This window comes from Panicum virgatum, chromosome 6N (genome assembly GCF_016808335.1).
Source record: "Panicum virgatum strain AP13 chromosome 6N, P.virgatum_v5, whole genome shotgun sequence".
Lineage (NCBI taxonomy): Eukaryota > Viridiplantae > Streptophyta > Magnoliopsida > Poales > Poaceae > Panicum > Panicum virgatum.
The window spans coordinates 326-72,414 of NC_053150.1; the positions used below are offsets into that span (position 1 = coordinate 326).

At 42.6% G+C, this 72,089-nt stretch overlaps 1 protein-coding gene and 2 long non-coding RNA genes across 3 annotated transcripts; all 3 read left to right on the forward strand.

Moving 5' to 3' along the window:
• The first annotated feature begins 5,249 nt into the window (after positions 1-5,249).
• Positions 5,250-7,204, forward strand: LOC120680101. Its single transcript, XM_039961732.1, has 4 exons — positions 5,250-5,453; positions 5,913-6,034; positions 6,309-6,433; positions 6,681-7,204. Exons 1-4 carry the CDS (start codon positions 5,276-5,278, stop codon positions 6,937-6,939), a joined length of 684 nt encoding a protein of 227 aa, XP_039817666.1. The 5' UTR covers positions 5,250-5,275; the 3' UTR covers positions 6,940-7,204.
• Positions 7,205-17,181: 9,977 nt separating this feature from the next.
• LOC120680115 lies at positions 17,182-18,070 on the forward strand. The gene is made up of 2 exons (XR_005677471.1): positions 17,182-17,306; positions 17,552-18,070. It is a non-coding gene; the product is annotated as an uncharacterized LOC120680115 (long non-coding RNA).
• Positions 18,071-28,048: 9,978 nt separating this feature from the next.
• Positions 28,049-28,938, forward strand: LOC120680204. The gene is made up of 2 exons (XR_005677523.1): positions 28,049-28,167; positions 28,415-28,938. It is a non-coding gene; the product is annotated as an uncharacterized LOC120680204 (long non-coding RNA).
• The last annotated feature ends 43,151 nt before the right edge of the window (positions 28,939-72,089 follow it).

Consider the following 72,089-nt stretch of genomic DNA (forward strand, 5'->3'; position numbering starts at 1 on the left):
TTAATTCAGATTCAGTTTGATTATGGCTTAATTAGCACAAGGCATGAGAGAGGGGGAGTGTTCTGCAATCACTTGCTAGGAAAACTTTAGCAGGATACTATTTTTTTTGAAAGCACACCGGGGGGACTAGAGTCCCCACCTGGATCGATTACCAATTGATGCCGGGCAAGCCGGTGCTTGGTACAGAGAGTTCGGTGGTCGTAGTGACTACATTGTTCAGATCAACTGGGTACAGAGTAAGACAGCGGGTAGACAACACTATTACATGGCGAATTTGGAGCACTAGAGATCAACAACAGGCCTGTGAATCAACAGCAGGATACTATATATGTGCTCTAGGGATTCTTCATAAAGGTAGTGGGACCTACCAGAACTCCCGTTAGTGTTTTATGGTCTGATGGATCCTCAGCACATGGGAATCACAACTTATGGTTAAATACATTTCTAGAGGCTGGCCATCTTATCACCTATCCCTGTGAATCAATTTTTAGGGATGATGGTTCAGTGCTCATGGTTAGAAATTCTAACCATGGTAGAAACTGTTATATTGTATCGACTACTGCATTGCAACAGATAAAAAAATAGATGGCGTAATGGACTTAGGCATATAGCTAAAATTGATTGCATCGTCGTAGCGTTGAGTATGTGCTATCGGTTGCCAAAGTGTCTATACAAACTACAAACCATAATAAAAAAACCGGACCACACCACAGGTTAAATTGGGAAAAAGGAACCGACCGTGTCATCAGTTCGTAGAAAAGACCGGCTAGAGAAAATACCAGAATTTCGAGGCACATTTGCGTCGAGTTGCGCTGGAAGCAAGGTTGTTAGGATTAGGATATCAAGTATGTAGTATCGTTCTTTGTGCGACAATATCATATTGTAGAATCGTATATCGGGATCCTATCATATTCTATAAGTTATTTATATACAAGATTTGTATTATGTTATGAAAATTAATGTATTTTGATTAATATAGATCTAACTAGACTTATTAACATTAGTTGCAGTTTATCTTACGAGGTATTTTATGGTGCTTGAAATTAATGATAGCCTTCAAAGCACCGTAAAAATCTCTTATTGAGAAATGGTATGTTGCAAAGCTCAATAGGGATAACGTTAGTTAGATTCCTTTCAAAACATTATCCATATTTAATTTTTTTATTTTTGAAATTCAATAGATGAATAAATAATCTTTTTGTTATTTTGATCTATTACTTCCTATGAGGTAATACCTCACTTTATTCATCCTAGATCTACCAAAATGGACAGTCCACAATTATTTGGATGTGCCGTAGCAATTGTACGTCTTACCGCCTTGATAACCAAGACTGAAGCCGTTGACTATTCATTGCAGTTTAAGCCGATGAAAACTTTCTAGTGGATAGATGGCCTTCTCAGTCGATTTTCCCTTGCTTTACAACCCCTCTTGACCAAAAGTCTTGATGTAGAATCTCTCGGGACCGTATTCACCTGATCACGCTCCACTGATCGACCCATCCTAGCATCTTCCTTTGGTGAACTCAGCCAGTCCTCTTTCCACCCCATTCTTGGTCATTTCTTGGCTTGTCTAACTTTTTTTTATTTGAACGAAGTGGCGCGCCTTTCAATTAAGTGAGGGAAAAGTGTTGAGTACACAGGGCCGGTGGCCCTCAGGCCAAAAGACCGGGCACCCAAGAAGGAACAAACAAGACAGGCAGCCCTAATTCGAGCCTAGGCGGATGGACGCACTGCTATATAGCGAAACACATTCCCTCACTCTCTCTGCGACCTGGATCGGTGACAACGAGCAATGTTCGAAGATTCTTCGATTGCGCTCTCCAAAGGTTCCACATGGTGTAAGTGACAACGCTATTGAACGCCCTCGTGTGATCCTTTGGGAAGAGAGTTTCCATCTTCTCCCACCACTCCCTAATGCTGGAGATGCTATTCTGGTCAGCCTGCTGTGGCAGGGGAAAGTTCTCCCAGGTTAGAACTCTACTCCAGACTTCCTGAGCCAAGGGGCAGGTAAGGCACAAATGGAGTACTGACTCTAATGGTCCATTGCAAAGGGTGCAAGCGGGATGGTGTGGGCAGCCACGGTGTGCGAGGTTGTCTACCGTGAGGAGCTTATTATAGATGAGCACCCAAACAAAAAAATTGCATTTGTTCTCTGCTCTAGCCCGCCATATGAGGTTGATCTTGTGACTGCTGTCGTGTGACCCCCAAAAATCGACCCTAATAATTTTTCTCTAAATCTCCTTCTAATTCAAAATTTATTTTTTTTTAAAAAAAATATATTTGTTTGAGTGTGCATTTTTGAGCTTAACAAAATCTCTCAAAATTTTCTACTAAAGTACCTCTAAATAAATCCCTGCAATTTTTTCCCACCAATTTTCTTATTTAAATTCCAAACCAAATTCCGAAATCAAAATTTAAAAACAAAAAAAATCCATCCCCTCTGTCCCTGCGCGTGGGGTCCGCCTGTCATCTTGCTCTGACAGGCAAGCACGCGAACAGCGCAGATTCCCGGCACCTCGGCCCCTCACCGGCTCTACCTCGAGGTCTGCTCACCTGCACGCAGCTTTCCCCTGGCCGCCCTATTCCTCCGTCTCACCGTGCCTATAAAAGGCACACCACTGGCGAGCCTCGCTGCCTCACCCACATGCTCGCACTGAGCACACCAAAAGGAGTCTTCAATAAAAAACTATAATGAATATGTTGGAGCGTTTAGTAGGATAATCTTGTAAATGGAAAAAAAAAGACGACAAAAAACCAAGCGTAAATTTGAAAATTGGAAAATCTGCCAAAAAAGAAAAAAATGCTTTCGTTGAGAGTTGAACTCAAGACCTTTCATAATAGCAGAGGTGGGTAATTACTTAGAAAACAGATCTAATAGCTATTAATATTCTAATTTGCCAATTGATGGTTGGATGTTTCTGATTATTGTGAGAATTTCTAAGATTTTATCTTTTTTCTCAGCGCATCTCGTGAGGATTAACGTGGAGGCTCCAAAAAGAGCCTCCAATTAGTAATAGTAAGATAGTCAGCGGCAGCAGTAACAACATATACTACAGAAAACTACTACCTCCGTTTTTTTATGTTTGTGGCCGGTTAGTTCATTTTTGAATTAGCCGGCGACAAACATTTGTGAACGGAGGGAGTACAAATCTAGTATTACATTGCCGAACGATGATGACCAAGAGGAGGGACGTCGATCGAGGGAAGCCTGATGTTGGCAGAAGACTAGAGGGAGCATTCATGCATCAAGGATCATGCATGATCGAGATGGTGATTCATCGGGCGTCAGCAGATGAGCGAGCACACCTTTAATTCAGCCTAGGTAGCTAGGTCAGTTTCATCAGCATGTAAATGCATATATGGTGAAGATTATTTCAAGAGCTTTTGCTGTTGCACGCCAAGCCGTACGTCTTTTATTATTATTCATTCGGATCGGAGATCACCATAATAAAACGTGGTTTATTTGCCCATATGCATGATTATTAGTGCGTGCTCCACACATATTGTCGTTATTAGCTAGTGTTGCATGGATCGTCATCCACTTTGGAAAAAAGCAGTATGGGCAAGCAAGCCTCCGATCGAGCACGCACGCACTTGCCTTGCCATCAGTTGGCTCCCAGCTCCGGGACAAGGAATGATCTATGATTTGTGTACCTTTCTTTGTTGTGATCCACTTCTAATTCAGATTATTGCGGTAACCACATGCACCTAAATATAAATGTATGTTTAGTTGGAAACTTTATCCATTTCAGACTATTCAGCGGCCAAATGTTATAATACGTTATTAATTAGCGAATGCCTTTGCCGCTCCGTCCAGACTCCAGACCCCAGACCAGTCAATTTTTTTTTTGCAACCAAAAGCCTAAACGTTCCAGCGTCCATTCTTCTGGCCTAAGTATTGGAAAAAATCCTGATTACTCCCTCCACCTATAGAGGATGTCTAGATAGACCCCTAAAGTAATTTTTTTTGTTCGATTTACCCCTCCACCTATTTCAATTGGTTCATTTACCTCTTAACAAATTCTTTTCTTTTTTGTTTCTCCATGTAAATGTTGAGTTTTTAAGTTCAAAATTTGTGAGTTGATAGATAACATCATAACGTAGCCTAGAAAAATATATTCATATTTATTTTTATAGGGCCGATAAGAAAGTAACCTTATTGATATAATATTGTACATAAAATAATGATGAAAATTCTTAAAGTATTTTTAACATGAGTTATGATGTCCTCTATCACTCCACAAAATATGAACTTCAAATTCAACTTGATATATGTAGATAAACAAAAAAGACAAATCTTATTAAGGGGGTAGATTTGGACCACCTAAATTGTTGGAGGGGTAAAATGAACCAAAAAAATACTTTAGGGGATTTTGTGCATGGAGTAATTTAGACTTTTTCCTCTAAATATTCAACACAAAGTTTGGCAAATTGAATAGGCAATGGAAACATCTTTTATCTATCTAGTAGAAGCGGCTATGTAGTATGGTGGTGATATAGAGGTTATACGAGGCATGAGGTTACGAATTTGATCCTCGGAGACTGCACGGCGCACACATATTTTGAATTAATAATAGACAAATATCGCGCGATTTAATTTGGGTGAAGATTATTTTCTATTATTTGTTAGAACAATTGGGTCCTTAAGGGCGAAGCATCTAGCTAGCCAGTCACCCACCGTATGTAGGTACCTCTAACAACCTATTGTTAAGGCCTCTCCTCTCTGGAATTAATCTATTTTCTGTGGCAGGTTAGCTCTAGTAGCTGGACAATGCAATATAGTATATTTCTAGCGACCTAATAACGACGAGCCAATGACACGGTAGCTGCAAATAAATAGGTTTATGCCCACGCCTCTAGTAGTCAAAAAATAATAATAACCCGTAGCAGTGGAAATTAAAGACGGTAGACACAAAATAAGAATTTCCACGCAGATGGAAGACATAGATGCACCATTTTATAAATTCTCCCCAATAATTCTGTGTAGGGCTAGCGATCGAAAAGCCATCCCATCCAAAGCACCATTATTGAAGGGGAAAATGCCTAATTAAGCATCCAAAACACAGTAGCTAGCTAGCTATGCACTGACGACTAAATGCTAGTGACCGACACTATCTACTGAATTAGTAATTAATTATCTATATATCATGCATGCACGCTGAAGAGTTGGATCGATGAATAATGCTCACTACTATTTGTCTATATATACAGATAGCTACCACGCTGCTCTGGTCGTCGCAGTTCCTCGCCTTCTGTTCATCACATTGAAAGATCGATGGCGACTAATACTGTATGGGTGGGCATTTTTGACGACTTCTTAAAGGATGGCTTCACAGCACTGAAGTGGGCAAAAAAGGAATTTGTTACCAAATCACCACAGCTTAAGCTCCACGTTATTCTCATCAAAAAAGCGGATGTCGCCCAAGCTCCGGTGATACGGCAGCCATTAACAGGTGTGGTACCATGCACGCATCATGATGATATGTATTCCAATCCCCCTCTTTTTAATCAGTTAATTGCCTCTTATATATTTTGCATCATCTCTCTCTCTCTTATTATCTGTGGCCGCCGGATTCACAAATTACATTCGTGGAGTTTAATTCATTAGAACCCAGAGCTAATATCATTTTGTAATTTTGAACTAGCTTGAAACTCCAGATCTAACGTAGGCTACCCAGCTAGGATCTATCTAGAGTACTGATCTAAATAGGACCACTTCAATAACAATAGAAACCATTATACTATATATAACATATATCAAGCAACCAATGTCATCTCTCTTGCATTGGGGACTAACAATAATATATGTACACATTATACTCCATTAATTACGTACCGTGCCCATTATTTATAGCTCGATAAACTGCTTATATAACATTTCTTATATATCCCACTATATACTTTTGGTACAGGAGTCTCAATCGCACGACTTTCTAACTGGCAAGAGATTGTGGACATGTTCTTCCCCAGGTTCCTCCCAGGCGGCCAGCAAGCGAGACAACGTTTTGATGTTTTGTTTGGAGACTTTAAAAAAGTACGCAAATTTTAATTTACAAATATGCAGCACGCACGGACTAGCTATTTTCTGTGTCTCCATAATAACTGGAGTACACCTCAAGCAGCTTCGTTGTAGCTAATTGAGTTAATAAACCATTTAATTGATGTTTGTTTATATATGAATGTAATGAATAGTTTGGCTTACAACAAGCTAGAATAGCTAGCTATTTCGAGACGAAGGTAGTGTATGTGTATCATAATTTGTGCAGATACTTATATGTGTGTGTGTGTGTGTACTGCTTTGAGCACAGAACATTGCCGGCGAGATGTATGAAGGAACGAGCATCCAGCACACTCTGAAGTTCGCTATGCAGCAAATTAAGGACCTCGACACACTAATCGTCGGGTGTGCAGCAGGAGCAATCACGACAGAAAGGTACGTACCTGTAGTAAGTAGTTAGTGATATTCTAGCTATATACAGTATTTAAGATTGATTGAAAAAATATATATAATCTACTACATCTATATCATCAGATGACGTAAATTATTTATTATTTACTAGTACTATCTTTGTTCTCGAATATTTGTAGTCGGTTAGTTTATTTTGAACTAACATACGATAAATAAAAAAAGAACGAAGAGAGTATAATGTATGTATGCATGCAACTATATATGCAAGCAGGTCTAAACTGCCGACTGAGTTGGAGTTATCAGCTGGATGCAAGCAGATCGTGCTGGTGGAAAAGATTGTCAGCCCCCCCCCCCCCCCTAGGACTGCACATCAAACAGCGCCCCCCGCGGGACGGGAAAGCGCGGCGCCCAGTGATCCATCAACAGCGGTGATCTCATTCATGGTCGTATGTATATGCGCGAGCATGACAGGGACCAGGCCGGATACTAAGTGCACCGTTAAGTTATTCCAAGCCGATGACCTGGAATGATTACTGTCATTCTTTATGGACCGAATGACAGCCCATTGCTATATATATATCCTCCTGTGTCTCATCAGTGTGAGCGCGACTCCATCAGGTTGGGTGATGCCTATTCTCTGAGAGTCGAGTATTGGAATAATCTGTGTGAGTGCCAACATCAAGTTGACAGACACCATGTATGCGTGCTTTGTGACTGCTGCCACATATACCTACGTATGGCATGCCCTGTATGTGTTGATTTCCCTTAATAATTATAATTATTGTGTGTACAGTACTAGTTTTCGCCGCTTTCATGGCCGTGTGCTTTCCATATATATCCGTGCTCTTATATGTATCCATCGACAGGTTTCTTGAGCACTTATCAACACATAACATATATATATTCTACTAAGACTGAATAAATCTTTTGGACATCCGAAAACAACCGGCATCACATATATATGACAACCATAACATGAAGTTGTTATATACAAAAAGGTGATATAAAACTTTGTAGCCATTCCCCGGACATAAAAAACCATCATAGCTAGTCACAAGAACGTATCAACCACAACCAAAATTAAAGAAAAACCAAATCTTAATCTTAATATTACTAATGGGAGACTCTTTTTGAAGCCTCCACGTTAATCCTCACTAGATGCGCTAAGAAAAAAAATAGATCCTAACAATTCTCACAAAAATCAGAAACATCCGGTCGTCCATCATGTAACTCTAATAATAATAGCCGTTAGATCTACTATATTTTCTAAAAAATTACCCATTATTAAAGATGAAATAAAATAACCCTTAAATTTATATAAAATTACCCACCATGCCATTATTAAAAATGAAATAAAATAACCCCCTAAATCTATATAAATATATTGTCGTTATTAGCTAGTGTTGCATGGATCATCATCCATTTTGGAAAAAAGCTAGTATGGGCAAGCAAGCCTCCGATCGAGCACGCACGCACTTGCCTTGCCATCAGTTGGCTCCCAGCTCCGGGACAAGGAATGATCTATGATTTGTGTACCTTTCTTTGTTGTGATCCACTTCTAATTCAGATTATTGCGGTAACCACATGCACCTAAATATAAATGTATGTTTAGTTGGAAACTTTATCCATTTCAGACTATTCAGCGGCCAAATGTTATAATACGTTATTAATTAGCGAATGCCTTTGCCGCTCCGTCCAGACTCCAGACCCCAGACCAGTCAATTTTTTTTTTGCAACCAAAAGCCTAAACGTTCCAGCGTCCATTCTTCTGGCCTAAGTATTGGAAAAAATCCTGATTACTCCCTCCACCTATAGAGGATGTCTAGATAGACCCCTAAAGTATTTTTTTTGTTCGATTTACCCCTCCACCTATTTCAATTGGTTCATTTACCTCTTAACAAATTCTTTTCTTTTGTGTTTCTCCATGTAAATGTTGAGTTTTTAAGTTCAAAATTTGTGAGTTGATAGATAACATCATAACATAGCCTAGAAAAATATATTCATATTTATTTTTATAGGGCCGATAAGAAAGTAACCTTATTGATATAATATTGTACATAAAATAATGATGAAAATTCTTAAAGTATTTTTAACATGAGTTATGATGTCCTCTATCACTCCACAAAATATGAACTTCAAATTCAACTTGATATATGTAGATAAACAAAAAAGACAAATCTTATTAAGGGGGTAGATTTGGACCACCTAAATTGTTGGAGGGGAAAGTGAACCAAAAAATACTTTAGGGGGTTATGTGCAGGGAGTAATTTAGATTTTTTCCTCTAAATATTCAACACAAAGTATGGCAAATTGAATAGGCAATGGAAACATCTTTTATCTATCTAGTAGAAGCGGCTATGTAGTATGGTGGTGACATAGAGGTTATACGAGGCATGAGGTTACGAATTTGATCCTCGGAGACTGCACGGCGCACACATATTTTCAATTAATAATAGACAAATAGCGTGCGATTTAATTTGGGTGAAGATTATTTTCTATTATTTCTTAGAACAATTGGGTCCTTAAGGGCGAAGCATCTAGCTAGCTAGTCACCCACCGTAGGTACCTCTAGCAACCTATTGTTAAGGCCTCTCGTCTCTGGAATTAATCTATTTTCTGTGGCAGGTTAGCTCTAGTAGCTAGACAATGCAATATAGTATATTTCTAGCGACCTAATAACGACGAGCCAAAGACACGGTAGCTGCAAATAAATAGGTTTATGCCCACGCCTCTATTAGTCAAAAAATAATAATAACCCGTAGCTGTGGAAATTAAAGACGGTAGACACAAAATAAGAATTTCCACACAGATGGAAGACATACATGCACCATTTTATAAATTCTCCCCAATAATTCTGTGTAGAGCTAGCGATCGAAAAGCCATCCCATCCAAAGCACCATTATTGAAGGGGAAAATGCCTAATTAAGGATCCAAAACACAGTAGCTAGATAGCTATGCACTGACGACTAAATGCTAGCGACCGACACTATCTACTGAATTAGTAATTAATTAGCTATATATCATGCATGCATGCTGAAGAGTTGGATCGATGAATAATGCTCACTACTATTTGTCTATATATACAGATAGCTACCACGCTGCTCTGGTCGTCGCAGTTCCTCGCCTTCCGTTCATCACATCGATCGATCGATGGCGACTAATACTGTAGGGGTGGTCATTTTTGACGACTTCTTAAAGGATGGTTTCACAGCACTGAGGTGGGCAAGAAAGGAATTTGTTACCAAATCACCACGGCCTAAGCTCTGCGTTATTCTCATCAAAAAAGCGGATGTCGCCCAAGCTCCGGTGATACGGCAGCCATTAACAGGTGTGGTACCATGCACGCATCATGATGATATGTATTCCAATCCCCCTCTTTTTAATCAGTTAATTGCCTCTTATATATTTTGCATCATCTCTCTCTCTCTCTCTTATTATCTGTGGCCGCCGGATTCACAAATTACATTCGTGGAGTTTAATTAATTAGAACCCAGAGCTAATATATTTTGCATCATCTCTCTCTCTCTCTCTTATTATATATCTGTGGCCGCCAGCTTCACAAATTACATTCGTGGAGTTTAATTCATTAGAACCCAGAGCTAATATCACTTTCGTAATTTTGAACTAGCTAGAAACTCCAGATCTAACGTAGAGCTACCCAGCTAGGATCTATCTAGAGTACTGATCTAAATAGGACCACTTCAATAACAATAGAAACCATTATACTATATATAACATATATCAAGCAACCAATGTCCTCTCTCTTGCATTGGGGACTAACAATAATATATGTACACATTATACTCCATTAATTACGTACCGTGCCCATTATTTATAGCTGGATAAACTGCTTATATACCATTTCTTATATATCCCACTATATACATTTGGTACAGGAGACTCAAGCAGACGACAATCACTTGATAAGTGGCCCAAGATTTTGGGCAAGTTCTTCCCCAATGGCCTCCAAGACGGCCATCAAGCACAAGAACGTTTTGAAGAATTGGCGGGAGACTTTGAGAAAGTACGCAAATTTTAATTTCCAAATATGCAGCACGCATGGACTAGCTATTTTCTGTGTCTCCATAATAACTGGAGTACACCTCAAGCAGCTTCGTTGTAGCTAATTGAGTTAATAAACCATTTAATTGATGTTTGTTTATATATGAATGTAATGAATAGTTTGGCTTACAACAAGCTAGAATAATTATAGCTAGCTATTTTGAGACGAAGGTAGTGTATGTGTATCATAATTTTTGCAGATACTTATGTGTGTGTGTGTGTGTGTGTGTGTGTGTGTGTGTGTGTGTGTGTGTGTGTGTACTGCTTTGAGCACAGAACATTGTCGGCGAGATGTATTAAGGACCGAGCATCCAGGACACTCTGAAGTCCGCTATGCAGCAAATTAAAGGCCTCGACACGCTAATCGTCGGGTGTGCAGCAGGAGCAATCACGACAGAATGGTACGTACCTGTAGTAAGTAGTTAGTGATATTCTAGCTATATACAATATTTAAGATTGATTGAAAAAATATATATAATCTACTACATCTATATCATCAGATGATGTAAAATATTTATTATTTACTAGTACTATCTTTGTTCTCGAATATTTGTAGTCGGTTAGTTTATTTTGAACTAACATACGATAAATAAAAAAAGAACGAAGAGAGTATAATGTATGTATGCATGCAACTATATATGCAAGCAGATCGTGCTGGTGGAAAAGATTGTCAGCCGCCCCTCAAACAGCGCCCCCCGCGGGACGGGAAAGGGCGGCGCCCAGTGATCCATCACCACCGGTGATCTCATTCATGGTCGTACGTATATGCGCGAGCACGACAGAGACAGGGCCGGCTACTACGTGCACCGTTAAGTTATTCCAAGCTGATGAGCTGGAATGATTACTGTCATTCTTTATGGACCGAATGACAGCCCATTGCTATATATATATCCTCCTGTGTCTCATCAGTGTGAGCGCGACAACATCAGGTTGGGTGATGCCTATTCTCTGAGAGTCGAGTATTGGAATAATCTGTGTGAGTGCCAACATCAAGTTGACAGACACCATGTATGCGTGCTTTGTGACTGCTGCCACATATACCTACGTATGGCATGTCCTGTATGTGTTGATTTCCCTTTATAATTATAATTATTGTGTGTACACTACTAGTTTTCGCCGCTTTCGTGGCCGTGTGCTTTCCATATATATCCGTGCTCTTATATGTATCCAACGACAGGTTTCTTGAGAACTTATCAACACATAACATATATATATTCTACTAAGACTGAATAAATCTTTTGGACATCCGAAAACAACCATAACATGAAGTTGTTATATACAAAAAGGTGATATAATACTTTGTAAGCATTCCCCAGACATAACAAACCATCATAGCTAGTCACAAGAATGTATCAACCACAACCATAATTAAAGAAAAACCAAATCTTAATCTTAATATTACTAATGGGAGACTCTTTTTTGAAGCCTCCACGTTAATCCTCACTAGACGCGCTAAGAAAAAAATAGATCCTAACAATTCTCACAAAAATCAGAAACATCCGGCCGTCCATTATGTAACTCTAATAATAGTAGCCGTTAGATCTGCTATATTTTCTAAAAAATTACCCCATTATTAAAGATGAAATAAAATAACCCTTAAATTTATATAAAATTACCCACCATGCCATTATTAAAAATGAAATAAAATAACGCCCTAAATCTATATAAAAAGTTACCCACCATGCCATTATGAAATAGAATTAAAATAACCTCATAAATTTGCATATAAATTACGCAAAATGCCATTATAAAATATAAATTAAATAACCCCCTAAATTTGCATATAAATTAATCATAGTGCCCTTATAAAAGATGAATTAAAATAAGCACTAAATCTGCACATAAATTACCCAATATGCCATCATGAAAGGTAAACTAAAATAAATCCTAAATTTGCATACACATTATCCGCAATACCATTATGAAAGATAAATTAAAATAATCACCTCTAATATTACTAGATTAAACCTATATCCCCTAAAACTCTAACCCATGCGAGAGCACGGGTTGATAGACTAGTTTTACCAATTATATGTGTCTACTCCTTATTTAAATGCATACCTTATAGAAACCAAATAAGCACGGGGTGAGTGAAAACACTCAGCAATGCATGTTTAATTCAGATTCAGTTTGATTATGGCTTAATTAGCACAAGGCATGAGAGAGGGGGAGTGTTCTGCAATCACTTGCTAGGAAAACTTTAGCAGGATACTATTTTTTTTTTGAAAGCACACCGGGGGGGCGAGAGTCCCCACCTGAATCAATTACCAATTGATGCCGGGCAAGCCGGTGCTTGGTACAGAGAGTTCGGTGGTCGTAGTGACTACATTGTTCAGATCAACTGGGTACAGAGTAAGACAGCGGGTAGACAACACTATTACATGGCGAATTTGGAGCACCAGAGATCAACAGCAGGCCTGTGAATCAACAGCAGGATACTATATATGTGCTCTAGGGATTATTCATAAAGGTAGTGGGACCTACCAGAACTCCCGTTAGTGTTTTATGGTCTGATGGATCCTCAGCACATGGGAATCACAACTTATGGTTAAATACATTTCTAGAGGCTGGCCATCTTATCACCTATCCCTGTGAATCAATTTTTATGGATGATGGTTCAGTGCTCATGGTTAGAAATTCTAACCATGGTAGAAACTGTTATATTGTATCGACTACTGCATTGCAACAGATAAAAAAATAGATGGCGTAATGGACTTAGGCATATAGCTAAAATTGATTGCATCGTCGTAGCGTTGAGTATGTGCTATCGGTTGCCAAAGTGTCTATACAAACTATACACCATAATAAAAAAACCGGACCACACCACAGGTTAAATTGGGAAAAAGGAACCGACCGTGTCATCAGTTCGTAGAAAAGACCGGCTAGAGAAAATACCAGAATTTTGAGGCACATTTGCGTCGAGTTGCGCTAGAAGCAAGGTTGTTAGAATTAGGATATCAGGTATGTAGTATCGTTCTTTGTGCGACAATATCATACTGTAGAATCGTATATCAGGATCCTATCATATTCTATAAGTTATTTATATACAAGATTTGTATTATGTTATGAAAATTAATGTATTTTGATTAATATAGATCTAACTAGACTTATTAACATTAGTTGGAGTTTATCTTATGAGGTATTTTATGGTGCTTGAAATTAACGATAGCCTTCCAAGCACCGTAAAAATCTCTTATTGAGAAATGGTATGTTGCAAAGCTCAATAGGGATAACGTTAGTTAGATTCCTTTCAAAACATTATCCATATTTAATTTTTTTATTTTCGAAATTTAATAGATGAATAAATAATCTTTTTCTTATTTTGATCTATTACTTCCTATGAGGTAATACCTCACTTTATTCATCCTAGATCTACCAAAATGGATAGTCCACAATCATTTGGATGTGCCGTAGCAATTGTACGTCTTACCGCCTTGATAACCAAGACTGAAGCTGTTGACTATTCATTGCAGTTTAAGCCGATGAAAACTTTCTAGTCGATAGATGGCCTTCTCAGTCGATTTTCCCTTGCTTTACAACCCCTCTTGACCAAAAGTCTTGATGTAGAATCTCTCGGGACCGTATTCACCTGATCACGCTCCACTGATCGACCCATCCTAGCATCTTCCTTTGGTGAACTCAGCCAGTCCTCTTTCCACCCCCAACATCCTTGGGACCTGCTTTTATGATCCACTTCCCATTCTTGGTCGTTTCTTGGCTTGTCTAGCTTTTTTTTATTTGAACGAAGTGGCGTGCCTTTCAATTAAGTGAGGGAAAAGAGTTAGAGTACACAGGGCCGGTGGTCCTCAGGCCAAAAGACCGGGCACCCAAGAAGGAACAAACAAGACAGGCAGCCCTAATTCAAGCCTAGGCGGATGGATGCACTGCTATATAGCGAAACACATTCCCTCACTCTCTCTGCGACCTGGATCGGTGACAACGAGCAATGTTCGAAGATTCTTCGATTGCGCTCTCCAAAGGTTCCACATGGTGTAGATGACAACGCTGTTGAACGCCCTCGTGCGATCCGTCGGGAAGATAGTTTCCGTCTTCTCCCACCACTCCCTAATGCTGGAGATGCTATTCAGGTCAGCCTGCTGTGGCAGGGGAAAGTTCTCCCAGGTTAGAACTCTACTCCAGACTTCCTGAGCCAAGGGGCAGGTAAGGCACAAATGGAGTCCTGACTCTAATGGTCCATTGCAAAGGGTGCAAGCGGGATGGTGTGGGCAGCCACGGTGTGCGAGGTTGTCTACCGTGAGGAGCTTATTATAGATGAGCCCCCAAGCAAAAAATTTGCATTTGTTCTCTGCTCTAGCGCGCCATATGAGGCTGATCTTGTGACCGCTGTAGTGTGACCCCCAAAAATCGACCCTAATAATTTTTCTCTAAATCTCCTTCTAATTCAAAATTTATTTATTTTTTTAAAAAAATGTTTGTTTGAGTGTGCATTTTTGAGCTTAACAAAATCTCTCAAAATTTTCTACTAAAGTACCTCTAAATAAATCCCAGCAATTTTTCCCCCACCAATTTTCTTATTTAAATTCCAAACCAAATTCCGAAATCAAAATTTAAAAACAAAAAAAATCCATCCCCTCTGTCCCTGCGCGTGGGGTCCGCCTGTCATCTTGCTCTGACAGGCAAGCACGCGAGCTGCGCAGATTTCCGGCACCTCGGCCCCTCACCGGCTCTACCTCGAGGTCTGCACACCACTGGCGAGCCTCGCTGCCTCACCACGCACGCACTGAGCACACCATGCACGCACACACACCACCTTCGCACCGGGAGCCCCGGCAAGCCGGAGCGTCCGTTGTGCGCCAACTCCGCCGCCTGCGCTTGAACAACCGAGTAGAGAGCACCTCCACACGCACACACGCACTCCACTCTCGTCATCTCGGATAGCGGCCGGTTCTACTGGACGCCGTCCGCCGCGAGCACCTCACTGGCATAGAGCACACACGCACACGAACTTGCACCGGGAGTGCTTCCGCGACGAGCCGAGCTCACCACGGTGAGCTCCTCACCATCTTCCTCAGCCACCATCCAGCTCCAAGTTCTCCTGTCCTTGTCTGTACAGAGATGTCCGCGGAGTTCTTCGTCCGTGGCCATGGCCCCCCATAGCTGCAAATAAATAGGTTTATGCCCACGCCTCTATTAGTCAAAAAATAATAATAACCCGTAGCTGTGGAAATTAAAGACGGTAGACACAAAATAAGAATTTCCACACAGATGGAAGACATACATGCACCATTTTATAAATTCTCCCCAATAATTCTGTGTAGAGCTAGCGATCGAAAAGCCATCCCATCCAAAGCACCATTATTGAAGGGGAAAATGCCTAATTAAGGATCCAAAACACAGTAGCTAGATAGCTATGCACTGACGACTAAATGCTAGCGACCGACACTATCTACTGAATTAGTAATTAATTAGCTATATATCATGCATGCATGCTGAAGAGTTGGATCGATGAATAATGCTCACTACTATTTGTCTATATATACAGATAGCTACCACGCTGCTCTGGTCGTCGCAGTTCCTCGCCTTCCGTTCATCACATCGATCGATCGATGGCGACTAATACTGTAGGGGTGGTCATTTTTGACGACTTCTTAAAGGATGGCTTCACAGCACTGAGGTGGGCAAGAAAGGAATTTGTTACCAAATCACCACGGCCTAAGCTCTGCGTTATTCTCATCAAAAAAGCGGATGTCGCCCAAGCTCCGGTGATACGGCAGCCATTAACAGGTGTGGTACCATGCACGCATCATGATGATATGTATTCCAATCCCCCTCTTTTTAATCAGTTAATTGCCTCTTATATATTTTGCATCATCTCTCTCTCTCTCTCTCTTATTATCTGTGGCCGCCGGATTCACAAATTACATTCGTGGAGTTTAATTAATTAGAACCCAGAGCTAATATATTTTGCATCATCTCTCTCTCTCTCTCTTATTATATATCTGTGGCCGCCAGCTTCACAAATTACATTCGTGGAGTTTAATTCATTAGAACCCAGAGCTAATATCACTTTGTAATTTTGAACTAGCTAGAAACTCCAGATCTAACGTAGAGCTACCCAGCTAGGATCTATCTAGAGTACTGATCTAAATAGGACCACTTCAATAACAATAGAAACCATTATACTATATATAACATATATCAAGCAACCAATGTCATCTCTCTTGCATTGGGGACTAACAATAATATATGTACACATTATACTCCATTAATTACGTACCGTGCCCATTATTTATAGCTCGATAAACTACTTATATAACATTTCTTATATATCCCACTATATACTTTTGGTACAGGAGTCTCAATCACACGACTTTCTAACTGGCAAGAGATTGTGGACATGTTCTTCCCCAGGTTCCTCCCAGGCGGCCAGCAAGCGAGACAACGTTTTGATGTTTTGTTTGGAGACTTTAAAAAAGTACGCAAATTTTAATTTACAAATATGCAGCACGCACGGACTAGCTATTTTCTGTGTCTCCATAATAACTGGAGTACACCTCAAGCAGCTTCGTTGTAGCTAATTGAGTTAATAAACCATTTAATTGATGTTTGTTTATATATGAATGTAATGAATAGTTTGGCTTACAACAAGCTAGAATAGCTAGCTATTTCGAGACGAAGGTAGTGTATGTGTATCATAATTTGTGCAGATACTTATATGTGTGTGTGTGTGTGTACTGCTTTGAGCACAGAACATTGCCGGCGAGATGTATGAAGGAACGAGCATCCAGCACACTCTGAAGTTCGCTATGCAGCAAATTAAGGACCTCGACACACTAATCGTCGGGTGTGCAGCAGGAGCAATCACGACAGAAAGGTACGTACCTGTAGTAAGTAGTTAGTGATATTCTAGCTATATACAGTATTTAAGATTGATTGAAAAAATATATATAATCTACTACATCTATATCATCAGATGACGTAAATTATTTATTATTTACTAGTACTATCTTTGTTCTCGAATATTTGTAGTCGGTTAGTTTATTTTGAACTAACATACGATAAATAAAAAAAGAACGAAGAGAGTATAATGTATGTATGCATGTAACTATATGCAAGCAGGTCTAAACTGCCGACTGAGTTGGAGTTATCAGCTGGATGCAAGCAGATCGTGCTGGTGGAAAAGATTGTCAGCCCCCCCCCCCCTAGGACTGCACATCAAACAGCGCCCCCCGCGGGACGGGAAAGCGCGGCGCCCAGTGATCCATCAACAGCGGTGATCTCATTCATGGTCGTATGTATATGCGCGAGCATGACAGGGACCAGGCCGGATACTAAGTGCACCGTTAAGTTATTCCAAGCCGATGACCTGGAATGATTACTGTCATTCTTTATGGACCGAATGACAGCCCATTGCTATATATATCCTCCTGTGTCTCATCAGTGTGAGCGCGACTCCATCAGGTTGGGTGATGCCTATTCTCTGAGAGTCGAGTATTGGAATAATCTGTGTGAGTGCCAACATCAAGTTGACAGACACCATGTATGCGTGCTTTGTGACTGCTGCCACATATACCTACGTATGGCATGCCCTGTATGTGTTGATTTCCCTTAATAATTATAATTATTGTGTGTACAGTACTAGTTTTCGCCGCTTTCATGGCCGTGTGCTTTCCATATATATCCGTGCTCTTATATGTATCCATCGACAGGTTTCTTGAGCACTTATCAACACATAACATATATATATTCTACTAAGACTGAATAAATCTTTTGGACATCCGAAAACAACCGGCATCACATATATATGACAACCATAACATGAAGTTGTTATATACAAAAAGGTGATATAAAACTTTGTAGCCATTCCCCGGACATAAAAAACCATCATAGCTAGTCACAAGAACGTATCAACCACAACCAAAATTAAAGAAAAACCAAATCTTAATCTTAATATTACTAATGGGAGACTCTTTTTGAAGCCTCCACGTTAATCCTCACTAGATGCGCTAAGAAAAAAAATAGATCCTAACAATTCTCACAAAAATCAGAAACATCCGGTCGTCCATCATGTAACTCTAATAATAATAGCCGTTAGATCTACTATATTTTCTAAAAAATTACCCATTATTAAAGATGAAATAAAATAACCCTTAAATTTATATAAAATTACCCACCATGCCATTATTAAAAATGAAATAAAATAACCCCCTAAATCTATATAAATATATTGTCGTTATTAGCTAGTGTTGCATGGATCATCATCCATTTTGGAAAAAAGCTAGTATGGGCAAGCAAGCCTCCGATCGAGCACGCACGCACTTGCCTTGCCATCAGTTGGCTCCCAGCTCCGGGACAAGGAATGATCTATGATTTGTGTACCTTTCTTTGTTGTGATCCACTTCTAATTCAGATTATTGCGGTAACCACATGCACCTAAATATAAATGTATGTTTAGTTGGAAACTTTATCCATTTCAGACTATTCAGCGGCCAAATGTTATAATACGTTATTAATTAGCGAATGCCTTTGCCGCTCCGTCCAGACTCCAGACCCCAGACCAGTCAATTTTTTTTTTGCAACCAAAAGCCTAAACGTTCCAGCGTCCATTCTTCTGGCCTAAGTATTGGAAAAAATCCTGATTACTCCCTCCACCTATAGAGGATGTCTAGATAGACCCCTAAAGTATTTTTTTTGTTCGATTTACCCCTCCACCTATTTCAATTGGTTCATTTACCTCTTAACAAATTCTTTTCTTTTGTGTTTCTCCATGTAAATGTTGAGTTTTTAAGTTCAAAATTTGTGAGTTGATAGATAACATCATAACATAGCCTAGAAAAATATATTCATATTTATTTTTATAGGGCCGATAAGAAAGTAACCTTATTGATATAATATTGTACATAAAATAATGATGAAAATTCTTAAAGTATTTTTAACATGAGTTATGATGTCCTCTATCACTCCACAAAATATGAACTTCAAATTCAACTTGATATATGTAGATAAACAAAAAAGACAAATCTTATTAAGGGGGTAGATTTGGACCACCTAAATTGTTGGAGGGGAAAGTGAACCAAAAAATACTTTAGGGGGTTATGTGCAGGGAGTAATTTAGATTTTTTCCTCTAAATATTCAACACAAAGTATGGCAAATTGAATAGGCAATGGAAACATCTTTTATCTATCTAGTAGAAGCGGCTATGTAGTATGGTGGTGACATAGAGGTTATACGAGGCATGAGGTTACGAATTTGATCCTCGGAGACTGCACGGCGCACACATATTTTCAATTAATAATAGACAAATAGCGTGCGATTTAATTTGGGTGAAGATTATTTTCTATTATTTCTTAGAACAATTGGGTCCTTAAGGGCGAAGCATCTAGCTAGCTAGTCACCCACCGTAGGTACCTCTAGCAACCTATTGTTAAGGCCTCTCGTCTCTGGAATTAATCTATTTTCTGTGGCAGGTTAGCTCTAGTAGCTAGACAATGCAATATAGTATATTTCTAGCGACCTAATAACGACGAGCCAAAGACACGGTAGCTGCAAATAAATAGGTTTATGCCCACGCCTCTATTAGTCAAAAAATAATAATAACCCGTAGCTGTGGAAATTAAAGACGGTAGACACAAAATAAGAATTTCCACACAGATGGAAGACATACATGCACCATTTTATAAATTCTCCCCAATAATTCTGTGTAGAGCTAGCGATCGAAAAGCCATCCCATCCAAAGCACCATTATTGAAGGGGAAAATGCCTAATTAAGGATCCAAAACACAGTAGCTAGATAGCTATGCACTGACGACTAAATGCTAGCGACCGACACTATCTACTGAATTAGTAATTAATTAGCTATATATCATGCATGCATGCTGAAGAGTTGGATCGATGAATAATGCTCACTACTATTTGTCTATATATACAGATAGCTACCACGCTGCTCTGGTCGTCGCAGTTCCTCGCCTTCCGTTCATCACATCGATCGATCGATGGCGACTAATACTGTAGGGGTGGTCATTTTTGACGACTTCTTAAAGGATGGCTTCACAGCACTGAGGTGGGCAAGAAAGGAATTTGTTACCAAATCACCACGGCCTAAGCTCTGCGTTATTCTCATCAAAAAAGCGGATGTCGCCCAAGCTCCGGTGATACGGCAGCCATTAACAGGTGTGGTACCATGCACGCATCATGATGATATGTATTCCAATCCCCCTCTTTTTAATCAGTTAATTGCCTCTTATATATTTTGCATCATCTCTCTCTCTCTCTCTTATTATCTGTGGCCGCCGGATTCACAAATTACATTCGTGGAGTTTAATTAATTAGAACCCAGAGCTAATATATTTTGCATCATCTCTCTCTCTCTCTTATTATATATCTGTGGCCGCCAGCTTCACAAATTACATTCGTGGAGTTTAATTCATTAGAACCCAGAGCTAATATCACTTTGTAATTTTGAACTAGCTAGAAACTCCAGATCTAACGTAGAGCTACCCAGCTAGGATCTATCTAGAGTACTGATCTAAATAGGACCACTTCAATAACAATAGAAACCATTATACTATATATAACATATATCAAGCAACCAATGTCCTCTCTCTTGCATTGGGGACTAACAATAATATATGTACACATTATACTCCATTAATTACGTACCGTGCCCATTATTTATAGCTGGATAAACTGCTTATATACCATTTCTTATATATCCCACTATATACATTTGGTACAGGAGACTCAAGCAGACGACAATCACTTGATAAGTGGCCCAAGATTTTGGGCAAGTTCTTCCCCAATGGCCTCCAAGACGGCCATCAAGCACAAGAACGTTTTGAAGAATTGGCGGGAGACTTTGAAAAAGTACGCAAATTTTAATTTCCAAATATGCAGCACGCATGGACTAGCTATTTTCTGTGTCTCCATAATAACTGGAGTACACCTCAAGCAGCTTCGTTGTAGCTAATTGAGTTAATAAACCATTTAATTGATGTTTGTTTATATATGAATGTAATGAATAGTTTGGCTTACAACAAGCTAGAATAATTATAGCTAGCTATTTTGAGACGAAGGTAGTGTATGTGTATCATAATTTTTGCAGATACTTATGTGTGTGTGTGTGTGTGTGTGTGTGTGTGTGTGTGTGTGTGTGTGTGTGTACTGCTTTGAGCACAGAACATTGTCGGCGAGATGTATTAAGGACCGAGCATCCAGGACACTCTGAAGTCCGCTATGCAGCAAATTAAAGGCCTCGACACGCTAATCGTCGGGTGTGCAGCAGGAGCAGTCACGACAGAATGGTACGTACCTGTAGTAAGTAGTTAGTGATATTCTAGCTATATACAATATTTAAGATTGATTGAAAAAATATATATAATCTACTACATCTATATCATCAGATGATGTAAAATATTTATTATTTACTAGTACTATCTTTGTTCTCGAATATTTGTAGTCGGTTAGTTTATTTTGAACTAACATACGATAAATAAAAAAAGAACGAAGAGAGTATAATGTATGTATGCATGCAACTATATATGCAAGCAGATCGTGCTGGTGGAAAAGATTGTCAGCCGCCCCTCAAACAGCGCCCCCCGCGGGACGGGAAAGGGCGGCGCCCAGTGATCCATCACCACCGGTGATCTCATTCATGGTCGTACGTATATGCGCGAGCACGACAGAGACAGGGCCGGCTACTACGTGCACCGTTAAGTTATTCCAAGCTGATGAGCTGGAATGATTACTGTCATTCTTTATGGACCGAATGACAACCCATTGCTATATATATATCCTCCTGTGTCTCATCAGTGTGAGCGCGACAACATCAGGTTGGGTGATGCCTATTCTCTGAGAGTCGAGTATTGGAATAATCTGTGTGAGTGCCAACATCAAGTTGACAGACACCATGTATGCGTGCTTTGTGACTGCTGCCACATATACCTACGTATGGCATGTCCTGTATGTGTTGATTTCCCTTTATAATTATAATTATTGTGTGTACACTACTAGTTTTCGCCGCTTTCGTGGCCGTGTGCTTTCCATATATATCCGTGCTCTTATATGTATCCAACGACAGGTTTCTTGAGAACTTATCAACACATAACATATATATATTCTACTAAGACTGAATAAATCTTTTGGACATCCGAAAACAACCATAACATGAAGTTGTTATATACAAAAAGGTGATATAATACTTTGTAAGCATTCCCCAGACATAACAAACCATCATAGCTAGTCACAAGAATGTATCAACCACAACCATAATTAAAGAAAAACCAAATCTTAATCTTAATATTACTAATGGGAGACTCTTTTTTGAAGCCTCCACGTTAATCCTCACTAGACGCGCTAAGAAAAAAATAGATCCTAACAATTCTCACAAAAATCAGAAACATCCGGCCGTCCATTATGTAACTCTAATAATAGTAGCCGTTAGATCTGCTATATTTTCTAAAAAATTACCCCATTATTAAAGATGAAATAAAATAACCCTTAAATTTATATAAAATTACCCACCATGCCATTATTAAAAATGAAATAAAATAACGCCCTAAATCTATATAAAAAGTTACCCACCATGCCATTATGAAATAGAATTAAAATAACCTCATAAATTTGCATATAAATTACGCAAAATGCCATTATAAAATATAAATTAAATAACCCCCTAAATTTGCATATAAATTAATCATAGTGCCCTTATAAAAGATGAATTAAAATAAGCACTAAATCTGCACATAAATTACCCAATATGCCATCATGAAAGGTAAACTAAAATAAATCCTAAATTTGCATACACATTATCCGCAATACCATTATGAAAGATAAATTAAAATAATCACCTCTAATATTACTAGATTAAACCTATATCCCCTAAAACTCTAACCCATGCGAGAGCACGGGTTGATAGACTAGTTTTACCAATTATATGTGTCTACTCCTTATTTAAATGCATACCTTATAGAAACCAAATAAGCACGGGGTGAGTGAAAACACTCAGCAATGCATGTTTAATTCAGATTCAGTTTGATTATGGCTTAATTAGCACAAGGCATGAGAGAGGGGGAGTGTTCTGCAATCACTTGCTAGGAAAACTTTAGCAGGATACTATTTTTTTTTTGAAAGCACACCGGGGGGGCGAGAGTCCCCACCTGAATCAATTACCAATTGATGCCGGGCAAGCCGGTGCTTGGTACAGAGAGTTCGGTGGTCGTAGTGACTACATTGTTCAGATCAACTGGGTACAGAGTAAGACAGCGGGTAGACAACACTATTACATGGCGAATTTGGAGCACCAGAGATCAACAGCAGGCCTGTGAATCAACAGCAGGATACTATATATGTGCTCTAGGGATTATTCATAAAGGTAGTGGGACCTACCAGAACTCCCGTTAGTGTTTTATGGTCTGATGGATCCTCAGCACATGGGAATCACAACTTATGGTTAAATACATTTCTAGAGGCTGGCCATCTTATCACCTATCCCTGTGAATCAATTTTTATGGATGATGGTTCAGTGCTCATGGTTAGAAATTCTAACCATGGTAGAAACTGTTATATTGTATCGACTACTGCATTGCAACAGATAAAAAAATAGATGGCGTAATGGACTTAGGCATATAGCTAAAATTGATTGCATCGTCGTAGCGTTGAGTATGTGCTATCGGTTGCCAAAGTGTCTATACAAACTATACACCATAATAAAAAAACCGGACCACACCACAGGTTAAATTGGGAAAAAGGAACCGACCGTGTCATCAGTTCGTAGAAAAGACCGGCTAGAGAAAATACCAGAATTTTGAGGCACATTTGCGTCGAGTTGCGCTAGAAGCAAGGTTGTTAGAATTAGGATATCAGGTATGTAGTATCGTTCTTTGTGCGACAATATCATACTGTAGAATCGTATATCAGGATCCTATCATATTCTATAAGTTATTTATATACAAGATTTGTATTATGTTATGAAAATTAATGTATTTTGATTAATATAGATCTAACTAGACTTATTAACATTAGTTGGAGTTTATCTTATGAGGTATTTTATGGTGCTTGAAATTAACGATAGCCTTCCAAGCACCGTAAAAATCTCTTATTGAGAAATGGTATGTTGCAAAGCTCAATAGGGATAACGTTAGTTAGATTCCTTTCAAAACATTATCCATATTTAATTTTTTTATTTTCGAAATTTAATAGATGAATAAATAATCTTTTTCTTATTTTGATCTATTACTTCCTATGAGGTAATACCTCACTTTATTCATCCTAGATCTACCAAAATGGATAGTCCACAATCATTTGGATGTGCCGTAGCAATTGTACGTCTTACCGCCTTGATAACCAAGACTGAAGCTGTTGACTATTCATTGCAGTTTAAGCCGATGAAAACTTTCTAGTCGATAGATGGCCTTCTCAGTCGATTTTCCCTTGCTTTACAACCCCTCTTGACCAAAAGTCTTGATGTAGAATCTCTCGGGACCGTATTCACCTGATCACGCTCCACTGATCGACCCATCCTAGCATCTTCCTTTGGTGAACTCAGCCAGTCCTCTTTCCACCCCCAACATCCTTGGGACCTGCTTTTATGATCCACTTCCCATTCTTGGTCGTTTCTTGGCTTGTCTAGCTTTTTTTTATTTGAACGAAGTGGCGTGCCTTTCAATTAAGTGAGGGAAAAGAGTTAGAGTACACAGGGCCGGTGGTCCTCAGGCCAAAAGACCGGGCACCCAAGAAGGAACAAACAAGACAGGCAGCCCTAATTCAAGCCTAGGCGGATGGATGCACTGCTATATAGCGAAACACATTCCCTCACTCTCTCTGCGACCTGGATCGGTGACAACGAGCAATGTTCGAAGATTCTTCGATTGCGCTCTCCAAAGGTTCCACATGGTGTAGATGACAACGCTGTTGAACGCCCTCGTGCGATCCGTCGGGAAGATAGTTTCCGTCTTCTCCCACCACTCCCTAATGCTGGAGATGCTATTCAGGTCAGCCTGCTGTGGCAGGGGAAAGTTCTCCCAGGTTAGAACTCTACTCCAGACTTCCTGAGCCAAGGGGCAGGTAAGGCACAAATGGAGTCCTGACTCTAATGGTCCATTGCAAAGGGTGCAAGCGGGATGGTGTGGGCAGCCACGGTGTGCGAGGTTGTCTACCGTGAGGAGCTTATTATAGATGAGCCCCCAAGCAAAAAATTTGCATTTGTTCTCTGCTCTAGCGCGCCATATGAGGCTGATCTTGTGACCGCTGTAGTGTGACCCCCAAAAATCGACCCTAATAATTTTTCTCTAAATCTCCTTCTAATTCAAAATTTATTTATTTTTTTAAAAAAATGTTTGTTTGAGTGTGCATTTTTGAGCTTAACAAAATCTCTCAAAATTTTCTACTAAAGTACCTCTAAATAAATCCCAGCAATTTTTCCCCCACCAATTTTCTTATTTAAATTCCAAACCAAATTCCGAAATCAAAATTTAAAAACAAAAAAAATCCATCCCCTCTGTCCCTGCGCGTGGGGTCCGCCTGTCATCTTGCTCTGACAGGCAAGCACGCGAGCTGCGCAGATTTCCGGCACCTCGGCCCCTCACCGGCTCTACCTCGAGGTCTGCACACCACTGGCGAGCCTCGCTGCCTCACCACGCACGCACTGAGCACACCATGCACGCACACACACCACCTTCGCACCGGGAGCCCCGGCAAGCCGGAGCGTCCGTTGTGCGCCAACTCCGCCGCCTGCGCTTGAACAACCGAGTAGAGAGCACCTCCACACGCACACACGCACTCCACTCTCGTCATCTCGGATAGCGGCCGGTTCTACTGGACGCCGTCCGCCGCGAGCACCTCACTGGCATAGAGCACACACGCACACGAACTTGCACCGGGAGTGCTTCCGCGACGAGCCGAGCTCACCACGGTGAGCTCCTCACCATCTTCCTCAGCCACCATCCAGCTCCAAGTTCTCCTGTCCTTGTCTGTACAGAGATGTCCGCGGAGTTCTTCGTCCGTGGCCATGGCCCCCCATAGCTGCAAATAAATAGGTTTATGCCCACGCCTCTATTAGTCAAAAAATAATAATAACCCGTAGCTGTGGAAATTAAAGACGGTAGACACAAAATAAGAATTTCCACACAGATGGAAGACATACATGCACCATTTTATAAATTCTCCCCAATAATTCTGTGTAGAGCTAGCGATCGAAAAGCCATCCCATCCAAAGCACCATTATTGAAGGGGAAAATGCCTAATTAAGGATCCAAAACACAGTAGCTAGATAGCTATGCACTGACGACTAAATGCTAGCGACCGACACTATCTACTGAATTAGTAATTAATTAGCTATATATCATGCATGCATGCTGAAGAGTTGGATCGATGAATAATGCTCACTACTATTTGTCTATATATACAGATAGCTACCACGCTGCTCTGGTCGTCGCAGTTCCTCGCCTTCCGTTCATCACATCGATCGATCGATGGCGACTAATACTGTAGGGGTGGTCATTTTTGACGACTTCTTAAAGGATGGCTTCACAGCACTGAGGTGGGCAAGAAAGGAATTTGTTACCAAATCACCACGGCCTAAGCTCTGCGTTATTCTCATCAAAAAAGCGGATGTCGCCCAAGCTCCGGTGATACGGCAGCCATTAACAGGTGTGGTACCATGCACGCATCATGATGATATGTATTCCAATCCCCCTCTTTTTAATCAGTTAATTGCCTCTTATATATTTTGCATCATCTCTCTCTCTCTCTCTCTTATTATCTGTGGCCGCCGGATTCACAAATTACATTCGTGGAGTTTAATTAATTAGAACCCAGAGCTAATATATTTTGCATCATCTCTCTCTCTCTCTCTTATTATATATCTGTGGCCGCCAGCTTCACAAATTACATTCGTGGAGTTTAATTCATTAGAACCCAGAGCTAATATCACTTTGTAATTTTGAACTAGCTAGAAACTCCAGATCTAACGTAGAGCTACCCAGCTAGGATCTATCTAGAGTACTGATCTAAATAGGACCACTTCAATAACAATAGAAACCATTATACTATATATAACATATATCAAGCAACCAATGTCATCTCTCTTGCATTGGGGACTAACAATAATATATGTACACATTATACTCCATTAATTACGTACCGTGCCCATTATTTATAGCTCGATAAACTACTTATATAACATTTCTTATATATCCCACTATATACTTTTGGTACAGGAGTCTCAATCACACGACTTTCTAACTGGCAAGAGATTGTGGACATGTTCTTCCCCAGGTTCCTCCCAGGCGGCCAGCAAGCGAGACAACGTTTTGATGTTTTGTTTGGAGACTTTAAAAAAGTACGCAAATTTTAATTTACAAATATGCAGCACGCACGGACTAGCTATTTTCTGTGTCTCCATAATAACTGGAGTACACCTCAAGCAGCTTCGTTGTAGCTAATTGAGTTAATAAACCATTTAATTGATGTTTGTTTATATATGAATGTAATGAATAGTTTGGCTTACAACAAGCTAGAATAGCTAGCTATTTCGAGACGAAGGTAGTGTATGTGTATCATAATTTGTGCAGATACTTATATGTGTGTGTGTGTGTGTACTGCTTTGAGCACAGAACATTGCCGGCGAGATGTATGAAGGAACGAGCATCCAGCACACTCTGAAGTTCGCTATGCAGCAAATTAAGGACCTCGACACACTAATCGTCGGGTGTGCAGCAGGAGCAATCACGACAGAAAGGTACGTACCTGTAGTAAGTAGTTAGTGATATTCTAGCTATATACAGTATTTAAGATTGATTGAAAAAATATATATAATCTACTACATCTATATCATCAGATGACGTAAATTATTTATTATTTACTAGTACTATCTTTGTTCTCGAATATTTGTAGTCGGTTAGTTTATTTTGAACTAACATACGATAAATAAAAAAAGAACGAAGAGAGTATAATGTATGTATGCATGTAACTATATATGCAAGCAGGTCTAAACTGCCGACTGAGTTGGAGTTATCAGCTGGATGCAAGCAGATCGTGCTGGTGGAAAAGATTGTCAGCCCCCCCCCCCCCCCTAGGACTGCACATCAAACAGCGCCCCCCGCGGGACGGGAAAGCGCGGCGCCCAGTGATCCATCAACAGCGGTGATCTCATTCATGGTCGTATGTATATGCGCGAGCATGACAGGGACCAGGCCGGATACTAAGTGCACCGTTAAGTTATTCCAAGCCGATGACCTGGAATGATTACTGTCATTCTTTATGGACCGAATGACAGCCCATTGCTATATATATATCCTCCTGTGTCTCATCAGTGTGAGCGCGACTCCATCAGGTTGGGTGATGCCTATTCTCTGAGAGTCGAGTATTGGAATAATCTGTGTGAGTGCCAACATCAAGTTGACAGACACCATGTATGCGTGCTTTGTGACTGCTGCCACATATACCTACGTATGGCATGCCCTGTATGTGTTGATTTCCCTTAATAATTATAATTATTGTGTGTACAGTACTAGTTTTCGCCGCTTTCATGGCCGTGTGCTTTCCATATATATCCGTGCTCTTATATGTATCCATCGACAGGTTTCTTGAGCACTTATCAACACATAACATATATATATTCTACTAAGACTGAATAAATCTTTTGGACATCCGAAAACAACCGGCATCACATATATGACAACCATAACATGAAGTTGTTATATACAAAAAGGTGATATAAAACTTTGTAGCCATTCCCCGGACATAAAAAACCATCATAGCTAGTCACAAGAACGTATCAACCACAACCAAAATTAAAGAAAAACCAAATCTTAATCTTAATATTACTAATGGGAGACTCTTTTTGAAGCCTCCACGTTAATCCTCACTAGATGCGCTAAGAAAAAAAATAGATCCTAACAATTCTCACAAAAATCAGAAACATCCGGTCGTCCATCATGTAACTCTAATAATAATAGCCGTTAGATCTACTATATTTTCTAAAAAATTACCCATTATTAAAGATGAAATAAAATAACCCTTAAATTTATATAAAATTACCCACCATGCCATTATTAAAAATGAAATAAAATAACCCCCTAAATCTATATAAATATATTGTCGTTATTAGCTAGTGTTGCATGGATCATCATCCATTTTGGAAAAAAGCTAGTATGGGCAAGCAAGCCTCCGATCGAGCACGCACGCACTTGCCTTGCCATCAGTTGGCTCCCAGCTCCGGGACAAGGAATGATCTATGATTTGTGTACCTTTCTTTGTTGTGATCCACTTCTAATTCAGATTATTGCGGTAACCACATGCACCTAAATATAAATGTATGTTTAGTTGGAAACTTTATCCATTTCAGACTATTCAGCGGCCAAATGTTATAATACGTTATTAATTAGCGAATGCCTTTGCCGCTCCGTCCAGACTCCAGACCCCAGACCAGTCAATTTTTTTTTTGCAACCAAAAGCCTAAACGTTCCAGCGTCCATTCTTCTGGCCTAAGTATTGGAAAAAATCCTGATTACTCCCTCCACCTATAGAGGATGTCTAGATAGACCCCTAAAGTATTTTTTTTGTTCGATTTACCCCTCCACCTATTTCAATTGGTTCATTTACCTCTTAACAAATTCTTTTCTTTTGTGTTTCTCCATGTAAATGTTGAGTTTTTAAGTTCAAAATTTGTGAGTTGATAGATAACATCATAACATAGCCTAGAAAAATATATTCATATTTATTTTTATAGGGCCGATAAGAAAGTAACCTTATTGATATAATATTGTACATAAAATAATGATGAAAATTCTTAAAGTATTTTTAACATGAGTTATGATGTCCTCTATCACTCCACAAAATATGAACTTCAAATTCAACTTGATATATGTAGATAAACAAAAAAGACAAATCTTATTAAGGGGGTAGATTTGGACCACCTAAATTGTTGGAGGGGAAAGTGAACCAAAAAATACTTTAGGGGGTTATGTGCAGGGAGTAATTTAGATTTTTTCCTCTAAATATTCAACACAAAGTATGGCAAATTGAATAGGCAATGGAAACATCTTTTATCTATCTAGTAGAAGCGGCTATGTAGTATGGTGGTGACATAGAGGTTATACGAGGCATGAGGTTACGAATTTGATCCTCGGAGACTGCACGGCGCACACATATTTTCAATTAATAATAGACAAATAGCGTGCGATTTAATTTGGGTGAAGATTATTTTCTATTATTTCTTAGAACAATTGGGTCCTTAAGGGCGAAGCATCTAGCTAGCTAGTCACCCACCGTAGGTACCTCTAGCAACCTATTGTTAAGGCCTCTCGTCTCTGGAATTAATCTATTTTCTGTGGCAGGTTAGCTCTAGTAGCTAGACAATGCAATATAGTATATTTCTAGCGACCTAATAACGACGAGCCAAAGACACGGTAGCTGCAAATAAATAGGTTTATGCCCACGCCTCTATTAGTCAAAAAATAATAATAACCCGTAGCTGTGGAAATTAAAGACGGTAGACACAAAATAAGAATTTCCACACAGATGGAAGACATACATGCACCATTTTATAAATTCTCCCCAATAATTCTGTGTAGAGCTAGCGATCGAAAAGCCATCCCATCCAAAGCACCATTATTGAAGGGGAAAATGCCTAATTAAGGATCCAAAACACAGTAGCTAGATAGCTATGCACTGACGACTAAATGCTAGCGACCGACACTATCTACTGAATTAGTAATTAATTAGCTATATATCATGCATGCATGCTGAAGAGTTGGATCGATGAATAATGCTCACTACTATTTGTCTATATATACAGATAGCTACCACGCTGCTCTGGTCGTCGCAGTTCCTCGCCTTCCGTTCATCACATCGATCGATCGATGGCGACTAATACTGTAGGGGTGGTCATTTTTGACGACTTCTTAAAGGATGGTTTCACAGCACTGAGGTGGGCAAGAAAGGAATTTGTTACCAAATCACCACGGCCTAAGCTCTGCGTTATTCTCATCAAAAAAGCGGATGTCGCCCAAGCTCCGGTGATACGGCAGCCATTAACAGGTGTGGTACCATGCACGCATCATGATGATATGTATTCCAATCCCCCTCTTTTTAATCAGTTAATTGCCTCTTATATATTTTGCATCATCTCTCTCTCTCTCTCTTATTATCTGTGGCCGCCGGATTCACAAATTACATTCGTGGAGTTTAATTAATTAGAACCCAGAGCTAATATATTTTGCATCATCTCTCTCTCTCTCTCTTATTATATATCTGTGGCCGCCAGCTTCACAAATTACATTCGTGGAGTTTAATTCATTAGAACCCAGAGCTAATATCACTTTGTAATTTTGAACTAGCTAGAAACTCCAGATCTAACGTAGAGCTACCCAGCTAGGATCTATCTAGAGTACTGATCTAAATAGGACCACTTCAATAACAATAGAAACCATTATACTATATATAACATATATCAAGCAACCAATGTCCTCTCTCTTGCATTGGGGACTAACAATAATATATGTACACATTATACTCCATTAATTACGTACCGTGCCCATTATTTATAGCTGGATAAACTGCTTATATACCATTTCTTATATATCCCACTATATACATTTGGTACAGGAGACTCAAGCAGACGACAATCACTTGATAAGTGGCCCAAGATTTTGGGCAAGTTCTTCCCCAATGGCCTCCAAGACGGCCATCAAGCACAAGAACGTTTTGAAGAATTGGCGGGAGACTTTGAGAAAGTACGCAAATTTTAATTTCCAAATATGCAGCACGCATGGACTAGCTATTTTCTGTGTCTCCATAATAACTGGAGTACACCTCAAGCAGCTTCGTTGTAGCTAATTGAGTTAATAAACCATTTAATTGATGTTTGTTTATATATGAATGTAATGAATAGTTTGGCTTACAACAAGCTAGAATAATTATAGCTAGCTATTTTGAGACGAAGGTAGTGTATGTGTATCATAATTTTTGCAGATACTTATGTGTGTGTGTGTGTGTGTGTGTGTGTGTGTGTGTGTACTGCTTTGAGCACAGAACATTGTCGGCGAGATGTATTAAGGACCGAGCATCCAGGACACTCTGAAGTCCGCTATGCAGCAAATTAAAGGCCTCGACATGCTAATCGTCGGGTGTGCAGCAGGAGCAATCACGACAGAATGGTACGTACCTGTAGTAAGTAGTTAGTGATATTCTAGCTATATACAATATTTAAGATTGATTGAAAAAATATATATAATCTACTACATCTATATCATCAGATGATGTAAAATATTTATTATTTACTAGTACCATCTTTGTTCTCGAATATTTGTAGTCGGTTAGTTTATTTTGAACTAACATACGATAAATAAAAAAAGAACGAAGAGAGTATAATGTATGTATGCATGCAACTATATATGCAAGCAGATCGTGCTGGTGGAAAAGATTGTCAGCCGCCCCTCAAACAGCGCCCCCCGCGGGACGGGAAAGGGCGGCGCCCAGTGATCCATCACCACCGGTGATCTCATTCATGGTCGTACGTATATGCGCGAGCACGACAGAGACAGGGCCGGCTACTACGTGCACCGTTAAGTTATTCCAAGCTGATGAGCTGGAATGATTACTGTCATTCTTTATGGACCGAATGACAACCCATTGCTATATATATATCCTCCTGTGTCTCATCAGTGTGAGCGCGACAACATCAGGTTGGGTGATGCCTATTCTCTGAGAGTCGAGTATTGGAATAATCTGTGTGAGTGCCAACATCAAGTTGACAGACACCATGTATGCGTGCTTTGTGACTGCTGCCACATATACCTACGTATGGCATGTCCTGTATGTGTTGATTTCCCTTTATAATTATAATTATTGTGTGTACACTACTAGTTTTCGCCGCTTTCGTGGCCGTGTGCTTTCCATATATATCCGTGCTCTTATATGTATCCAACGACAGGTTTCTTGAGAACTTATCAACACATAACATATATATATTCTACTAAGACTGAATAAATCTTTTGGACATCCGAAAACAACCATAACATGAAGTTGTTATATACAAAAAGGTGATATAATACTTTGTAAGCATTCCCCAGACATAACAAACCATCATAGCTAGTCACAAGAATGTATCAACCACAACCATAATTAAAGAAAAACCAAATCTTAATCTTAATATTACTAATGGGAGACTCTTTTTTGAAGCCTCCACGTTAATCCTCACTAGACGCGCTAAGAAAAAAATAGATCCTAACAATTCTCACAAAAATCAGAAACATCCGGCCGTCCATTATGTAACTCTAATAATAGTAGCCGTTAGATCTGCTATATTTTCTAAAAAATTACCCCATTATTAAAGATGAAATAAAATAACCCTTAAATTTATATAAAATTACCCACCATGCCATTATTAAAAATGAAATAAAATAACGCCCTAAATCTATATAAAAAGTTACCCAACATGCCATTATGAAATAGAATTAAAATAACCTCATAAATTTGCATATAAATTACGCAAAATGCCATTATAAAATATAAATTAAATAACCCCCTAAATTTGCATATAAATTAATCATAGTGCCCTTATAAAAGATGAATTAAAATAAGCACTAAATCTGCACATAAATTACCCAATATGCCATCATGAAAGGTAAACTAAAATAAATCCTAAATTTGCATACACATTATCCGCAATACCATTATGAAAGATAAATTAAAATAATCACCTCTAATATTACTAGATTAAACCTATATCCCCTAAAACTCTAACCCATGCGAGAGCACGGGTTGATAGACTAGTTTTACCAATTATATGTGTCTACTCCTTATTTAAATGCATACCTTATAGAAACCAAATAAGCACGGGGTGAGTGAAAACACTCAGCAATGCATGTTTAATTCAGATTCAGTTTGATTATGGCTTAATTAGCACAAGGCATGAGAGAGGGGGAGTGTTCTGCAATCACTTGCTAGGAAAACTTTAGCAGGATACTATTTTTTTTTTGAAAGCACACCGGGGGGGCGAGAGTCCCCACCTGAATCAATTACCAATTGATGCCGGGCAAGCCGGTGCTTGGTACAGAGAGTTCGGTGGTCGTAGTGACTACATTGTTCAGATCAACTGGGTACAGAGTAAGACAGCGGGTAGACAACACTATTACATGGCGAATTTGGAGCACCAGAGATCAACAGCAGGCCTGTGAATCAACAGCAGGATACTATATATGTGCTCTAGGGATTATTCATAAAGGTAGTGGGACCTACCAGAACTCCCGTTAGTGTTTTATGGTCTGATGGATCCTCAGCACATGGGAATCACAACTTATGGTTAAATACATTTCTAGAGGCTGGCCATCTTATCACCTATCCCTGTGAATCAATTTTTATGGATGATGGTTCAGTGCTCATGGTTAGAAATTCTAACCATGGTAGAAACTGTTATATTGTATCGACTACTGCATTGCAACAGATAAAAAAATAGATGGCGTAATGGACTTAGGCATATAGCTAAAATTGATTGCATCGTCGTAGCGTTGAGTATGTGCTATCGGTTGCCAAAGTGTCTATACAAACTATACACCATAATAAAAAAACCGGACCACACCACAGGTTAAATTGGGAAAAAGGAACCGACCGTGTCATCAGTTCGTAGAAAAGACCGGCTAGAGAAAATACCAGAATTTTGAGGCACATTTGCGTCGAGTTGCGCTAGAAGCAAGGTTGTTAGAATTAGGATATCAGGTATGTAGTATCGTTCTTTGTGCGACAATATCATACTGTAGAATCGTATATCAGGATCCTATCATATTCTATAAGTTATTTATATACAAGATTTGTATTATGTTATGAAAATTAATGTATTTTGATTAATATAGATCTAACTAGACTTATTAACATTAGTTGGAGTTTATCTTATGAGGTATTTTATGGTGCTTGAAATTAACGATAGCCTTCCAAGCACCGTAAAAATCTCTTATTGAGAAATGGTATGTTGCAAAGCTCAATAGGGATAACGTTAGTTAGATTCCTTTCAAAACATTATCCATATTTAATTTTTTTATTTTCGAAATTTAATAGATGAATAAATAATCTTTTTCTTATTTTGATCTATTACTTCCTATGAGGTAATACCTCACTTTATTCATCCTAGATCTACCAAAATGGATAGTCCACAATCATTTGGATGTGCCGTAGCAATTGTACGTCTTACCGCCTTGATAACCAAGACTGAAGCTGTTGACTATTCATTGCAGTTTAAGCCGATGAAAACTTTCTAGTCGATAGATGGCCTTCTCAGTCGATTTTCCCTTGCTTTACAACCCCTCTTGACCAAAAGTCTTGATGTAGAATCTCTCGGGACCGTATTCACCTGATCACGCTCCACTGATCGACCCATCCTAGCATCTTCCTTTGGTGAACTCAGCCAGTCCTCTTTCCACCCCCAACATCCTTGGGACCTGCTTTTATGATCCACTTCCCATTCTTGGTCGTTTCTTGGCTTGTCTAGCTTTTTTTTATTTGAACGAAGTGGCGTGCCTTTCAATTAAGTGAGGGAAAAGAGTTAGAGTACACAGGGCCGGTGGTCCTCAGGCCAAAAGACCGGGCACCCAAGAAGGAACAAACAAGACAGGCAGCCCTAATTCAAGCCTAGGCGGATGGATGCACTGCTATATAGCGAAACACATTCCCTCACTCTCTCTGCGACCTGGATCGGTGACAACGAGCAATGTTCGAAGATTCTTCGATTGCGCTCTCCAAAGGTTCCACATGGTGTAGATGACAACGCTGTTGAACGCCCTCGTGCGATCCGTCGGGAAGATAGTTTCCGTCTTCTCCCACCACTCCCTAATGCTGGAGATGCTATTCAGGTCAGCCTGCTGTGGCAGGGGAAAGTTCTCCCAGGTTAGAACTCTACTCCAGACTTCCTGAGCCAAGGGGCAGGTAAGGCACAAATGGAGTCCTGACTCTAATGGTCCATTGCAAAGGGTGCAAGCGGGATGGTGTGGGCAGCCACGGTGTGCGAGGTTGTCTACCGTGAGGAGCTTATTATAGATGAGCCCCCAAGCAAAAAATTTGCATTTGTTCTCTGCTCTAGCGCGCCATATGAGGCTGATCTTGTGACCGCTGTAGTGTGACCCCCAAAAATCGACCCTAATAATTTTTCTCTAAATCTCCTTCTAATTCAAAATTTATTTATTTTTTTAAAAAAATGTTTGTTTGAGTGTGCATTTTTGAGCTTAACAAAATCTCTCAAAATTTTCTACTAAAGTACCTCTAAATAAATCCCAGCAATTTTTCCCCCACCAATTTTCTTATTTAAATTCCAAACCAAATTCCGAAATCAAAATTTAAAAACAAAAAAAATCCATCCCCTCTGTCCCTGCGCGTGGGGTCCGCCTGTCATCTTGCTCTGACAGGCAAGCACGCGAGCTGCGCAGATTTCCGGCACCTCGGCCCCTCACCGGCTCTACCTCGAGGTCTGCACACCACTGGCGAGCCTCGCTGCCTCACCACGCACGCACTGAGCACACCATGCACGCACACACACCACCTTCGCACCGGGAGCCCCGGCAAGCCGGAGCGTCCGTTGTGCGCCAACTCCGCCGCCTGCGCTTGAACAACCGAGTAGAGAGCACCTCCACACGCACACACGCACTCCACTCTCGTCATCTCGGATAGCGGCCGGTTCTACTGGACGCCGTCCGCCGCGAGCACCTCACTGGCATAGAGCACACACGCACACGAACTTGCACCGGGAGTGCTTCCGCGACGAGCCGAGCTCACCACGGTGAGCTCCTCACCATCTTCCTCAGCCACCATCCAGCTCCAAGTTCTCCTGTCCTTGTCTGTACAGAGATGTCCGCGGAGTTCTTCGTCCGTGGCCATGGCCCCCCATAGCCGGCCCTCCTCCGCACCTCCACTCGTAGCAAGAGCTGGGGGATTGAATTCGCTTCCCCCTCCTCTCTCTTCAGGTATGCTCGGATTTAGGAATGGTGACCTAGAGCTTGAGTTGGGCGCAGCTCCGGTGAGCCCCTGCTGCTGCTCGCGGCGGCGTGAAGAAGACGATGCTCGAAAGTTACTTGCTAGCATCTCGTCACTTATGTATCATTCTTTTACTCTGTCCATTTATTTCCAATTTAATCTCTCAACCATACAAACTCCGATTCCAGTGCTTCTTCTTTCTAAATTCATCTAAAATCAATATCTACCACCCAGATTAACCTCATGATTTTAGGAGTTTCCAGGACCCGTCAACAAGCCGGTGCCACATGTGACACTGTAGGCGCAGACCGTTAGCACCAGTGTGAAGCTCTCCTCACAAGCAATCCAGATATATTTTCTGTTCTTTCAAAAACCAAAAATACAATTTTATTCTTCAGTTTCCAGATATTCGGATTTTGGAATATTCCAGGAATATTCCTTTCCTATTCTTGTCTAGATATATATAGCTCTGTTCGTTCAAAATCCATATCTTTTCCGTTTGAACTTAGAATCCGGCGATTCTTGCGTCAAAATTCTCCATAAATCGAGCACTTCACGACCATGCACTTCTTACGGTCGTTTACCGCCACCATGTCGGTCCTTTTAACGGGGCAACACTTGGCCGTTAATTCGACCGTTCATGTGGCGCGGCGCCTTCGGCACTGACCGGTTTTACTGATCTGTGTCATGGCTCCGTCCATCCCCTTGTTCGCCATGTGGAGGGCCGCTAGGCCATAAGATGGCGAATGACGGGAGGGATCAAACACTTCACGTTCTGATTTCTTTTGTGGCACGTCTCACACTTTTTTGATGTGTCCACAGAAAGCCTCATCGCCGCCATGCGACCTTCGCACGCCCGGCACCTTCGCCTTCACTGTGGCTGTTCGTACCCATGGATGTGGCGCCCCTGTCTCGACCTGTACCAAGCCCGACGGTACGATCGGCCCCCGGTTCATCGTCCGGTGACGCAGCATCAAGCTGTGGAGCCGCCCAGCCCATGGGTGTCAGCACCACTGGTAAAATCCACCAGGCAACCCACAGATCATCTTTTCACCACCCATCAAACTCTGGTTGAGCTCATGATGTGCCTTGCTTGTTGTTTATTCTGTTTTTGCGCGTAGGTTATACCGGAGATTTTGGTAGGTACGCCCCTCGCGAGGACCTTCACGATGCTGGCAGAGAGCAACCGGCATTTGCAGCGGATGCTGTAACAACACGCTAGGTGGATGGTACGCCATCGCGCCCGGCAGCAGGAGTTAGAACGTGTTCGACGGGCAATGGCGCACCAACGCATCCAGGAGATACTGTACCCTCGTCTCCAGCAGCGGATGCCCGGTTAAGCCGCAACAAAGTGAACGGCATGTCCACTGAAATCCCACTTGATGCATAAATTACCCTATTTTTATATACACAACCTATTGCCCTGATAACACAAATAAAACATGCATGTTGTGCTTGCTAAGGAAGCATGGTAGGATAGCCGCCTAAACCACTTTTAGTTGTAGCTCGCTTAGGTGATCGCTCACTCAATTACTTATACTAAACTTGTTGTTGGAACTGTGGTGTTGGTTTGGGACGGTTGGTGTGTGTGTTTTCGAAAACATGGGGAAAGACCCCGGCGATCGACTTCGGACGATCATGCCACGTGATTACAGGGTGGAATACCCGGGTACCGCTCTTACGGTTTATTCGGGGTCCGGCCTCATGGGAGGTTTTGGACGGCGTGGCTCGGTGGTGAGCATTGGGGAAGTTTCTGCCCTAAAGGACCGAGTTGACGACCGATCTTGCCTAACTCTTTTAGTACAACCACTCGATGTTGTGTGGGCAGGTTCTAGGCCTTGGCCAGAATGGATAGTCTTGCGGTTGTCTGCGGTGCCGGTGGGGGCAAGAGGCTAAAGATTTGGGGCTTGGGTTGCATGTCTGCTGGCAGGGCAACAAAGCTATCTGGATCCTCTCGGGGTACCGCCTGATGATAACAGTTAGGCAAGGCTTGGTTGGAATTCGGGCATTTACGACGGTAAATCGTCGCTGAGTCAAACATGTGGGTCATAGTACAATCTCTGATCAGAGTTTAAACCTATCCGGATAGTCCGTGTCCACTGATATGGACGAGTTACGGCTTGCCTCGTCGATTAGTTGTTTTATAAAAATGGGGTGGTTGGTTTGGTGTTGGTGTTGGAAAGCTACGGGGGCGAGGCCCAGTAGCTTGGTGGAAACCTGTTGTGGTTGTTGGCTTTAGCCACGGTGGACCTGCGTGTCCAGTGGCAACCCCCGCTTATCTTGGAAAAAATATTATCTGAATTAAAAGAGAGAACTAACGAACCCTGCATATAAAATGTTTTATGACAAAAAAATCTATCCTGAACTCTAAATATATCCTACATGTAGTAATAGCTTTATCCCAACTCCTCATGGAGGAAAGTGGGCTTGCGGAGTACGTTTCGTACTCACCCTTGCTTTGTTGCTGGTTTACAGAGAAGACGAAGATATCGTGATCGTGGACGAATAAGGGTTACGGCCTATCCCCAACTGGTGTTGTGGGGAAACTTGGGTCTACGTTTTAAATTCTACTGCTGTGTTTTCTCGGGCTGCGCCGCGTTTGGTTTGTCCCATTAGGGCGGATCTGTACTACTCTGATGTAAGAATGTGATTACCGAACCCTAGGACGGTAATAAAGCATATTTTAGTCCCGCTTAAGGGCAGGGGCGCTTCAACGCTGCTATTAAATCCTCCTTGATGATGTCCCAGCACGCCCTATAGAAGGTGCCTCATGAGTCCTGACCCCTGTGTAGTCCAATGGAGTCGATATAGGTCTATCGAGTCGATGAGTCAATGGATTCGGGGAAAACGCCCTCGCCGATCCAGCAGAGCGTATCTAAGGGTAATTTCCCCGCACGCCTCATTTTGCTTACGCTTGATTAGGCGATCTAGCTTGGTCTGTATTGGTTCCGCGGGCTTGGCTTTGGATATGGATCTTTGCACGCGTTGGCCGGACATGGCTCTTAGCTTCGGCTATGGGACGTTCGAGTTTGGTTGGCGTGTGTTGACTAGTCAGGGCTCTTTGTTTTGGCTATGGAACGTTCCTGTTGGGATGGTCTGTGTGTTCCTATCCTGTGATGTTTCGGTTGCGGGCTCTGTCCATCTCACGCCTGAGAGCTTGGTTATCGTGCATGAGATGAGTTACGTTACCACTATTGTGTCAATGCAAAGTGATACTTTCGCATGTTCCCGTGCCATCGGTTGGGAAATAGCCGATCGACATGGTGTCAAGCCAAGTCGCCCGATCGGCTTGGGGCATTTAATTGTCACGTGTCACCGTTGTCTGCCTATAGGATAGCGAATCACGATCGAGTCGACAACCTCCCTAGTTGTAAGGTCATGCTAGGTACCACACCTAGGCAGTACAACCTGATGCCAGCCAGAAGGTCTTTGGTTCTGTCTCTGGAGGAGCACCACCCTGCAGCCTCCCAGTTCCGCTTGTGTCTCGCTGCGGAGTCCCACCGCCAGATTTCGGGGACAACACAATTACAAGGTAAGAAGATAAGCTTTCTATATCCCAATTGATCGGCAACCCCAAAATTTGCTTGGAAGCCGATAGAAAAAAGATGACATGAATAATTTGTAATATATGGTATGAAAAACGAGTAGTCAAGTTGCATAATACATCTATTTCTATGTATTCATGTAAAGTTAAGGAGATAAACTTTCCAACCTAAATGACAGCACCCAAAATTAGCTTGGAGTCAACAGAAGATGAGAAAACAAGATGACATCATAGGTGAGGGAGGATTTTTTTTTACTAAATTTTTAGTGTATCATCCATTTATCCCGACGCCATTTAAGCAATGATAAAATTAGAATTAAGCTGTAAACAAATGATAGTACAATAGATCTGACTCGATGTACAGTCTCCCAATCTAAGCAATATGTTGCATGCATTATATAGGCCTTTCCGATCCCTTATTGTACAGCTGGATCGTCAATCAGCTGGCTAAGATATTCTTGAGCTCATCAAATTCCAGGGCCATGACAAGGACAAAACAAACACCTGTAATTGCCATTACTCCGTAGGAGGCATACGTCGTACAAGAGATTGCACAGCGATCCTCCCTGTCCCAGTCTTGCATCTCAGCAGAAACCAAAATGCTGACCGCGTAGATGAGGAGGCTGCAAAGCCCGAAGGACAGGAAGCATTTGAACATCCAGCTCAGTGTGCCGGCGCCATCGATGCTGTACTTGGATTGGGTGGCCATGACTAGTGAGAAGAGTGGCGTGATGTAGCACTTGAGAATATACTGGGAGATGTTGGCGTCTTGTTCCCTCCGGGCTGTTGCAGCAGCAGCAACTTCAGCCGGCTGGCGTTGTCGATGCTCCACCTCTTCATCCGACACGCGTGCGGCGTTCTCCCCACCCCACCGGTTGTACTTTCTCCAGAAGAAGTAGGCGAAGGCGGCAGCGACGAAGCCAAAGCACACGAAGAAGACATTGATCCGCAGCATGTCCTCAGCTGCCACAACGCTGGCCAGGATGAGGAGCAACAGTGCGAGGTAGGCGAGGAGTGGTTTGTATACCTTGGCCACAATGCGTAGTCTCCTCAAGAACATGGCGTGGCTTGGCACCGTGCAATGAAGCACCATGAAGAGTCCGAGGACAAGGCCGTAGAACAATAAGCATTCAGGTGCCACGGCCATGAACCCACGGCGGTGGCCCTGCAACTGCTTGTAGCCGCCGCCGAGGACTCTACCAGCCAGCCCTACAAACGCCATGGACACGACATCGGCAGACAAGTTGAACACGAGCTTCAGCTCTTGGTCGAAATGTCCCCAGCTGTACCCAAGTACTTCTCTTGCCTCTTCTGTGCCAATTGTCCACCATAACAAGGTGGCGGCGAGCGTGAGAGCCAGGAGAAATGGAGGCAGCACGGCCACCGAGTGGACACCGTAGTCCAAGAACAGCAGTAGGGCAGCAGCGCTGAGCATTCGCAGGACGGTCGAGAGGTACGCGATCATGCTGCCGCGCCACTCATAAAATAATGATGAAAATTCTTAAAGTATTTTTAACATGAGTTATGATGTCCTCTATCACTCCACAAAATATGAACTTCAAATTCAACTTGATATATGTAGATAAACAAAAAAGACAAATCTTATTAAGGGGGTAGATTTGGACCACCTAAATTGTTGGAGGGGAAAGTGAACCAAAAAATACTTTAGGGGGTTATGTGCAGGGAGTAATTTAGATTTTTTCCTCTAAATATTCAACACAAAGTATGGCAAATTGAATAGGCAATGGAAACATCTTTTATCTATCTAGTAGAAGCGGCTATGTAGTATGGTGGTGACATAGAGGTTATACGAGGCATGAGGTTACGAATTTGATCCTCGGAGACTGCACGGCGCACACATATTTTCAATTAATAATAGACAAATAGCGTGCGATTTAATTTGGGTGAAGATTATTTTCTATTATTTCTTAGAACAATTGGGTCCTTAAGGGCGAAGCATCTAGCTAGCTAGTCACCCACCGTAGGTACCTCTAGCAACCTATTGTTAAGGCCTCTCGTCTCTGGAATTAATCTATTTTCTGTGGCAGGTTAGCTCTAGTAGCTAGACAATGCAATATAGTATATTTCTAGCGACCTAATAACGACGAGCCAAAGACACGGTAGCTGCAAATAAATAGGTTTATGCCCACGCCTCTATTAGTCAAAAAATAATAATAACCCGTAGCTGTGGAAATTAAAGACGGTAGACACAAAATAAGAATTTCCACACAGATGGAAGACATACATGCACCATTTTATAAATTCTCCCCAATAATTCTGTGTAGAGCTAGCGATCGAAAAGCCATCCCATCCAAAGCACCATTATTGAAGGGGAAAATGCCTAATTAAGGATCCAAAACACAGTAGCTAGCTAGCTATGCACTGACGACTAAATGCTAGCGACCGACACTATCTTCTGAATTAGTAATTAATTAGCTATATATCATGCATGCATGCTGAAGAGTTGGATCGATGAATAATGCTCACTACTATTTGTCTATATATACAGATAGCTACCACGCTGCTCTGGTCGTCGCAGTTCCTCGCCTTCCGTTCATCACATCGATCGATCGATGGCGACTAATACTGTAGGGGTGGTCATTTTTGACGACTTCTTAAAGGATGGCTTCACAGCACTGAGGTGGGCAAGAAAGGAATTTGTTACCAAATCACCACGGCCTAAGCTCTGCATTATTCTCATCAAAAAAGCGGATGTCGCCCAAGCTCCGGTGATACGGCAGCCATTAACAGGTGTGGTACCATGCACGCATCATGATGATATGTATTCCAATCCCCCTCTTTTTAATCAGTTAATTGCCTCTTATATATTTTGCATCATCTCTCTCTCTCTCTCTCTCTCTCTCTTATTATCTGTGGCCGCCGGATTCACAAATTACATTCGTGGAGTTTAATTAATTAGAACCCAGAGCTAATATATTTTGCATCATCTCTCTCTCTCTCTTATTATATATCTGTGGCCGCCAGCTTCACAAATTACATTCGTGGAGTTTAATTCATTAGAACCCAGAGCTAATATCACTTTGTAATTTTGAACTAGCTAGAAACTCCAGATCTAACGTAGAGCTACCCAGCTAGGATCTATCTAGAGTACTGATCTAAATAGGACCACTTCAATAACAATAGAAACCATTATACTATATATAACATATATCAAGCAACCAATGTCCTCTCTCTTGCATTGGGGACTAACAATAATATATGTACACATTATACTCCATTAATTACGTACCGTGCCCATTATTTATAGCTGGATAAACTGCTTATATACCATTTCTTATATATCCCACTATATACATTTGGTACAGGAGACTCAAGCAGACGACAATCACTTGATAAGTGGCCCAAGATTTTGGGCAAGTTCTTCCCCAATGGCCTCCAAGACGGCCATCAAGCACAAGAACGTTTTGAAGAATTGGCGGGAGACTTTGAAAAAGTACGCAAATTTTAATTTCCAAATATGCAGCACGCATGGACTAGCTATTTTCTGTGTCTCCATAATAACTGGAGTACACCTCAAGCAGCTTCGTTGTAGCTAATTGAGTTAATAAACCATTTAATTGATGTTTGTTTATATATGAATGTAATGAATAGTTTGGCTTACAACAAGCTAGAATAATTATAGCTAGCTATTTTGAGACGAAGGTAGTGTATGTGTATCATAATTTTTGCAGATACTTATGTGTGTGTGTGTGTGTGTACTGCTTTGAGCACAGAACATTGTCGGCGAGATGTATTAAGGACCGAGCATCCAGGACACTCTGAAGTCCGCTATGCAGCAAATTAAAGGCCTCGACACGCTAATCGTCGGGTGTGCAGCAGGAGCAATCACGACAGAATGGTACGTACCTGTAGTAAGTAGTTAGTGATATTCTAGCTATATACAATATTTAAGATTGATTGAAAAAATATATATAATCTACTACATCTATATCATCAGATGATGTAAAATATTTATTATTTACTAGTACTATCTTTGTTCTCGAATATTTGTAGTCGGTTAGTTTATTTTGAACTAACATACGATAAATAAAAAAAGAACGAAGAGAGTATAATGTATGTATGCATGCAACTATATATGCAAGCAGATCGTGCTGGTGGAAAAGATTGTCAGCCGCCCCTCAAACAGCGCCCCCCGCGGGACGGGAAAGGGCGGCGCCCAGTGATCCATCACCACCGGTGATCTCATTCATGGTCGTACGTATATGCGCGAGCACGACAGAGACAGGGCCGGCTACTACGTGCACCGTTAAGTTATTCCAAGCTGATGAGCTGGAATGATTACTGTCATTCTTTATGGACCGAATGACAACCCATTGCTATATATATATCCTCCTGTGTCTCATCAGTGTGAGCGCGACAACATCAGGTTGGGTGATGCCTATTCTCTGAGAGTCGAGTATTGGAATAATCTGTGTGAGTGCCAACATCAAGTTGACAGACACCATGTATGCGTGCTTTGTGACTGCTGCCACATATACCTACGTATGGCATGTCCTGTATGTGTTGATTTCCCTTTATAATTATAATTATTGTGTGTACACTACTAGTTTTCGCCGCTTTCGTGGCCGTGTGCTTTCCATATATATCCGTGCTCTTATATGTATCCAACGACAGGTTTCTTGAGAACTTATCAACACATAACATATATATATTCTACTAAGACTGAATAAATCTTTTGGACATCCGAAAACAACCATAACATGAAGTTGTTATATACAAAAAGGTGATATAATACTTTGTAAGCATTCCCCAGACATAACAAACCATCATAGCTAGTCACAAGAATGTATCAACCACAACCATAATTAAAGAAAAACCAAATCTTAATCTTAATATTACTAATGGGAGACTCTTTTTTGAAGCCTCCACGTTAATCCTCACTAGACGCGCTAAGAAAAAAATAGATCCTAACAATTCTCACAAAAATCAGAAACATCCGGCCGTCCATTATGTAACTCTAATAATAGTAGCCGTTAGATCTGCTATATTTTCTAAAAAATTACCCCATTATTAAAGATGAAATAAAATAACACTTAAATTTATATAAAATTACCCACCATGCCATTATTAAAAATGAAATAAAATAACGCCCTAAATCTATATAAAAAGTTACCCACCATGCCATTATGAAATAGAATTAAAATAACCTCATAAATTTGCATATAAATTACGCAAAATGCCATTATAAAATATAAATTAAATAACCCCCTAAATTTGCATATAAATTAATCATAGTGCCCTTATAAAAGATGAATTAAAATAAGCACTAAATCTGCACATAAATTACCCAATATGCCATCATGAAAGGTAAACTAAAATAAATCCTAAATTTGCATACACATTATCCGCAATACCATTATGAAAGATAAATTAAAATAATCACCTCTAATATTACTAGATTAAACCTATATCCCCTAAAACTCTAACCCATGCGAGAGCACGGGTTGATAGACTAGTTTTACCAATTATATGTGTCTACTCCTTATTTAAATGCATACCTTATAGAAACCAAATAAGCACGGGGTGAGTGAAAACACTCAGCAATGCATGTTTAATTCAGATTCAGTTTGATTATGGCTTAATTAGCACAAGGCATGAGAGAGGGGGAGTGTTCTGCAATCACTTGCTAGGAAAACTTTAGCAGGATACTATTTTTTTTTGAAAGCACACCGGGGGGGCGAGAGTCCCCACCTGAATCAATTACCAATTGATGCCGGGCAAGCCGGTGCTTGGTACAGAGAGTTCGGTGGTCGTAGTGACTACATTGTTCAGATCAACTGGGTACAGAGTAAGACAGCGGGTAGACAACACTATTACATGGCGAATTTGGAGCACCAGAGATCAACAGCAGGCCTGTGAATCAACAGCAGGATACTATATATGTGCTCTAGGGATTATTCATAAAGGTAGTGGGACCTACCAGAACTCCCGTTAGTGTTTTATGGTCTGATGGATCCTCAGCACATGGGAATCACAACTTATGGTTAAATACATTTCTAGAGGCTGGCCATCTTATCACCTATCCCTGTGAATCAATTTTTATGGATGATGGTTCAGTGCTCATGGTTAGAAATTCTAACCATGGTAGAAACTGTTATATTGTATCGACTACTGCATTGCAACAGATAAAAAAATAGATGGCGTAATGGACTTAGGCATATAGCTAAAATTGATTGCATCGTCGTAGCGTTGAGTATGTGCTATCGGTTGCCAAAGTGTCTATACAAACTATAAACCATAATAAAAAAACCGGACCACACCACAGGTTAAATTGGGAAAAAGGAACCGACCGTGTCATCAGTTCGTAGAAAAGACCGGCTAGAGAAAATACCAGAATTTGTCATGGTTTAGAGTGCAAAATTAAATACACAGTACAAGACTCAAAATGGATGAAGTCAAAAGAATAGTATTCCTCGTCTAGTTGAGACGTGCTTTAATTTGTAGGTGAGGATAGCAATATTTGTGACTTGCGACGAACAGGTGGATATAAATTCCTGCTAAATATGAAAATAATGTCTGTGCACCTAATAAAAGTCTAAAAAGATGGTAATTTATTTTTGAATGTGGTTGTGTGTTTGGCGATGATGACCACAACGGCTATAAAAATATATTCTACGAGATGCACGCGGTTGTTTACCAGCCTATGAAAATGGGTCCATTTACACTGAAGACGTTGTATAAAAATCATATTTGGCTTCCTCTGAAAATAAGCTTTTTAAAAAAGTTTCTGATCAACCATTCATGAAAAATGCCGCGCATGACTTCTTTGATTTGGTTTGTATTGTGCCACAGTTTCAATTCAGCACAAAAAAAGTGGAAAAAGGTTTTGTGCGAAAAGTCCATTTTACATCATCTAATCAGCACTATAGTCTGATTTTCAACCCTATATTATAAAACTGGTCATTTGATGCGGTCTATTGAAATCAGACAAATTAGGATCTTTAGCCTATTGCAAATGTGGTTTCCTAGTTTTACGAACTAGAAAAAAATGTTTAACCATTAAAAATTTCTAAGTAACTAATTTTAAAATAGAAAAACACGATAATTATACCAAATTTTATTAGATGTAATCTGTCACTATTGGCAATCTTTTTGAGTTATTTGGAACCTATTTATTTATACACATATTGTTTGTCAACAAGTTTAATTGCTCTAGATTAATCGTTATAGAAACATGAAAGTATAAGTTCAAAATAACCCCAAATAGAGCACAATTAGATATATTAATTTAAGAGTAAATTATAAATTATATGAGCAGTCCCTAAACTATGTCGGGGGTGTTATTTGGGTCCCTAAACTATGAAAATGCATATCTAGGTCCCTAAACTATGTCAGGGGTCTCATCTTGGTCCCCAAACTTTGAAAATGCATATCTAAATCCCTAAACTTTTTAAAGTGAGCCATTCCGGTCCCAAATGTGCCACATGAGCGATCATGAGCCAACGTGGCAAGCTGACATGGAATCTGCAAGGTGGGCCCACATGTCAGTCACACTCTCCTCTCTCTTTTCCTCCCACGGTCTTCTCTCGCCGCCCACCGCCTGGTGCTGCTCAGGGCACGCGCCGCCTGCCAGCCAAGCGACTGGCTAATTTGGAGGCATGGCGGTTGTCGTGGGAGTTTCTAGGGTACCCACAGCCGGGTGGCGGAGCGCACCCGCCTATTCCCAGTGAGGGAGGACTCGGGGAAGTACCTTGGCGATAGGGCAGATCTAGCTTTGGGAGGAAGCTCACAAGAACTCGCGATTTAGAGTGGTTCGGGCCGCCGGAGCGTAATACCCTACGTCCACTGGGAGATGTATTGTTCTTGGTTGTGTGTAACCTATCCTCTGCCGGGGCCTTGCTTTCACCCCGCCTAAGTTTTCTTCTAGCGGTCGCCCCCTTATATAGACCAAGGGGAGCGGATACATAGGACGTTGATGCCCCGATAGGTGGGCCCAACGTGACTGTAGCTACAGTGGTAGCGAATCTTTCCTCCGATATGCGTACTGCTGCTCCTCTCACCCAGGGGGGTCTTTTCTTGTCCCGTCAGCTAGGTGCCCGTTGGAGTAGCGTAGCTTGCGGCGTGGCCTGCTGAGGCTATTATGTAGCGTCATAATGGGCGAAGCCGAGCCGTCGTATCCATCTGTTATGGCAGACTGGCAGACGCGGTATGGGCGGCGCCAGCGGCTCCACTGCCTTGGTAATACGCGATCAATAGTGCCCCCTGGTCAAAGAATCGCCTCGGCTTCCGCTATATTAATGCGGACGTTCACCTACCACAATGAATGCAGCGATGGGTGAGGCTTAGTATGGAGACCAAGCGGCCTTGTCTACGTGTCCGTGTTTATAGACACGTGTCGGCTCCGGACCACCCCGAAGCAGGGCGTCGATTTCTTCCCTTAGTGAGGGGTCCGGTTACTATACAGGGGGTCCGGGACCCCATGAGGGGTCCGGGACCCTGCGGGGGTCCGGTCTCCTTGGGGAGTCCGGTAGCCCCGGCTGCTCGCGCATGAGTTCCTGCCTCTTCCGGGACACGTGGTGTCTCCGGACCTTTCCCAACCGTGGGACGGGTCCGGACCGTTGCTGGGAGAACAGGACTCCGGACCGCAGGGGTCCGGCTGTTTGGATGTAGTTAAGGATAACTACAAGACCCTTGCCTAGACACAGCGAGAGGGGGTACCCCAGTCATGGGGTACCGACAGTGGCCCCCGGGCCCACCTCGGGAGAGGTACAAACCCGCGGGTGGGGCCACTATCGGGATGTGTTTCTACGCAACTTGATTGCGTTGGTGTGCTCGTGTAGAGAGCGGGAGTCCCGGACCCCTGAGGCCGGTACACCTGTTGCTAGGTTTAGGTACTAGAGTGCTCTTCATAGGGCGACGAAGGTGTAGGCTTAGGGTACGGAACCAAGCTAAGCGGCTACACAGACTTCGGATCGCTCAGGGAGCAAGCACCACTTCCCGGACCCGGCTTTTGTCGACTGTGGCGAGCGGTCTCCGCCGGAGCAGGCCACCGGAGTGGACTTGGGGTCGACCGTGGCGAGTGGTCTCCGCCGGAGCGGGCCACCGGAGTGGACTTGGGGTCGACCATGGCGAGCGGTCTCCGCCGGAGCGGGCCACCGGAGTGGATTTGGAGCGACCGTGGTGAGCGGTCTCCGCCGGAGCGGGCCACCGGAGTGGACTTGGAGCGACCGTGGCGAGCGGTCTCCGCCGGATCGGGCCACCGGAGTGGACTTGGAGCGACCGTGGCGAGCGGTCTCCGCCGGAGCGGGCCACCGGAGTGGACTTGGAGCGACCGTGGCGAGCGGTCTCCGCCGGAGCGGGCCACCGGAGTGGACTTGGAGCGACCGTGGCGAGCGGTCTCCGCCGGAGCGGGCCACCGGAGTGGACTTAGGTTGTTGCTGACGACCTGATGAAGCTTGTTACCGGACCTCATAGTAAGGTGTAAAGAAACCAAGCCTTGTACTAGAAGAGAGCCCGGGACCTCTAAAGACAGCAGACTCGGATACTAGAGTACTTGTAACAGGGTAGCGAAGTACGCAACTTAGGGTACATTACCAGGCTAAGCTACGCCGAGCTTCTCTACCCCAGGATACGAGTACCACTTCTCCTGAGCAGGCCCTTAGGGGTCCGGTCTGCCTTCCAGCCAGAAGGGGTGTCCTCACCTGACCACAAGCCAGCAACTTAACTTTGATTGTTAGCAACAAAGGTAAAGACTCTATTTGGGAGGAAGAAAATGGTTAACCAAGAATCAACCATCCAAAATGAGTGAATGTAATCAGGGTGGAGCCGAGATAAGATCGAGAAAGAAAATCTCCTTTATCATTGTGGTTGTCACGGTATACATCAGAGGTTGGGATTACGAGGTCGGACCTCTACCGCTCCGGACCGCTTTTTGCCTGTTTGTGCGATAGGGCCAGAGGTCGGGTTTACAAGGTCAGACCTTGACCGCTCTGGACACACACGTAGGCGCCATGTTATTACAAAGGAGGAACTCTCTGAACCTTTTCTTAGGAATAACCTACGGCTGCATGCTATACAGCGTGTTCTTCTTCGGAGGCGAAGGCGCCCTGGATGTGCCTGAACCGCATCATCCAGCATCACCTCGGGAGCTCGGGGGACCCCTCCTTGCCTAAGAGCTGTCACATGCCTAGATGGCATGAGACAAATTCTTTGGCTTTGAATGGGAGAGGCCCCCAGCCGTCGTCGTCGTCCGCCGATGAAAACCAGACACCCTTGCGCAGCAGAAGTACCGGTGCGACCCGCGAAGAAGTGCGGTCGTTCGCCGGCCTGTCCTTGGTGCTAGCGCCAGGGGCCCCCGCGCCTGGTGGCGGGGTCCTGTCTGCAGCAGCACCAAGAGCCCCGGGTGGTGCCGGGGATGACACGACGACACGGTCTACTTCCTCCGGGATGGCCGTCGGCTCCAGGCTCCATGTTGAGAGAAAGCCTTGAGCCGACGCCATACCGCCGCAGAGGAAGCATGACCGTTGCTTGAGAGAAAACCTTGAGTCGACGCAGGGGTATCAGCGCCCAACGGCCCTTCCGCTGTGCGCTGCCGCGCCGACTCTGTGGTGTTGCCGTGGCGACGCACAACAGACGCCGCCGCCGTGCGCCATCGGGTCGTGGGCGTTGGTGCCCCAGCGTCATGGCACGGGGTGTGGGTGACGCCCTGCCTTCCTTCATCTTCTCATTTGTCGTTGCAGAGGACGAACACGAACCCAGAAGCCGAAGATCCAACCAGCGCCCGACCTCCCCACGGACGGCGCCAAAATGTCGTGGGAGTTTCTAGGGTACCCACAGTCGGGTGGCGGAGCGCACCCGCCTATTCCCAGTGAGGGAGGACTCGGGAAGTACCTTGGCGATAGGGCAGATCTAGCTTTGGTAGGAAGCTCACAAGAACTCGCGATTTAGAGTGGTTCGGGCCGCCGGAGCGTAATACCCTACGTCCACTGGGAGATGTATTGTTCTTGGTTGTGTGTAACCTATCCTCTGCCGGGGCCTTGCTTTCACCCCGCCTAAGTTTTCTTCTAGCGGTCGCCCCGTTTTATAGACCAAGGGGAGCGGATACATAGGACGTTGATGCCCCGACAGGTGGGCCCAACGTGACTGTAGCTACAGTGGTAGCGAATCTTTCCTCCGATATGCGTACTGCTGCTCCTCTCACCCAGGGGGGTCTTTTCTTGTCCCGTCAGCTAGGTGCCCGTTGGAGTAGCGTAGCTTGCGGCGTGGCCTGCTGAGGCTATTATGTAGCGTCATAATGGGCGAAGCCGAGCCGTCGTATCCATCTGTTACGGCAGACTGGCAGACGCGGTATGGGCGGCGCCAGCGGCTCCACTGCCTTGGTAATACGCGATCAATAGTGCCCCCTGGTCAAAGAATCGCCTCGGCTTCTGCTATATTAATGCGGACGTTCACCTACCACAATGAATGCAGCGATGGGTGAGGCTTAGTATGGAGACCAAGCGGCCTTGTCTACGTGTCCGTGCTTGCAGACACGTGTCAGCTCCGGACCACCCCGAAGCAGGGCGTCGATTTCTTCCCTTAGTGAGGGGTCCGGTTACTATACAGGGGGTCCGGGACCCCATGAGGGGTCCGGGACCCTGCGGGGGTCCGGTCTCCTTGGGGAGTCCGGTAGCCCCGGCTGCTCGCGCAAGAGTTCCTGCCTCTTCCGGGGCACGTGGTGTCTCCGGACCTTTCCCAACCGTGGGACGGGTCCGGACCGTTGCTGGGAGAACAGGACTCCGGACCGCAGGGGTCCGGCTGTTTGGATGTAGTTAAGGATAACTACAAGACCCTTGCCTAGACACAGCAAGAGGGGGTACCCCAGTCATGGGGTACCGACAGCGGTGATAGCGGACGGGCGTGAGGCATGGCGGCGGCGACGTGCATGATCGCTGTCTGACGACGGGCGGCGGAGGGGAGGGAGGCACGCCGCCGCACGCCGCCAAGCGCCAGTTATGCGCGCGGCGCTAAAACCGTGCGAGGGAAAAGAGAGAAGAGTGTGACTGACACGTGGACCCCACCTTGCAGATTCCACGTCAGCTTGCCACATTGGCTCATGACCGCTCGTGTGACAGGTTTGAGACCGGAATGGCTCACTTTAAATAGTTTAGGGACTTAGATATGCATTTTCATAGTTTGGGGACCTAGATGAGACATCTGACATAGTTTAGGGACCTAAACATGCATTTTTATAGTTTAGGGACCCAGATGACACCCCCGACATAGTTTAGGGACCTAAATATGCATTTTTATAGTTTAGAGACCCAGATGACACCCCCGACATAGTTTAGGGACCGCTCATATAATTTACTCTTAATTTAATTTTTAGAATATTTTGGTACATGCTTCATTTTAAAATAAACTAATTATAGCCTTTTAGAGATTATATGATGTTTTATTATATTTTCGAAAACTAGAAAATTATCTTCGAAGCTGACTAAGGTTCTAATTTTGTCCAGTTTCAATACTTTGAGGGCTTGTGCCATTCAGTTTTAAAGTATATTGTGTTGAAATCAAATTATTATACAAGTTGGAGGGTGTAAATTGGATGCCCCCTTTTTCTACCGAGGCCCTGAAAAACCCGGAGACATGGTCATTATTTGTCTCTCAAGTAGAAGATGCGAACTAAAAATCGATATTATGTCATTTATTGATATTATGTCATAAAAACCTTATTCCCCTACTCCTCCTGATGTAAGATCTGAAAGGCGAAGGGTTTTGAAGACTTGCTCTTTTGATTGCAAGCCCATGTTGGCACTTGTGATGGTGAATACTATGGTGGCGGAGTAGCAGCAAGAGGTGGGAAAATCCTAATTCAATTATATGTGTTTTGGCGGAGATTGATAGGTTGGTAAAACCCTAATTCAATTATATGTGTTTTGGCAGAGACTGATAGGTTGTTTATATAGAGAGCCCACAATCTCATGTCATGGTCATGCTCTCGAAGCAACAAGGACTCAAAAATCAAACTTGAAGGCCAAGTCACCCAAAATTTAAGCAACCAAGGATTAATGGTTCTTTGTGTCCAACTGACATGGAAATTCCACCAAGGATTAATGGCAAGAGATTCCATTTACTTGGCTACCAGCCTTCAAGAACAAGTCCAACAGACAAGTAAATTCCGACAAGGATTGAGGGCAAGAGAAACTCCATTTACTTTACTAGCCCTCAGGAACCAGTCCAACCGACAAGCAAATTCGACCAAGGATTGAGAGCAAGAGAAATTCCATTTGCTTGGGCAGCCCTCAAGAACCATTTTCTTGGTGCTTTAGGCACCATGGAATCTAGGGCAACAGCAAATTTGCCAAAGTGACAAGGAATTGTTCTAACCGTCAAGTAAATAACTTCTCTTAAGGGTCGAAATAGACAAGGAAATTGCATATTTTCTTGGTATAGGACGAGTGATAGCTTCTTGGGTATGAGGAACATTATTTTCCCATTTCTAGTCATTGTGCCCTTTTTTTCAAAAATTATTTATAGTGGTAATTTTTGTAAACAAACTCCAGCGGCAATACCATCACATCATCTATACCTAGAAATCAATTTGAGAGGTGGGCCACTGGATCACCCCGCCTATAGAAATTCATTTCTAGTCCCTTGGCGTGGGTTAATACCCTAGCCAGAAAACAAAATACTTGCAATGATGCAAATCTATCGCTGCAAATAGGTTTTGTTCTATAGCAAAAAAAACTGATTATATAATAGTGCTAGTCATTTTTTCTTTCGCAAAAATAAAGAAATAGTCGATTTTAACATCATATAAGTTGGCTCCCCATCATTGAATATTCAAGAAGATCAGATCATCAAATATAATTTGGGGATGTAGCTGTTAGAAATCTAGGCAATTTTCGGTATATTTTAATTCCAAAATTAGATGTATAAACTAGCAATATTTCTATGACTTTAAGGAGTAAAAGAAAACATGTGAACATGTTTATACTTATCACACATATAAGCATAAACAATATAAATAACCAAAGTTTTAGGGAGTACCCTAAAGCGGGGCCGTTGCCGGAGGCATTGGCTGCGCTGTTACCAACTGGAGTAGACATCTACTCGGTTGGCCTCAGTCGAAGTAGTCGAACTAAATCGGTGCAGGAAGATGTTCGCAGTGCAGTCCCACGAACGGTCACCAAGATGTAGTCGACGTAGTCGTTCGGCCACCAGAATGTAGTCGACGTAGTTGTTCGGCTCGTCCACCAGGAAGTAGTCGTACAATCGGGCAAAGCCTTAGTATTTTTGAGCAGTCACGCTAAAGCGTTACCCAAAAACCTGATTGCCCGCCTATCCCGTGCAGGATCTCAAGGCGAGCAAGGTTTCGGAGGCCTGCTCACGCTAATTCTGTGCGCGCAGAGATTAGCGTTGGGGAACTCAGTTGTTGCAACTGGAGAGGGAGAAGAGAGGAGCCGAGTTGCCTCAGTGCTCTGGTGCAGGATGGATGAGGGGCATGGCACTCCTTATATAGTGACTCAGGTGCTCAGGTTCGTTGAACCTGGACACCATCAGAGTCATTTAGGTGATGCGGTTATGGCCATTAATTACAGATTTAATTGCACGTTTAATCGCACGATTAATTGCTGTCAACGGCAAAATAGCCATCACATCACACCGCGCCACGCCGCGCCGCGCCGCGCCGCGCCGCGCCGCGCCTCGGCCACGGCCACGGCCACGGCCACGGCCCGGCCCGGCCCGGCCCGGCCCGGCCCGGCCCGGCTCGGCGAGGCGAGCGAGCGCGCGCGCGCGTGTGGTTCACCGTCCTCCTCTTACCGGCTTCACAAGTGGTGTACAAGAAGTCCACCTTTTAAGTCGGTTGAGATCCTCCTCAATTCCCGGTACGGAATTAAACATTGATTCCCTAGCATTAATAGTGGGCTTTAAATTCTTTTATTGCTTTAGAATAAATGGGCCAAGCCCATTACTCCAACAATCCCCACCAAGAAATTCAAGCCACACTAGAAATACCCTCATTCTCTCTTTGATATACCAGTATTCGACAGAGACTGTTAAGTTGAACTTCCATCTAGGACAAAGGCTACACTTATTCACAACTGTGCAATGGACTATGCCTTGAATTGCCAGTTTTGTGCAAACAAGTTTGACCAGAGCCCTACACTGGTACTAGGCTGCAAAAGCATCCCCGCGGTTTGGAGCTTATAAGTCATACTCCAGGCCCTTCATGAGTTTCTAGAGAATACCCAATTCTCATAGACCATGACCAGTGGTCAAACTCATATAGGTGTGTTCCTTTCAGATGTTCTGTAGGACAACATCTTTTGTTTCAAGAAAACAACTCATTTGTTTAAAAGAAACCACCTGGCACACATTAAGGTATAGACCAACCTGCCATACAGATTAGAAGAGAAATGCACCTTATACACGGAATGAGCCCTTTTCACAAAGGTTCTCTTCTCACAGTCAGACTTTAGTTTTGTTTCACCATCCTAATTCACGGGATCTCCGATCACATAGGACAGGTTTCCACTATAGAATGACTCACGTGGGTCTCAAGCCCAATTCCATAGATGCATTGTCTATCACATTTCGTGAAAGACCCTTTGTAAACTGATCTGCCAGATTTTTAGCCGTCTGAACATAGTCCAGGGCTATAACTCCGGAGTTTCTCAATTTTCTGACAGATTTCAACCGCCTTTTCACATGTCTAGATGACTTCATGTTATCCTTTGAACTATTCACCTTGACAATTACCGTTTGATTGTCACAGTTCATTAGGATTGCCGGTAACGGTTTTTCAACTATCGGCAAGTCCATAAGGAGCTCACGAAGCCACTCAGCCTCAACAGTGGCGGTATCTAATGCTGTGAGTTCTGCTTCCATAGTTGACCTCGTTAAGATGGTCTGCTTGCAAGACTTCCAGGAAACAGCTCCACCACCAAGTGTAAACACATATCCACTTGTGGCCTTTATCTCATCAGCATCAGAAATCCAATTTGAATCACTATACCCTTCTAGTACCCTTGGGTACCCGGTGTAGTGAATTCCATAGTTCATTGTCCCCTTCAGATAGCGCATTACTCTTTCAAGACCCTTCCAATGATCATCTCCCGGGTTTGAAACAAACCGGCTCAGTTTGCTTACAGCAAACGAGATATCAGGTCTTGTAGCGCTCGCTAAATACATTAATGAACCAATGATCTGAGAATATCTCAGCTGATCTCGCATTATCCTTTTGTTCTTTCTAAGAATTAAACTGGCATCATATGGTGTTGAGACAGGTTTATAGTCACTATAACCAAAGCGACTTAACACCTTCTCCACATAGTGAGACTGTGTAAGAATCACCCCACCATTGATCTCTTTTACCAGCTTTATATTAAGGATAACATCAGCTTCTCCCAGATCCTTCATCTCAAAATTTTGAGATAAAAACTCTTTGACTTCCTTAATCACATTAAGGCTAGTGCCAAAGATCAGTATGTCATCCACATACAAGCACAAAATCACTCCTTCAGCCCCACCATAGCGATAGTACACACATCTGTCAGCTTCGTTCACAACAAAGCCGGCAGAGGTCAAAGTTCTATCAAACTTTTCATGCCACTGCTTAGGCGCTTGCTTGAGACCATATAAAGATTTTAACAACTTACAAACCATTCCTTCTTGACCCTTTGATACAAACCCATCCGGCTGATCCATATAGATCTCCTCTTCTAACTCTCCATTGAGGAAAGCCGTCTTAACGTCCATCTGATGAACGAGAAGACCATAAGAGGCTGCCAAGGAAAGTAACACTCGAATTGTGGTCAATCGGGCAACTGGTGAATAAGTGTCAAAGAAATCTTCTCCTTCTTTTTGTGTATAACCCTTGGCCACAAGCCTAGCCTTGTACTTTTCAATAGTACCATCTGGCCTAAGCTTTTTCTTGAACACCCACTTGCATCCAACCGGTTTACATCCATAAGGACGTTCAACGACCTCCCAGGTTCCATTAGACATAATAGAATCCATCTCACTCCTTACTGCTTCCTTCCAATAGTCAGCATCAGGAGATGAATATGCCTCTTCAATGGTTCTGGGTGTATCATCTATGAGGTATACAATGAAATCATCACCAAAAGACTTTACAGTCCTTTGTCTCTTGCTCTTTCTCGGAGCATCATTGTTATCCTCCTCAGAATTTTCTACAAGTGTATGTTCATTGTGTTCTATCGGCTCAGCAGAGCCATCATCCTTGATGAACTCTTGCCTAGATGAACTTGTTTCATCTCTCATGGGAAAAATGTTTTCAAAAAATGTAGCATCTCTGGACTCCATTATAGTACCAACATGCATGTCAGGTACTCCAGATTTCACTATTAAAAATCTATATCCAACGCTGTGAATAGCATAACCTAGAAAGATACAATCCACAGTTTTAGGTCCAAGCTTACGTTTCTTGGTTATTGGCACACTCACTTTTGCCAAACAACCCCATGTACGTAAGTATGACAGTGTTGGCCTTTTCTTCTCCCATTCCTCGAAAGGAGTTATCTCTTTATTCTTTGTAGGAACACGGTTTAGGACATGACATGCAGTCAATATAGCCTCACCCCACCATTCCTTGGAAAGTCCCGCTGTATCTAACATGGCGTTAACCAAATCCGTTAGAGTGCGGTTCTTTCTTTCGGCAACCCCATTTGACTGAGGTGAATAGGGAGGCGTCCTCTCATGAATAATACCATGTTCCTCGCAAAATAAAGTGAATAAATTTGAGAAATACTCGCCACCACGATCTGACCTAACTCTTTTGATCTTTCTCTCAAGTTGGTTTTCTACTTCAGCTTTATAGATTTTAAAGTAGTGTAAAGCTTCATCTTTTGACTTCAACAAATAGATGTAACAAAATCTAGTACTATCATCAATCAAAGTCATGAAATATTTTTTACCACCTTTTGTCAACACTCCATTCATTTCGCACAAATCGGAATGAATTAATTCTAAGGGTGCCAAGCTCCTTGCCTCCGCGGTCTTATGAGGCTTACGAGTTTGTTTTGATTCAACACATACATGACACTTAGAATTTTTGACAAAAGTGAACTTTGGAATTAAGCTCAAATTAGCTAAGCGCATCATACAACCAAAATTAACGTGACAAAGCCTCGAATGCCAAACATTTGTTTCATCAACGTTAATAACATTGTATGCAATTTTATTACAAACATCTGACAAAGAAAGACGGAACAAACCTCCGCTTTCATAACCTTTTCCAACAAAAGTACCAAACTTAGACAAGATACATTTATTGGACTCAAAGACTAATTTGAAACCATCTCTACACAGTAGAGAGCCGCTGACTAAATTCTTCTTGATGGTGGGGACATGCTGCACGTTCTTCAGCTGCACGGTCTTCCCCGAAGTAAACTTCAGATTTACCGTACCAACACCAAGAACACGCGCATGTGATCCGTTCCCCATCAGCAAGGAGGAAGTCCCGCCGGTCTGGTAAGAAGAGAACAAAGAAGCATCAGCACAAACATGAATATTAGCACCAGTATCAACCCACCACTCGGGTGAACCAAAGACTGAAAGAACAGTAGGTAATAAATTACCGTACCCCGAAGTTCCTCCAGGCTCGCTAATAACCATGTTGGCGGAGTTGTTGCCTTTGCGGTTCGGACACTTTGCAGCAAAGTGATCCGTACTAGCGCACACATAGCAAGCTCCCGTCTTCTTCTTCTTCTTAAAAGTGGTTGTCTTCTTAGTCTTTGGTTGGTTCTGCGGTGGCTTTTTCTTGTTCTTGTTGGAGTTGTTCTTCTGAACAAGATTGGCACTTGAAGCACCAACAACTCCTTTCCCACGTATGTCCTTTGCTCTCGCCTTCTCCTCAACATCAAGAGTCCCTATGAGTCCATCTATTGTGAACTCCTGTCTCTTATGTTTTAGAGAAGTAGCAAAGTCCCTCCAAGAAGGTGGCAGCTTAGAGATTATACCTCCAGCCACAAACTTATTGGGTAACACACATGGGGACTCTTTGCTGCAATTTTTTGAGATCTTTTGCCAGAGTATGTATTTCATGAGCCTGTTCCACTACAGAACGGTCTTCGACCATCCTGTACTCAAGGAACTGCTCCATGATATACAACTCACTCCCGGCGTCAGATACTCCATATTGAGCCTCAAGAGCATCCCACAAAGCTTTGCCAGTTGGCAGCCGGATATAAGAATCCACCAGGTTATCACCGAGAACACTAATGATCAAGCCTCGAAAGAGGATATCAGCCTCATCGAACGCACTCCCTTCCTCTGGAGAGAATTGTTCAGGCTTACCCTCTTTCACATGGATCACTCTCGATAGTGTTAACCACAGTATAAGCCGCTCTTGCCAACGTTTGTAATTTGAACCATCAAAAGGTGATGGTTTGATTGATGCAGCAAAGCTAGATACCGAAAGCCTATTAACACAATCAGGTTTTTGGATTGTTAGAAATCTAGGCAATTTTCGGTATATTTTAATTCCAAAATTAGATGTATAAACTAGCAATATTTCTATGACTTTAAGGAGTAAAAGAAAACATGTGAACATGTTTATACTTATCACACATATAAGCATAAACAATATAAATAACCAAAGTTTTAGGGAGTACCCTAAAGCGGGGCCGTTGCCGGAGGCATTGGCTGCGCTGTTACCAACTGGAGTAGACATCTACTCGGTTGGCCTCAGTCGAAGTAGTCGAACTAAATCGGTGCAGGAAGATGTTCGCAGTGCAGTCCCACGAACGGTCACCAAGATGTAGTCGACGTAGTCGTTCGGCCACCAGAATGTAGTCGACGTAGTTGTTCGGCTCGTCCACCAGGAAGTAGTCGTACAATCGGGCAAAGCCTTAGTATTTTTGAGCAGTCACGCTAAAGCGTTACCCAAAAACCTGATTGCCCGCCTATCCCGTGCAGGATCTCAAGGCGAGCAAGGTTTCGGAGGCCTGCTCACGCTAATTCTGTGCGCGCAGAGATTAGCGTTGGGGAACTCAGTTGTTGCAACTGGAGAGGGAGAAGAGAGGAGCCGAGTTGCCTCAGTGCTCTGGTGCAGGATGGATGAGGGGCATGGCACTCCTTATATAGTGACTCAGGTGCTCAGGTTCGTTGAACCTGGACACCATCAGAGTCATTTAGGTGATGCGGTTATGGCCATTAATTACAGATTTAATTGCACGTTTAATCGCACGATTAATTGCTGTCAACGGCAAAATAGCCATCACACCGCGCCGCGCCGCGCCTCGCCCACGGCCGCGGCCCCGGCCCGGCCCGGCCCCGGCCCCGGCCCGGCCCGGCCCGGCCCGGCGAGGCGAGCGAGCGCGCGCGCGCGTGTGGTTCACCGTCCTCCTCTTACCGGCTTCACAAGTGGTGTACAAGAAGTCCACCTTTTAAGTCGGTTGAGATCCTCCTCAATTCCCGGTACGGAATTAAACATTGATTCCCTAGCATTAATAGTGGGCTTTAAATTCTTTTATTGCTTTAGAATAAATGGGCCAAGCCCATTACTCCAACAGTAGCTCAATTCGTAGAGCAATGTTTAAGTGCATGATCATAGGTTCGGGGTTCGATTCCTCGCATCTCCAATCAATTTTTTTTCTTTTCCTAGATCTGCCACGCTAAAAATTTTCATTTAATTCCTTGATTGGTCAGATAGATACTAATGAAGTTCCGAATGCCCCTTTCTAATGAGGCATTGACCCATCTGCTGCAGTCGTCTCTCATGTTCGGGGTTTGATTCCTCGCATCTCCAATCAAATTTTTTTTCTTTTCCTAGATCTGCCACGCTAAAAATTTTCATTTAATTCCTTGATTGGTCAGATAGATACTAATGAAGTTCTGAAGGCCCCTTTCCAACGAGGCATTGACCCATCTGCTGCAGTCGTCTCTCATGCTCTGCCTTTAAGGTTATCATTGCCGCCACCCAAAGTATCCTACCCTGCAAACACGAGGGGATGATTAATTATAAAAATAAGAGTGAATTGCACGTCATGTCTAACTTTTCCTGCTATACTATATGGGTCCATAAACTTTCAAAGTACACAATAAGGTTTATGAATTTTTCCTGCTATACCATCTGGGTCCAACAGAGGCCAGCGAGGCAAACTCTGCCTAGTGGACACGGCCGCGAGTGCCACAGGGCTACCGGCGTCACGTGAGTCGCTCGTTATGTATCCACAAGCCTTCATCGCCGGACGTAGACGCTCGTCCACCACTGTGTTCCACTCCGGCCATGACTGTTCACCTCCATGCTAGTCTCCGGCCACCACTGTTCACATCCACGCTCCTGTTCATGTCAGGGGTTCCGCTCCTGCTCCTGTTCATGAATCTCTCTGTTGCTGTTGCGAGAGATATGGTGAGATCACCGTTCTTTCTTTCGTAACACTAGTATCTCTGATCCCTAAGCTATTATTTCGATGAACGTAGGTGTTTCAGTTTCAACAATGTCAAGCCGGCAAGCTGTCAAGGCATCTATTAGCTGAAAGAGGCAAATATGCGTTATTATTTCGATCAACGTAGGTATTTCAGTTTCAACAGTGGATAACATCACTGATCGACTTCTCATGAGAATAGTATATCATCATTCACCAAAGTAATTCGGTCAGCAGTGCAATTAATGTGGCGTCTAGAAATACAAAATTGTGCACTTTTTTTAGCAAAACTGAAACCAAATACTAATCGTTTATACTATTCACAACCTTATACTATTTAAGTCTCTGATTTTTAACTTTGTACTATGAAACCGGATATCAAGCACCTTGAACTATCAAAACCGGACAAACTTGGACTTTTACCTAGTTTTGAAAGTGGTTTTCTATTCTTTTGAAATAATAAAATTTTATTTATTCCCTAAAAATTCATAATTAATTTATTTTAAATTATAATAATGTAAAATATGCACTAAATTTTTGTTAACAATATAAATATACATGGGATCTATTTTGAGTCATTTTGAATCTTTGTATTTCACGTTCAAAAGATATCTTTGTATTTCTACATCTATTGTTTTATTGATCCAAATAAAAAACAAAAATATGAATAAATAAATTCCAAATAACCCTGAGTAGAGAATTATTAGATAGACTATATTTTTAGAAAAAATATGGTAAAGTTTCATATTTTTCAAATTTAAGATAAATTATTTATAAAATTATAGATATCAAATAAGATATTATTATTTATTAAAAATAGAAACCCACCTTCAAAACTAGCTAAAGGTCCAACTTTATCCGGTTTTTAATAGTTCGAGCCCTCGAGGTGCTTGATGTCTAGTTTTGTAGTTCATGATTGAAAATCAAACAACTTGAATAGTTTAAGGTTGTGAAATGGACTTTTCCCATTAATTAAAGCGTAGAAGTACACCGGATCGTATGATGATCAATTTAAATATTTAAGTATCACAATTGGAGGCGCTAAAGGAGTTCATTAATTAGTTTCATGATTGGTCTGCTAGATAATCTTGCATGGCCTTAGTAACGAAGTTCCGAAGGCTTCTTTCCAGCGGCCCATCTTTGGCTGCCGCCTCTCGTGCTCTCTCCTTGAGGTTATTCGCGTTCGCCTTTATCTGTGCTGCTCTTTCGTCGTCACTGCCGTCCATCAACAGCTCCAAACACCTCACAAGCTCCTCTCTTGTCAGGACACCCTCTGCATCACGCTCTGCCCTAACACCCACCTCCCACTCCTCTACCAAACACGCGTTCATCGGCTGGTCCGACCAGCTCGGCGCAGCCACCATCGGCACGCCGTGCACCACGGCCTCTAGCGTCGAGTTCCACCCGCAGTGCATGACGAAGCACCCCACCGCCGGATGCGACAGCACACGCTGCTGGTCGCACCACTCAACCATCATCGCCTTGCCGCCTGCCATCGCCTCCCTCACGCAGAGATTCACGACGGAGGGAACATGCGGCGGTGGCCGGAGACTGGGACGGAGAGAGTAGCGGCACAGCCACCGGTCCCAGCAAGACGACGGACGAGAGCGCGCGCGGGGTTGACGTGGCTCTGGATGCCGTAGGACACCACGAGGAAGTGGCTACCATGATGATAACCCTCCAAGTAATTCTGGTGATCTTGATCATGTTTTCCAAGGGCCATTAGCTCCTCCTTTGGTGATATAGCTAGGTGGCTGTTTCTGTTTTTGCTGTCTTCTTGGTTGTGCTAGCTACCTAGCTCATGATTATGAAAGAAGACTGGTTAGTATGAGTACGCATACCATCCAAAAAGATGGGCTGAGATTCCAACGTATGGTAGGCTACTAGGCGCGTTTGTACCTAAGCAGCATGTTGTGTTAATTATGCGCCATATGTCATTTAGGGCTGCGATGTGCTTGTGAGCTAATTGATATTAATTGTCTAGCAAGTCCAAGACAACGCATCTACCAATATTTATGGTTTTAATTGGGAAAAATGTTTACATAACCCCTGACGTATAGGTGGTTGTTTATTGGAAAAAATCTATATAACCCCCTAAGTATATAGAGTGGGTGGTTATGTAAACTTTTTCCCCCTAAACTATTGAAATAAACTTTTCCTCGTTTATTTACATCACTCCTTAAACTACAAATCAAATATTTTACACCTTATACTTCTGAAAACCGAACAAATAGCCCCCTTGAGTAGTTTTGCTAGGTGGTTTTAACGACGTGGCAGGGGGGCCACATGATAAGTATGGAGATTTGTCCAAATTACACCTTAAACTAATTTTATGTGTTCAAATGATAGCTCCAACTACTTTGTCTGGTTTGAGCCACCCCTTAAAATAAAATTATATTTTTTTCTTGCACTATCAACAAGTTGAATATTAAGTTCAAAATTTGTGAGGTGATAAAAAGACATAATAATTTATGCTAGAAAAATATGGTGATTTTTATCTCAATTTTATAGGTTAGACATTTAATAATCAATAAAAATAATTAATATCAAATTGTATGAAATTAATGATGGAAAATCATAATATTTTTTTCTAAAATAAAATTAATTATACTAATATACAATTTCATGAAAAGTAATGATAAATAATCATAGATGTTATTGTAAAAATATATTGTAATTTTTTGTTAAGACAAATCACAAATATAAAATTATAATTATAAAATATATTATGATTAAAAGATAACATCTTCATAGTGAAACAAAAAGAACAATTTTATTAAGGGGTGTCTTGGATCAAATGTAATAGTTGGAGGTGTGGTTTTGATATAAAATTAGTTTGACAGGTTATCTGAACAAACTTCCGTTCTCAACATGTGGATCCTACTGCCACGTCATCAAAACCACTTAGCAAGACCACTCAGGAGGTTATTTGTCCGGTTCTTAGTAGTTTAAGGTCTAAAAATATCTGGTTTTGTAGTCCAGAGGATGATGTATACGGCCAACTATATATATCCTCCTGTGTCTCATCAGTGTGAGCGCGACTCCATCAGGTTGGGTGATGCCTATTCTCTGAGAGTCGAGTATTGGAATAATCTGTTTGAGTGCCCACATCAAGTTGACAGACACCATGTATGCGTGCTTTGTGACTGCTGCCACATATACCTACGTATGGCATGCCCTGTATGTGTTGATTTCCCTTTATAATTATAATTATTGTGTGTACAGTACTAGTTTTCGCCGCTTTCGTGGCCGTGTGCTTGCCATATATATCCGTGCTCTTATATGTATCCATCGACAGGTTTCTTGAGCACTTGTCAACACATAACATATATATATTCTACTAAGACTGAATAAATCTTTTGGACATCCGAAAACAACTGGCATCACATATATATGACAAAACCATCATAGCTAGTCACAAGAACGTATCAACCACAACCATAATTAAAGAAAAACCAAATCTTAATCTTAATATTACTAATGGGAGACTCTTTTTGAAGCCTCCACGTTAATCATCACTAGACGCGCTAAGAAAAAAATAGATCCTAACAATTCTCACAAAAATTAGAAACATCCGGCCGTCCATTATGTAACTCTAATAATAGTAGCCGTTAGATCTACTATATTTTCTAAAAAATTACCCCATTATTAAAGATGAAAGAATAGAGGGCTGCTGTGTTTTCTCGGGCTGCGCCCCGTTTGGTCTGTCCCGTTAGGGCGGATCTGTACTACTCTGATGTAAGAATGTGATTACCAAACCCTGGGATGGTAATAAAGCACATTTTAGTCCCGCTTAAGGGCTGGGGCGCTTCATGTAAGATCCTAAGAATTGGGCTCTGTAGGCTGAACTGGAGGAGTAGAGTCCGTCATGTGTCCACTTCCAAACTAAGGTGTCGTCTACATCCTGCTGCAAGCTCACCTGCTGGATCCTAATCCAAAGGGAGACAAATTCCTCAACTTGCGTGGTGGTTGTGATTTTCCTTCGCAAAGACTGAATCCAAGCCAAGTTGGTTAGTTCTTGAGCCACTGATTTGTTCTTCCTTCTGACTAGTTCGAAGAGGTGAGGGGCCAGGTTGCGTGGAGCCTCCCCATCCAGCCAGCTATGGTGCCAAAACTTCGCTTTAAAACCACTGCCAATCATCACAGTGGTGGACGCCTGAAACAGCAGGCCATCTAGCTTGTTGCAAGGGACCTAGAGCCCTTCCCAAGGTTTTGAGCTGTCAGTCCACTCTTGCCAAAGCCATCGGAGTCGAAGGGCACGGCTGAATTTCACAAGGTCGAGCACCCCTAATCCTCTAAGGTCCTTTGGCCTGCTCACCGTTGGCCAATTAACTAGATAGTGCCCCCCATGTGCATTATCCTCGCCTTTCCAAAGAAAAGATTGCCGAATCTTGTCGATTTTCTTTCTAGCCCATTTCGCAAGGGGTAAGATGGTCAGGTGGTAGATCGGCATGGAGAAGAGCACTGAAGACACAAGAGTTAGGCGTTCTGTGCGGTTAAGCAATTGACCTTTCCATCCGGCAAGTCGCTGTCTGTCTTCTCCACTAGTGGTTGGATGTGAATTTTTTGGAGCGGACGGGTGTGGAGCTGAAGGCCGAGGTATTGGCAAGGGAAGGTCTTGCAGTAGCCCGAGAACGGTTGAAGGATGTTGGGCAAATCCACATTTTCACAATGGATGGGGTGGATGCAGCTTTTCTCAAAATTTGTGGTTAGGCCCGTGGCAGCTCCGAACGCATTGAGGATCTGTTTGACGGCTTGCAGGTCGTCTCGGGTTGGATTAATGAAGATGGCCGCATCATCAGCATAAAGTGAAGTTCTGAGCTTAGCTGCAGCAAGAGGGAGAGGTGTGAGGGCACCTTGTTCCGAAGCGAGGTCTAGAATCCTCTGGAGTGGGTCAAAAGCAAGGATGAACAACATGAGAGAGAGGGTGTCTCCTTGTCTCACCCCACGCTTGTGGTCGAAGCAGTTCCCTTGTTCACCATCTATCAGGTCCCTGGAACTCGCCATGCTAAAAAGGATAGTAATCCATTCACGCCAACGGTGTCCAAATCCGTGAGCTTGCAAATATTCTACAAGGTAGCTCCAATTTATTGTGTCGAACGGTTTCTGGATGTCTAGCTTTAGGAATAACGCCGGCGTTTTAGTCTTGTGGAATTGCCTGACAATATTTTGCACATACAAGAAATTATCTTGGATGCATCTCTTCCGAATGAAGGCACTTTGGCACTTTGAGACAAGACCGTCTAGGTGGGGCGCAAGCCTGTTGGCCAATAATTTTGAGAAAATCTTGGCAACACTATGTATAAGGCTGATGGGGCGGTAGTCACTCACACACGAAGCATCCAATTTTTTGGGGATGAGAACAATGTTCCCCGCATTCAGGAGTTTGAAGCCTTGTCCATTTAAGCTATGGAGCTGACTAAACGCTTGTGACGCCCCAAAAATCGACCCTAATAATTTTTCTCTAAATGTCCTTCTAATTCAAAATTTAATTTTTTTTTAAAAAAAAATATGTTTGTTTGAGTGTGCATTTTTGAGCTTAACAAAATCTCTCAAAATTTTCTACTAAAGTACCTCTAAATAAATCCCAGCAATTTTCCCCCCACCAATTTTCTTATTTAAATTCCAAAGCAAATTCCGAAATCAAAATTTAAAAACAAAAAAAATCCATCCCCTCTGTCCCTGCGCGTGGGGTCCGCCTGTCATCTTCCTCTGACAGGCAAGCACGCGAGCAGCACCGATTTTCGGCACCTCGGCCCCTCACCGGTTCTACCTCGAGGTCTGCTCACCCGCGCGCAGCTTTCCCCAGGCCTCCCTCTTCCTCCGTCTCGCCGTGCCTATAAAAGGCACACCACTGGCGAGCCTCGCTGTCTCACCCACACGCTCGCACTGAGCACACCACGCACGCACACACACCACCTTCGCACCAGGAGCGTCCGTTGTGCGCCAACTCGGCCGCCTGCGCTTAAACAACCGAGTAGAGAGCACCTCCACACGCACACACGCACTCCACTCTCGTCACCTCGGATAGCGGCCGGTTCTACTGGACGCCGTCCGCCGCGAGCACCTCACTGGCATAGAGCACACACGCACACGAACTTGCACCGGGAGTGCTTCCGCGACGAGCCGAGCTCACCACGGTGAGCTCCTCACCATCTTCCTCAGCCACCATCCAGCTCCAATTTCTACTGTTCTTGTCTGTACAGAGATGTCCGCGGAGTTCTTCATCCGTGGCCATGGCCTCCCCTGGCCGGCCCTCCAACGCACCTCCACTCGTAGCAAGAGCTGGGGGATTGAATTCGCTTCCCCCTACTCTCTCTTCAGGTATGCTAGGATTTAGAAATAATGGCCTAGAGCTCGAGTTGGGCGCAGCTCCGGTGAGCCCCTGCTGCTGCTCGCGGCGGCGTGAGGAAGACGATGCTCGAAAGTCACATGCTAGCATCACGTCACTTATGTATCATTCTTTTTCTCCGTCCATTTATTTCCAATTTAATCTCTCAACAATACAAACTCTGATTCCAGTGCTTCTTCTTTCTAAATTCATCTAAAATCAATATCTACCACCCAGATTAACCTCATGATTTTAGGAGTTTCCAGGACCCGTCAACAAGCCGGTGCCACATGTGACACTGTAGGCGCAGACCGTTAGCACCAGTGTGAAGCTCTCCTCACAAGCAATCCAGATATATTTTCTGTTCTTTCAGAAACCAAAAATACAATTTTATTCTTCAGTTTCCAGATATTCGGATTTTGGAATATTTCAGAAATATTCCTTTTCTATTCTTGTCCAGATATATATAGCTCTGTTCGTTCAAAATCCATATCTTTTCCGTTTGAACTTAGAATCCGGCGATTCTTGCGTCAAAATTCTCCATAAATCGAGCACTTCACGACCATGCACTTCTCACGGTCGTTTACCGCCACCATGTCGGTCCTTTTAACGGGGCAACACTTGGACGTTAATTCAACCGTTCATGTGGCGCGGCGCCTTCGGCACCGACCGGTTTTACTGATCCGTGTCATGGCTCCGTCCATCCCCTTGTTCGCCATGTGGAGGGCCGCTAGGCCATAAGATGGCGAATGACGGGAGGGATCAAACACTTCACGTTCTGATTTCTTTTGTGGCACGTCTCACACTTTTTTGATGTGTCCACAGAAAGCCTCATCGCCGCCATGCGACCTTCGCACGCCCGGCACCTTCGCCTTCGCTGTGGCTGTCCGTACCCATGGATGTGGCGCCCCTCTCTCGACCTGTACCAAGCCCGACGGTACGATCGGCCCCCGGTTCATCGTCCGGTGACGCAGCATCAAGCTGTGGAGCCGCCCAGCCCATGGGTGTCAGCACCACTGGTAAAATCCACCAGGCAACCCACAGATCATCTTTTCACCACCCATCAAACTCTGGTTGAGCTCATGATGTGCCTTGCTTGTTGTTTATTCTGTTTTTGCGCGTAGGTTATACAGATTTTGGTAGGTACGCCCCTTGCGAGGAACTTCACGATGCTGGCAGAGAGCAACCGGCGTTTGCAGCGGATGCTGTAACAACACGCTAGGTGGATGGTACGCCCAGGGCCGTCCCGCAAAATATATGGGCCCTGTGCCAAATTTCAATTTAGGCCCTAACTATAGAAATAATATAACTAAGGTTTATTTTATAGCCACTTCAATCAAATAGTTTAATATAATGATTGTGTATGTTGCTTAATTGAATCCATTTGTTCAACGTCTTATGTTAGATAGGCTATTTTTTAAGCTAAAAGAATCTCAAAATCTAAATTTTGGAGTGAGGATGAAGATTCTTTAATAATAAACCTACAGCTCCTTTCTGAGATTTAGTCCGCTCCTCTACTATTTTCTTATTTTTACTCTTTTTTCTGGAGTAATATTTCCTAATGCGACTAATTAAATACTGGTGAAAAGTATAAAAAAGGTCAAATTAACATGGCCATTTCAACAAGAAAACCATAATTTACAGTCATATCCATTCTGTACTAGTACGGAGGCCCTGGGATGCTATTGCTCTTGATGGGCCCGATCTAATACAATCTGATCCCTTTGGATTAAATGAGATGTTGGACCAAGACGTAAGAAACAAAAAAATAGAGGAAGACTATGCCTAGAGCTCACGCGCATACACACGCACACAAAAAAAATGCTAGATTGGATTGGTGGCGATTTATGGTCCACAGGTCCAGGTGATCTTCTATGGGTGAACTCAGGGATTAATTAGGGGAGGAGAATTAGACGCACGGCTGTTGATCTAAATCAGATTGTTTGTATGCTGCAGGAAAAATTGGAAGAGATTTAGGAAGAGGAAGGAAAGCTATCAAATGCTAAGGTTGTAGAGTACTAGCACTAGTAGTTTTTTTTAGAAATAGCACTAGTAGTTAGCACATAGTTTAATTTGGGGGCCCCACATTTTTGGGGGCCCTGTGCAGGTGCACCGGTTGCACGCCCTTGGGGACGGGCCTGGGTACGCCATCGTGCCCGGCAGCAGGAGTTAGAACGTGTTCGATGGGCAAGGGCGCACCAACGCATCCAGGAGATACTGTACCCTCGTCTCCAGCAGCGGATGCCCGGTTAAGCCGCAACAAAGTGAACAGCAAGTCCACTGGAATCCCACTTGATGCATAAATTACCCTGTTTTTATATACACAACCTATTGCCCTGATAACACAAATAAAACCTGCATGTTTTGCTTGCTAAAGAAGCATGGTAGGATAGCCGCCTAAACCACTTTTAGTTGTAGCTCGCTTAGGTGATTGCTCACTCAATTACTTATACTAAACTTGTTGTTGGAACTGTGGTGTTGGTTTGGGACGGTTGGTGTGTGTTTCTTCGAAAACATGGCTCCAGACCCCGGCGATCGACTTCGGACGATCATGCCACGTGATTACAGGGTGGAATACCCGGGTACCGCTCTTACGGTTTATTCGGGGTCCGGCCTCATGGGAGGTTTTGGACGGCGTGGCTCGGTGGTGAGCATTGGGGAAGTTTCTGCCCTGAAGGACCGAGTTGACGACCGATCTTGCCTAACTCTTTTAGTACAACCACTCGATGCTGTGTGGGCAGCTTCTAGGCCTTGGCCAGAATGGATAGTCTTGCGGTTGTTTGCGGTGCCGGTCGGGGCAAGAGGCTAAAGATTGGGGGCTTGGGTTGCATGTCTGCTGGCAGGGCAATAAAGCTATCAAGATCCTCTCGGGGTACCGCCTGATGATAACAGGAAGGCAAGGCTTGGTTGGAATTCGGGCATTTACGACGGTAAATCGTTGCTGAGTCCATCGTGTGGGTCATAGTACAACCTCTGATCAGAGTTTAAACCTATCCGGATAGTCCGTGTCGACTGGTATGGACGAGTTACGGCTTGCCACGTCGATTAGTTGTTTTAAAAAAAATGGGGTGGTTGATTTAGTGTTGGTGTTGGAAAGCTACGAGGGCGACGCCCAGTAGCATGGTGGAAACCTGTTGTGGTTGTTGGCTTTTGCAATGGTGGACCTGCATGTCCAGTGGCAACCCCCGCTTATCTTGGAAAAAGTGTTTTCTGAATTAAAAGAAAGAACTAACGAACCCTGCATATAAAATGTTTTATGGCAAAAAAAACTATCCTGAACTCCAGATATATCCTGCTTGTAGTAATAGCTTTATCCCAACTCCTCATGGAGCAAAGTGGGCTTGCGGAGTACGTTTCGTACTCACCCTTGCTTTGTTGCTGGTTTACAGAGAAGACGAAGATATCGTGATCGTGGACGAATAAGGGTTACGGCCTATCCCCAACTGGTGTTGTGGGGAAACTTGGGTCTACGTTTTAAATTCCGCTGCTGT

What these genes read in the sequence shown, in the direction of transcription:
- LOC120680101 (XM_039961732.1), top strand. Translation starts at nt 5,276, where the DNA reads ATGGCGACTAATACTGTATGGGTGGGCATTTTTGACGACTTCTTAAAG. An exon ending in GATACGGCAGCCATTAACAG is followed by an intron (nt 5,454 to 5,912) that starts GTGTGGTACCAT and finishes CTTTTGGTACAG; the next exon opens with GAGTCTCAATCGCACGACTT. An exon ending in GGAGCAATCACGACAGAAAG is followed by an intron (nt 6,434 to 6,680) that starts GTACGTACCTGT and finishes ATATGCAAGCAG; the next exon opens with GTCTAAACTGCCGACTGAGT.